Source organism: Alosa pseudoharengus, unplaced genomic scaffold (assembly GCF_046254945.1).
Source record: "Alosa pseudoharengus isolate Yale_2024_CS ecotype anadromous, Long Island Sound unplaced genomic scaffold, YU_APseudo_1.1 YU_APseudo_1.1_scf_15, whole genome shotgun sequence".
Classification (NCBI taxonomy): domain Eukaryota; kingdom Metazoa; phylum Chordata; class Actinopteri; order Clupeiformes; family Clupeidae; genus Alosa; species Alosa pseudoharengus.
The window spans coordinates 31,029,591-31,090,896 of record NW_027468620.1 but is presented as its reverse complement, the minus strand read 5'-3'; the positions used below and the strand labels follow the sequence as shown (position 1 = coordinate 31,090,896).

Here is a 61,306-nt window from a genome sequence, read left to right as displayed (position 1 = left end):
TTCATTAAGACAGATACGATGGAATATTACGCGCTAAATTCAAGATAGATCCCCTTTGCTATCGTATTAGACCATGTAATATTGTTAAGACGTTCGACATTTAGCTTCTAATGACTTTAAAAAACATCTATTGAAATTGTGTTTCCACCAATATCAAAGCCATTTCGTTGATAATTGAATTAATAGGTATTTATGAACTTGTCAATTAACTGGCCAAAACGTGTCTATTTTTAATATACATTTCAAATGATTTATTGTGCGTGTACTTGTTTTAATTTACTAGAATGTGCATTTGTTGCCAGGGCTGATTGAGGAGAATCCAACTGACCAAATACTGCATCTCCGGCACGGATAGACGGGGTATGGAGAGGAGCAAATCTTCCATGATAGAATAATGCATCGGCATTGAAATCCTACTCTAATAGACTGCTGAAACCCATTAACATCACGTAGCAGATTAGTGGCCTGACAGCAGAGTGTGGTAAGTTGAAGGAATCCAAATTCCGCCTTCATGTGTTTACATGGGCCAATAGCGCCCTCTAGTGGTGGAATAGGAACTGTTTCAAGGCCATTCATCACGGACCTATGGCAGTCTTTGTTTCAACAAATAAAGTTGTCAAAAACATGCAAGTGTAGGTTTTATTGGTCATGGACCCGAAAATGTGTGCAAGGCAGGATATCTCCACAATGACCTGTAAGATTAGGTCGCATACAGTCAATGACCACGCAAAACAAGAGTACTCTTCCCAAGTTTTTTCCCAAGTTCCGTAGTTTATTTGTCAGCGTATTGTTCAGACTGCTCATGGGTATCTGATATGCTCAAATCATCTCAGGATCATTACAAAGAGAGAAAAACAGAACAACCAACGAAAAAAACTAAAATCTCTGCTGTACAAATCACATCAACCCGAGCACATGCACCCCATCCCACTCTAAACATACACACTCCCCTTCCAAAAGCGTTAAGCATATAATCACTACTTTACAGTGATGATAATAAGACCAAGGTAATATAGTGGTGTTTTTTTTAATTATTATTATTCTCAATATACATATATATTCCTCCACCCAGCAGCAAATACACTCCAGGGCCTTGAGAGAAGACAGCAACAGTTGGGAACAGACGAGGCTGACCAGTTTGTGCAAATGTGCATTCAACTGAGCCATTAAGACTCAGGAAATGACCTTTACAGGACAGAGGTCACAAGAACCACTACAAAAGAGTCTGTTCCCTTTTTTGTTTTGTTCTTAGTAGAAGAAACAAAAGTTGATTTATGTTGGGTCATGGGTTTGGGATGGTTTACAGATGAGCAATGAAACATTTTTATGGAACATAAAAAGCAGGAGTCAAAAACTCAGTCTGAGAGAAGTAGGAAGGTTATAGTAAAGAAGTAGGGTTTCTACATTCTGAAAAACAGAACCGTTGCACACTTTATCTAGAACCGTTTCACAAACATTTGAGCATTTGAGAATAGTGATTCTCAGTCAGAGACCCACTTTCTTTTGTGGGGGAGTCATAATGTTAGCCTAATGTTATACAGTAACAGCTACAAACCAGCGCTTAGCTTTCTGACAGAGATTACAGAGGTGGCATCACATACATGTCAATATGTGAAATGTTATAAACAAGTAAAACACAAACACACAAACAAAGGCACAAACAAGAAAGTCCCTTAGCAGCCAACCGGTGCTTCAGTAGAGTCAGTAACAGGAAAAAAGGCACACACACGCACGCACACATTGTTTTTCAGTGTAAGCATGAATTTTACAGGCGGGGAACAGATATTCCATACGTGGTCTCCTATCAGAGGTCATGCTATCATATGCCATTGCAACCTCTGATTGATATATCGTGTGCAGAAACTGGACATTCTTTGGGAAAAACAGGCGTGAATGGAATGAGCCATGTGGAGGTTATTAACTGATCTTCAGTTAAACTCTTCAGTTACCTCAGAGCACTGAGCTATCTCTGAGAGCAACAGAGTCCTTCAAACCCAGGGAGAGGAGGCTTTCGCGTCACGGATGAGCAACTTGAGGCCTAAACTATTCCGCCTGTTCGTTGAGACACTTCTGTTTACCGCTGTGCGGAATTTCAGGAGACCTCGAAGGTTCAGGGTACCCTGGCAGTCGTCAAGCAGCTGGTCAGTTAAGTAAAGACACAGGTTTCACACTTCAGTAACAAGGCAACCTTGAGGGGGTCACGATGACTGACCCACATGGTGTCCGCAGACAAAACGTAACTGCTTATACAACACTGGAGAGGCACTGAACACATGATCAATCAATATCATGCAGGAGAGGAGACAATGCCATCATGACACTGGAGGCTTAAGAAAAGAAGACATTTCTGTTCTCAAACTGCTATTTGTCGTCAACCCGAAAATAAAAGGTCAGATCTGGCTCCTGATGGGGAGGGAGGCTTACGGGAGAAAGTTTTCAGAGGAACGTTTGGGATGAGGACAGAAAGCAGCATTGAGAGATTTCCCTTTACGTGGCTGCGTTTTGCGGCCTGGACTTTACTGTGGAGGAGCTGACCGGAGGTGACCAGTCAGGACCCAGTCAAATCAAGGCCAAACCAAGCTAGATCAGGGCCAGATCAAGGCCAGACCAAGGCCAAACCAAGCTAGATCAGGGCCACAGTAACTTTGATGAAAGCGTCTGATTCAGGCTGTGTTGACACATTGCAGAGATGACTGCAGCTGAAGACCGTGCCTGTGCTGGCTCTACAGGTCCTCGTACACAACATCGACGTCAGGCACTAACAGGATGACAAACTCATGCACAAACCAAACAAACAAGACACAGCGGGATAGTGGCTAGTTTAATGATCCCATTGGTCCAGCAGCCTGAGTGGACGTGGACTAAATACCTCGTTACTGTTACCTCAAGAAGGATGCAGAGAAAACGCAGACGTCTAATGACACATACAATTCGTTAGTGCTTTACTGGGGTAAGCTAGCTATGAAACAGTGCAAGCCGAAATCAAGATCTTCTATCCCCTTCTGTGAATTCCTTTAGCGCAAAACTCAATAGTAAAGTGCAGACTTATAGCCTGAATTAGCGAATTAGCTACTGGCTAATTCCTTAAATGGCACCAATGCTATTACTTTATGTTAGCATCTCACGCCCCCCTGTGGTCAAAGTAATGTAATGTACGCAATGTCATGTGATGGATCAAAGCATCAAAAAACTCATCTAGCTGCTAGTACCGTTACTTAGCACATATGTTGGGGGAGTTTGGGGTAAAGGTGTACACAGCATCCAAGCCCTTACAAACTTGACTTTTACTACAACAAAGAAAAATGTAGATTTTTTTTTATTCTTTATGAAAAATGCCCAAGAGTGACTGTAACAATATGTTAGGTCTGCAGCAGTGTCTGCCCGTTTACAGTTTTTAGACACTTTTAGGCTAAATGCCACCTTGGGTGTTTGAGGCTGATTAAGTCCCCAGATTGAAATATAAAGCTGCCAATGCTGAGGCAACTGAAATGCCAGCTTAGACTTTCTGAAATCACACAACCTTGCATACAACCGAATATCCATCTGGGTCAAAACTCACTGGTGAAGAACGACTGAAAACACTCAGGGGCTTTTCGGGCGCTGGTCGAGTTACACCAGGATTCGGTGGCTAAATGACCAAACAACGACACGTAACTCCACATTTATGACGAAATAAAATAAGGGGGATACTGTTACGTCTACGCTGGAAACTATACAGCACTAAACATGGACCGAATAATATGCTACATTTAGCAACCCTTTATCGTCATTTAGCACGCGCAAAGACACAGAGCCCAGATCAGAGATAAAATATATACACAGGTGTGATCATATGAGAAGTCCTGAGAATGAGGAAGGAAAAGGACATAAACCAAAGCATGTCTGTCTGTCTGTCTGTCTCTCACACTGTCTGCCTTCAGCGAGCTAGAGCATGCTGTCCCATAGTGACAACTGTGGACAACATCAGCAAATGATGTAAGTTAAGTTCATTTGCATGCCTCAACCATCACAGAGATAATCTTGTTTCTGCGTTTCTGCTACAAGTTAAGGATTTCAGCTTTTACTCGTACATGCAAAATCAACCATGCCGGTGCAGTTATCCTATAGTCCCATAGACTGGTCTACATGTCCATGATAATGTTTTAGTGGCACAATGGCATTGAATAATATTAGTAAGGAGGAGGGAGCTACGGTCCTATAGAATGTGTTCCAGAAATGTGTTCTAGAATTAATGATTTAATGAATGAATTGTCTGGGTATGCAAATGCCTAGTACGGGCTGCTCACTGGAGATTTTGGCACTCTATGGGTCAGAACTGGTCAGAACCCATTGCCCACCTCGGCCAGAGCTCAAATACACATGAAGAAGAGACGTTTACAAACTTATCTGCAATTTTAAAACAACCTCCAGTGAAACCAAGATTTGTCATGTCCATTAGAAGGGTGTGGGGGTAACCGGAGTAGATGGGATAACGAACAAACAAACAACAAAAACAACATAATTGACCATTGAGAGAGAAAGAGAGAAAGAGAGGGGTAGAGGGGGGAGAGAGAGAGACAGACAGAGAGAGAGAGAGAGAGACAGAGAGAGAGAGAGAGAGAGAGAGACAGAGAGAGAGAGTTTCTAGAGCAAACTGGGCAAACATTCATTGGCATGAAGAGAGGACTATCCCCCCCCCCTCCCAAAAACCAAAACAAAAACCACAACAAAAACAGAGTCATAAAAGCGTCCATCAGTCTCCCTCCATCTGCGTCCACGTGTCCATATGTGTAGGTTCACTGTTTTCCAACGAGGAAGAGGAGGATGAAGATGAGGAGGTGATGCCTCTGCACTCAGTTGGGCCACACAGATGTCTCACACACACACACACACACACACACCTCCTACCCCATCACCCTGGCTGTGGGTTTCTGTGTGAGGTCGAGGCCGGGGCGACGGGAGAGAGAGAGAGAGAGAGAGAGAGAGAGAGAGAGAGAGAGAGAGACAGAGAGAGGGGGGGGGGGGGCTTGAGACGAGGGGAAACTCAGAACAGCTGGATCATGGACTCCCTGGCCTTGCCCACACCGATCCACTTCACTGCATGGGGCACAAAGCAGAGGAAGACATGGGTTACAGAGCAACACAACACACACATACACAACACACACACACACACGCACACACACACACACACACACACACACACTCACTCACTCACAAACTCACTCACACACTCACTCACACACTCACTCACACTCTCTCACACACACTCACACACACACACACACACACACACACACACACACACTCACTCACACACTCACTCACACACTCTCACACACACTCTCACACACACTCTCACACACACTCTCACACACACTCTCACACACACACTCTCTCACACACACACACACACACACACACACACACACACACACACACACACACACACACACACACACACACACACACACACACACACTTTTCTTTAGTTCTTGTCAGACTGAGGTCAACATTTGATGTCTTTTCTATTCATATTATAAAGCTATGATTGATCATCCCCCTCCCCCTCCCTTTCTAGAACCCGTCAGGCCTGAGCCTGTCTGAGGTTCTCCATCTTACCAGGCACGCCTAGATGCTCCTCCACGTAGCGGACATACTTCTGAGCGTTCTCCGGGAGTTCCTCGAAGGTCCGCACCGCGGACGTGTCGCTGTTCCAGCCGGGCAAAGTCTCATACTGGACCTCAACCCTGTGAAGCACCTCCTGATTGGCTGTGGATGAAATGATGGACAGGTTGTGGGTCTGCATTCATCGGTTAAACAGTGGGATAAGCTGGAGGGAGTGAATAAGTTGAGGAGTGTGTTTTTTTTATTAGTGTTTAGCATTTGCTTGTGTGCGTGTGTGTGTTCTAGGAAGACGTCTGACCACTAAATGTGTGTGTACTGAGGACAGTAGCTGAAGCCTGCACTGTATGTGTGTGTGTGTGCATGTGTGAGAGTGTGTGTGTGTGTGTGTCTTGAGTTGCTCACCTGGAAAGTGAGGGATGTCTTCTCCATCCACTTTGTAGGCTACGCCCACTTTAATCTCAGCCAGCACGTCCAGAATGTCCAGCTTGGTGAGGGCTAGACTGAGAGAAAAAAACACACAGAGAGCCACTTCACACACACATACACACACCACTGCTACACACACACACTCCTGAAGGCTGCTCTGTTGGTTGGTGTTTTTTTTTTTTTCTGCTCTGGTTCTTTGGTTGGGCATCCAGACTACTGGTAGCGCATGTTGTGCTGTGAGGGGAGTGCCTTTACGGATCCCAGGCACCTATCAGATAGGCTCCATAGGCTTGAGTGTTAATTGGCCTCTGTACTTGCACATGTTGTACCGTGAACGAGTGCCTTTATGGATCCCGGGCACAACATGCAGCATTTTTTTATGACTGCCACAAGCCAATTGTGCATTTTTTTTTGATCGCTCACTGTGGGAAATCCCCTACCTAGAGCACTAGGAATTGAACACCTCTCCTGTGTGTGTCTCAAATGAACTGCCAGAAAGTCAATTAAGCATAAAAAGGATGGTATGGATAGGTATGGTGAAGGCCAGATGGAGCAAGCCACACAGACAAAATCACTTCACTAACACACCACAGCTAAACAAGCACAGTCATGAGGTCAATCTACCACTGACTTTAATTCCTAGTTTTGGATCCAACGCTATACATCCTATATGTGTTCTATAACGTTAACACAAATCCTGAGATCAACAATAACAGACCACGGATAATCAAGAATGGAGTGATTTGTGGTTTTTTGGTTCAAATGACGACTACACTGCCCCCAATAATAACGGCACATTAGGACTCAACCCCAGAGACACAGAAGAGTACTCACGCCGTGAAACCGTTGATCATGTGGGCGTATTTGATGAGCACCAGGTCCAGCCAACCACATCTGCGCTTCCGGCCAGTGGTCACGCCCACCTCCCCGCCTCTCGTTTGGAGCAGCTCGCCGATTTCCTGAGCGTGGGAAAGCAGGCGAGGAAGAGAGTGTGAGAGTGTGTTTGGCATCACAGACAGAATTCCCACTCATGTCCTGTTCTGCTCAGATCTTCCTCACCACAGCCACTTCCTGTTGACCTGCGAGGCAATGAAGTACTTCCTGCGTTAAGGACCTCTAATGTGACAGCAGCCTCGTTTGACTCCATGCAGCTTTTTTTTCCAGATCTGTGCAGCGCTGCATTAAGTCAAATGAGGATGCTGTCACTCTATATAATTAAACATAATTCCACTATCTTAATTAAAAAACCTGAGCTACAATTATTCTAGGACAAGCAATATACTGTAAATCTGATATAAAGAAGATAGGTAATGTACTGTAATGCAGGTAATGTAGGCTGAAGCAGCACTTGTCTAATTACAAATGCTTTAAAGGAGTGTACAAAAATTACAGAATTTGAGCAGAACGCTGTTCTGACAAGGATGCATTTACTCATCTTGGCCACTAGATGGAGCCATTTCCCAACCCTTTCCAAGCTCCTAGGCCACAGCAGGGACACAGGAAGAGGACAAATGGATGTCCCTTGCTTGAGGTGACCACTTTACTCAACTAAACAAGTAAGTTAGACACAACCGCTCATCTGTTTCAGCAACGTGTTTTGCTGCATCGCTCAGTATTCGCCTTAGATTGACCTCTCGCCTGATAGTCATCCCGCCTACTTGGCAATACAACAGTCACTTGCATCTCGTGGCTTGTAAATCGCGTGTAACCCGACCACTCTGGCTGAAAATGAAGCGCAGCTGGTGGATATGTCTTTCTACTGTGCTGCTGGTGTGACCAGCGGTGGTCTGCTATGCCCCGTGTTGGGCTGCAGTGTGTGGTCTGCTATGCCCCGTGTTGGGTACCAGTGTCTGTGGTCTGCTATGCCCCGTGTTGGGTACCAGTGTCTGTGGTCTGCTATGCCCCGTGTTGGGTACCAGTGTCTGTGGTCTGCTATGCCCCGTGTTGGGTACCAGTGTCTGTGGTCTGCTATGCCCCGTGTTGGGTACCAGTGTCTGTGGTTTGCTATGCCCGTGTTGGGCTGCAGTGTGTGGTCTGCTATGCCCCGTGTTGGGTACCAGTGTGTGGTCTGCTATGCCCCGTGTTGGGCTGCAGTGTGTGGTCTGCTATGCCCCGTGTTGGGTACCAGTGTGTGTGGTCTGCGGTGTTCTCTGTTGGGCTGCAGTGTGTGGTCTGTGTTGGGCTGCAGGCTCCCCACCGCCCCTCTCCTAGTCGTCACCCCTACCACTCCCTCATCTTCCTCACCCCTACCAGTTCCCCCTCTTCCTCACCCCTCTTCCTCTCACTCATTTTCATACTCCTCCTCATCCTTGTCTTGCTCTCTCACTCGCTCTCAATCCATTCATCTCTTTGCCCATTCTCTTTCTCTCCCCCACCCTCCCTCCCCCTCCCTCTCTCTCTCCACCTCCCTTCCTCTCTCTCTCTCCACCCTTCCTTCCTCTCTCTCTCTCTCTCTCTCTCTCTCTCTCTCTCTCTCTCTCTCTCTCTCTCTCTCTCTCTCTCTCTCTCTCTCTCTCTCTCTCTCTCTCTCTCTCTCTCTCTCTCTCTCTCTCTCTCTCTCTCTCTCTCTCTCTCTCTCTCTCTCTCTCTCTCTCTCTCTCTCTCTCTCTCTCTCTCTCAAGCAGTCTTCCTTCTTTCTGCCCATCTGTATCCGCTTCTCACCGCCACTCCTCCATTCTCCCTGTTCTTTCTCTTTCCATCAGTTTCACTTTACACACACACACACACACGCACACACACACGCACACGCACACACACACGCACACGCTCGCGCGCACGCCCTCTCTCTCTCTCTCTGCCCCTCTTACGTTGCTCTGTTCTGAGGGGAACGCTCCGATGCCCACGCGGGTGGTGTAGGCCTTGACCACGCCGTACACCTCGCCAACGTTCTGCGGGGGCATGCCCAGCCCCGTGCACACGCCGCCCACCGTGCAGTTGGACGAGGTCACGAAAGGATACGTACCTGCAAACACACACACAGAAATAGAAAAACACACACAAACACACACACACACACACACACACACACACACACACACACACACACACACACACACACACACACACACACACACACACACACACACACACACACACACACACACACACACACACACACACACACACACACACACACACACACACACACACACACACACACACACACACACACAGATGTGAGCCCTGATTGCCTAAATAGCAGAGGGATTTTGCAGGACAGGAACACCCAAGGTCATAGTGCTCTCTGCTTGCACACTCACAGTACAAGCTTAGCTCGTACAGGTCATGCTGGGCAGCTACACAGTGTCCAACGGCTCCTCACCAGAGAGTTGCGCTCCCTAACATCTAGATGGGACGAAATAGTTTTCAACGATGCATTCACGAGTCCATTTATGAAGGCTGCAAGTGCATGAGGGGGTTTGGTTTCAGTTAGGTTGTATTAAGTTTGCTTTCAACAGACAGTCAGAATAAAGCCCAAGACTCTAGTGGGTCAGAACAGGAGAAGACCAACTCTCCATAGGGCAATTGGACTTTTTGTCATATCCATAACGCCAGTGAAATGCCTTGGCATTTGTATGATGTGAATGATAATTCATTTTTTGTGCATTTTTTCTCATGTACAGTACATTCTTCAGCCAAAAATAGCAAATCCTCAAATTTCATGTTATCATTCACATCATACCATACCATCAGATTTTATTAGCGTTATGGATGTTACAAAAAAACGTAATTTTCCATGGAATTGCCCAAGACCAACTCTCCATAATAGAGCCCTTGATATGGTCAAACACAATGCTGTTGGCCTACGGCCTGGGTCTCCGGGCGGCGGAGTGAGCTGACGGCCTCGTGCAGGGATCCTCTTCAGGCCGCACACAGGCGGCCATTGTCCTGCGCTCCCACTGACGCACTCTATCGGGCCCCGGAGAACCACAATCTAGGCCTGTGAGGGAGCCTCTCTGACGGGCTCTATTTCTGTCTGTGGTTCTCTATCACTCTCTCTGTCTCTCCCTCTTTCCATCTCTCATGCGCTCTATAGATTTCTCCATCTCTCTCTCTACCTTTCTCTTATTCTCTTTCCTCCCCCCCTCCAACTTTTCTGTTCTGATCTCTCTCTTTTTCTGCTTTTCATCCTGTCATTATGTCCCTCTCCACATTCTCTCTCCAGCTTTTTCTCTCTCTCTCTCCGTTTCTCTTTCCCCGTCTTCCCCCCACCCAACCTTTTTAATTCCCTCTCTCTTCCCCCTCTTTCTGCCTTTCTTTCTGTCTCTTCCTCTCTATTCCATCTCTCTCTCTCTCTCTCTCCCCCTCTCTCCACATGTCCTTAGGGCCTGGTCCCAATCCCTCTCTCACCAGCACATAAGCAGTCAGATGAAGTGGTCACTTCCTGGTTTTGTGCACGCCTGAGTTGGGCAGCTGCTTCCTGTCTGGGGAGGGAAGGGGCAGCAGAGTGACTGGACTACTCTACACTCCACTCTGCTGCTGCTCTCAGTGACCTGCGTGCATGTCCATCAGACTATGGCATCTCATTTACATCCTTCCTGTATGGGAAAAGAATGGACCTCCGGCTGATTCATAAAAACATATTATTAGATTTGCTGTTTTATGGCCTAGATGCATGTGAAGCTGGATAGGCGCTGAGCCCCAGGGCATAACATCAGCTCTGTGGCCTGTTCCTAGTGGGCATGGGTGGGCATCATTAGCATGGTATTGGGGTTTCATTTAAATCACCATAAATGACCATCTCACTGTCCCTCATAAAGCACCCTTTACTCTGTTTACTTATTCATTTGGCCAATGCTTTCATCCAAACTGAGTATAGTGCTTTTTTATGTTGGACCTACTCTGTGTGTGTGTGTGTGTGTTTGTGTGTGTGTCTTCATTTGGGTACTGGTTGGAGCCCTCCACATCCAAATAATTTGGTCATCTCTCTACGTCTCCAATGTCAGTGTGCTAAGCAGGAGAAAGAGCAACATCCTCCTCCCAGTTTTGACCAGGACTGCAACTCATTGGCCTCAGTGCTCTCAACTGCACTAGTAACACTAACGCCCAATTCACACCAAAGATTCACAACGAAAACCGTTGCAGAAAGGAGTTGCAGCGGTGTGAACTAAATGTTGCATGTCGTTGCCAGCTGTTGCAAGCCGTCGCAAAGCATTCACCATGTCTAGTCGCAGTTGCAAGGTCTTAGAACGTTGCAGCAAATTGCTGGTTTATAGAATGTTGCAGCTCATCTCATCGCGAATCTTTGGTGTGATTTGGGCTTAAGAGCTGCCAGTCGAGAACACTTAGTGATATTTGATGTAGACATAATAAACAGAACTCCAAAGAGAAACAGGAATGTACCGTAGGGCTGAGTACACCTTCACTTGTTACTACAGGAAATTTCAACAATAATACCTCTGTCTGATGATTCATATTCACAAACACATGTATGTCTACACGAGGGTGGAGATTCTGGAGCAGGCATGACCATAGACCTCTGAAGTTTGTCAACAAAAAGGACCCAAAGCTGCCATCTTTGCCCATATAAGGAGATCCGGATCCCCTTATATGGGCAAAGATGGTACCTGGATCTCCTTATATGGGCAACGATGGCAGCTTTTGGGTCCTTTTTGCTAAGCAACCCAGGGATTTCTGGTCAGGCACTGACAGGGGAGACTCACCGAAGTCAATGTCCAGTAAGGCTGCATTGGCCCCTTCTACGAGGATCTTTTTTGGGGGGCCGTGAAGAGCCTCGTGCATGAAGTACACCCCGTCTCTCGCCATGGGCTTCAACCGCTCCACATAAGTCTGGACATTGGACACACACAAAGTAGTTTTTATCATAATAAACATAACTAATTAGTAATGATTACTTTATTCAGCAGTCTGTAAAAGAATAATAATTATGAACTTCCCAAACCACTGTAGAAGAATCCACTACGTTTTCACAGCGGCAGCAGTAACGTTATAACAAACTACCCACCTTGAGCTTCTCAAGCTCCCCGTCGATGTCGATCTCCAGCGTTGGGTACATCGACTTGTACTGCTGCGCCAGGACCTTATACCTGCCAGAGACAACAACAGCACACCGTTTACTCCTGCCACACACACCAGTCACATTTGGTTCAACACCACACCATTTACCCCTGCCACACACACCAGTCACGTTTGGTTCATCAGCACAGCATTGTGAGGATCAGGTGGATACAGTCAGGCTTGAATGGTCAGGGTTCCCACTCTTAAGTCAAATGTGAAATTCCATGACTTTTCCCTGACTTTCGCTAACAAAAATCATGAATATCCATGACTTACTATATAATGAATAGTACAATATACTGACCAATGATTTCAGAGCACCCGCATAGCGGTCAAGAATCTTTTACTTTTTTAGAGCGGAAGATGAATAAATGGGCAGTAAATAAACACTGGATGGAAATATATTTGCATCAATATATTTTGTCAAGTGCATCTAGGTATCTACCTAATCTGCTCCCATTAAGTGTGGTGTCACCCAGGGTTCTACTTTAGGGCCTCTAGTATTTTCTTTATACATGCTTCCCCTGGGCTCCATTTTTAATCAATACAATATTGGATACCACTGCTACGCAGATTTGAGCAACCTTTTTCTTTGTCTCAATGACATTAAGAATTGGATGGCTAACAATTTTTTACAGCTAAAAGACAATAAAACAGAAGTAACCATTTTAGGACCACCAAACACTGTCAACATTGTAAGCAAGGCTCTTGGCCCTCTGTCTGTTAACCATCACAGTGTTGTTAAGAACATAGGTGTTTTCCTAGACTCCTCTTTGACTTTTAATAAGCAAGTCAATAGTGTTGTCAAGGGAAGTCTTTTCTCTCTTCAGTGATTTAGAAATCTTTATCCATGTATTTATTTCTTCAAGGCTTGATTACTGCAACTCATTGTATGTAGGTCTAACTAAATCCACCCTAAATAGACTCCAGCCGGTCCAAAATGCTGCAGCCAGATTGTTAACTGGATCTAAGAAACGTGACCACATATTACCAGTGTTGGCTAAACTGCAATGGCTTCCTGTGGAACACAGAATTAATTTTAATTAAAAAATTCTGCTTTTTGTTTACAAAGCTTTAAATGGCTTAGCACCCCAATATATCTGTGATCTTTTAAATCCTTACTGTCCTCCTAGGCTTCTTGAATCATCTTCCCAGTGTCTTCTTTGTGTTCCTTCTGCTTAAATCTATGATGACAGAGCTTTCTCTGTCTATGCTCCCCAGCTCTGGAATAGTCTTCCTGATGATGTCAAATCCTGCCCCACTGTCAGTAGCTTTAAATTTAACCTAAAGTCCTCTTCTCCCTAGCTAGCTTTTAACACTCCCTGACCCCTTCACCTCTCCCCCAATTTTGTTTGTTTGTTTGTTTGTTTTTTTATGTTCATTAACCCATTTACTCCTAAAATGCCTGCTAAAAACGCCTATAGAATCCTATGGCATTCTAGACTAAATAACCTTATTTCCAGAGGGTTTTCTGAAAACATACTAAAAATTGTCAGCGTCTACCAAAATTTAATATCTAAGCCTCTGTAGCACCTAAAAACATGAAATAAAAAGCATGCTGCGCTACGCAGCATCCAGCGGGAGGGTCAATGTTGCGCTACGCAGCATCCAGCAGGAGGGTCAATGTTGCGTCATGCAGCATCCAGCGCGAATGGGTTAATATTATTATAAGGGCCATCTGTTGTTTTAAGTTTGTTATTTTCCTTACTTTGCCTATTCATATTTTATTATTATGATTATGACAATGATGATGTTAATTATTATTATTATTGTTATTAATATTTTATGTAAAGCACTTTGGTGCCATGCTGTTGCTTTTAAATGTGCTATAAAAATAAATTGACTTCACTTGACAAGTAAATTTTAAACTGCTACAACAAAATTACCTGATGTTCCATGACCAGATTTTATAAAATTACATGATATTCCAGAAATTCCATGACCCGTGGGAACCCTGAATGGTGGAAATGCAAGCAAACTTCCATCCCTACATCAAGGCCTTCAGTGTCAACTGAAGGAGTAGTCTATTATACTAACCCCACTAAGCGTAAAGTTTTACATCAATTGTTATCGTGAACTGCTCCTCACGGTGTCGTTAATAACACGGTAGTGTTTATGCCCAGTTCTGGCTCTGTAAATCAGAAACAAAGACAGCGGGCAAACACTAGCAAACACTATTTTGATTGGCTGTTAACCTCAAATATAATAAAAACAATAGCTAGAAATACAGACCTTACCATTAAGCAGTTTACGCAATGTAGGAATTGCCCTTTTAGGAATTTGCAGTGTACTGGGTAGGGATGTAACGGTATGAAAATTTAACCTCACGATTATAGTGACCAAAATTATCACGGTTTTCGGTACGATCGCGGCATTTTCAAAAGTGTGTTCAATATGTTCAGAAAGCACTGATAGGCCTACACAAGCTGAAATAGTTTCAAAAAGTGTCCCGTTCACTTTTTCCTTGGTCATGTTTAATTGGCTATGTGCTTATAGCTTAACTTACCCTACCATTACTTGAAGTTTGCTATTTCTGTTATTTGGATCCAATAAGTGAGACCAAGGTAAGTGTTCAAAATAAAACTTTAGGCTACTATTTAATGTGGACGCGAATATAAAAAGATGCAGAGTGGCTACATGATACAGTGCACGTTTTGCGGTGAAAATGTTACGCCTTTTAAAATCAGGTGTAGCCTAATCCGAATCGCAGTTAAAACCGTCAATTAGACAACAGAATCAGTAGGGTACCAGTTTTGTTTCATTGTACCAGGCCTACTGTATGTCAAAAGCAGGCTCGGATGAAGCTGGGAAGGATTAAACACACTGTTTCCACACAGCGGTAATCAACCGTGATAATTATGATATTTGAAAAGAAAACGGTAATTGTTATCGTCAACATTTTTATCGCGGTTTACCATTATACCGGTAATCGTTACATCCCTAGTACTGGGTACCCAATTAATCTAAAACCTACGAAAAGGGTTATGCTCCTACCCGTGCCATTACATAGTGCAATCCCAGGTTTTTTGGGCACATTTCACCAATGTCAGATTCTCCATTTTTCTTACTATACAGTCATTGTAGCAACAAAATAAGTTTGAAGCCATTATTTACGGTACACTACCCAAACACTTGGTGGCTATACTGTTTTACACACTGTAGTTTGTAGTTCGATGACGCTATCCAAACACTTGGAGGCTATGCTGTTTTACGCACTGTAGTTTCATGACACTACCCAAACACTTGGATGCTATGCTGTTTTACGCACTGTAGTTTGATGACACTACCCAAACACTTGGAGGCTATGCTATTTTACACACTGTAGTTTGTAGTTTCATGACACTACCCAAACACTTGGAGGCTATGCTGTTTAACACACTGTAGTTTGATGACACTACCCAAACACTTGGAGGCTCTGCTGTTTTACGCACTGTAGTTTCATGACACTACCCAAACACTTGGAGGCTATGCTGTTTTACGCACTGTAGTTTGTAGTTTGATGACACTACCCAAACACTTGGAGGCTATGCTGTTTTACGCACTGTAGTTTGATGACACTACCCAAACACTTGGAGGCTATGCTGTTTAACACACTGTAGTTTGTAGTTTGATGACACTACCCAAACACTTGGAGGCTATGCTGTTTCACACACTGTGGTGTAATGCCACAGACGTTGGGCATGTGAGTACGAGACTTCCTCCTGTACAAGCTCTGCAACCCTCTCTGAAGCCATGCCAGGCAAACTGTGGTGCCGTTGTGGTACTGCTGTGCCACAGCAAAACGGTTGTTTAAGTAAGACAGAGGGCAACACACACACACACACACACCACACACACACACAGCCTGCTGCCAAATCTCACATTCCAGAGATGCCAGCCCCAAACATGTGTCATTCAGTGGCTCTGGGTGAGCGGGTAAACAACTTCAGTGCCAACCACTCCACCTCAACAACCCAACCCCACTGGGTGTCGACATCCCCAGCCAACATAAACTGAATAACTTGGAGAGTGTCGGATGGTGTATTGATACTAATTTGCTTATGTAGTTTTGCAAACATTCACCAAGAATCGGTCCTCATGTCAAGTGCATAAGCTACCCTCTGTGAAGGCATACCACTGTCAAGCCTACACACATTGTGATCCAACATCAACAACAAGGCTACTAAAGAAGAGGAAAAACAAACAAGCAAATAAACTAACAAACAAATAAACAAACTAACAGGAATAAACATACATGTATGGCTGGTGCAACACAAACACACCACCATAGACTAATGCTTTAATGGACCAACGTCATTGAAGTGAACGTAGCATGGAGATGCTAATTCACTAATGCATATCCATTCATTCCTGACATGGGAATGCTAACCTGCTAACAGGTGCCAATGCACATCATTCACGCCTGGTGCTTCACGGGAGATAAGAGGACCGATCATGTGGAGAGGGAGAAGGTTCATCGGAGCACACAGAGATGGCTTTTAAATGTGATCATTGTAGAGCACAGCAATAGACTTCTGTGTCTTCGTCAAAGTCCCCCAGTCCTAACCCCTCTTTCTAATTAATTTGGTGAAGGAACGATGGTCTCTCCCATTCCTCCATCCTCCTATCGTTCCTTCACCAAATTAATTAGAAGGAGGGGTTAGGACTGGAGGGAGGGGCTAAGACTGGAGGGAGGGGTTAGGACTGGAGGGAGGAAGGAAGAAGGGAGGGAGGACAGACAAAAAGACAGATGAGAAAACCCCCATGGATTGTGTTCGTCATAGCTAGGTTCTCTTACAGGGAGGCTACTCCGGGCGCGTAACTGAAGCACTCGTTCGCGATGTGCAAAAATAGTTTTAGAAGACTGGTCTATTTTTTCAAGCGTACAGTAATTTCCTGTGTATTAGCCGAATTGCGTATAAGCCTCAGGATAGTGTTTTATGCAAATTAAAAAAACGTACCAGGTGTTGCAGCAGACGCAACGCGAACAGAACATTTAAGTTACGTGCCAGGTGTAGCCTCCCAGTTAAAGAGATGCTAGCGAATGTGAGACACATTACTTAATCCATATCAGGAATATTATAATACTTAAGTTATTATATTTATTATATTATATTATAATAAATGGATGGATTATTATATTATTATATTTATTTATTATCCTATAATAAATGGATAGATTATCAACACCACATTATAATACTTAAGTTATTATATTTATTATATTATATTATAATAAATGGATGGATTATTATATTATTATATTTATTTATTATCCTATAATAAATGGATACACTGCAAAAACTGCTTATCTAACAAAATCTAACCAAGTGTTATTAATCTTATATCAAGATAAGAAAAACTAGTTGGTATTGTTTTCAGTATAAAGAGACTTACCTAGCGCTTTGTTGTGAAATCATTTGACTTAATTTAAAAAATAATTCACTTATTTTAAGACATCTTATCTTGAAAACAAGCAAATTTGTCTGCCAGTGCGTTAAGCAAATTTGTCCTAAAAACAAGCAAATTTGTCTGCCAGTGCGTTGAGCAAATTTGTCTTAATAAGACTCCTTAAAATAAGTTAAAGTCTTCTTAAATTAAGTCAAAATGATATTTTGAGAGGGCTCTAGGTAAGTCTTTTCATACTAAAAACTAGATTTTAGATTTAAAATTAGATTTTTTAATCTTAATATAAGATCAATAACACTTGGTTAGAATTTATTTTTTGCAGTGTAGATTATCAACACCACAGTTCGGTCTTCCACATACATGTAAATGGGTGGAACTGTGCGTGTGCATGTTCGTGTGAGGGAGGATGTGTGTTGTTGGTGTACCTGTAGTTAGATGTGGAAAAGTGTGTGTGTGTGTGTGTGTTTTTGAGGGGATGGTGTGTATATGTGTTGTGTGAGTAAGGGTGTGTAAAGTGATTCTGATGGGTTATCCTCTGTATGTGTGTGTGTGTTTGCACGTACGTGAGAGTGTGTGTGGCCGTTTTGGCCACCATGTTGCCTCTCCCCAACAAAAGCAACAGTGTCTACTGTTGAGACATGTCTCGGTCTCACACGCACACCTGTCATATCTACCTGGGACTGCAGGATCTCTGGGCCCGTCAAGACAGGAGTGTGTGCGCACAGGTTACATGCTTACCATTTCTGTATGGTGTGTGTGTGTTTGTGTGTGTGTGTGAGTATGGGACATATGTTGTGAGTGTTGTAAGTATGTGTATATGTGTGTGTGTGTTTATGTGTGCCTGTATATATGTGTGTATGTGTGTGTGTAACTTTGATAGAAGAATGATGTGTGGGGTTGTGGACAATGTGTTAAAATGGGTGTGCCATGTGTGTGTTATGTGTGTGCGAGAGTCAGCAGGGGCATGAGGTGTACATTGTATTTGGAGTTGTGTGTGCATGATGTGTTAAAGGTGCTTTTTGTCTGTGTGTGTGTGTGCGTGCATATGTGCGTGCGTGCATGTGTGTGTGTGTGTGTGTGTGTGTGTTTGTACTGTATGTATGTGTTATGTGTGTGTGTGAAGTGTATGTGTGTGTGTGAAGTGTTTGTGTGTGTGGTGTGTGTGTGTGTGTGTGTGTGTGTGTGTGTGGTGATCATAGCCTCACACACCTCTCGGAGAAGTCTTGGAAGTCAGACAGCAGGTCGCATATCCTGAGCCCACTGCGTGCAGCTTTGGCCGAGTACACTGGACCGATGCCCTTCTTCGTTGTCCCCAGACTATCAACAAAACAGCAGACAAGGACAACGCTTTAGACATGCTAACAACACAATGCTTTAGACATGCTAATAACACAAATCATTCATTCACACAACTTATGCATTTGTTTTGTTTCTTCTCAACCAGAAAGTGAGAGCAGAGGTTTACAAATGTCATATGGGTGTCACTAGACAGATAGATTATACAGTGAAGGCATGTGAGTGATTCTAGTATGCGTGCGTGTGTGTTTGTGTGTGTGTGTGTGTGTATGTGTGTTTTCATTTATTACTCATCCTCTTTTCATAATACATTGTGACACACACTCACTTTCCAGGCTGCATTTCTCAATGTCATTCCAGAAGGAAGGATCGTCATGGAAAGTTTCTCAATACAGCTGAAGAATTTCCAGCTCCAAAAACCCTTCCGTAATCAAGAGCATGTGCTCCACAAACGCATGTGTTGCAAGTCAGACGGAGGGAATGTGAGAACCAATACTGGAATTCTGAGGAGACGTGGGGCTGTGCAATCCATCCACAATCCTGCCATAGACTAGCATGTGTGTGTGTGTGTGTGAGAAGACACCAATGTAACCAATGTCCGGTCTATGTTGACTTTGAAACGGTCTTGTTTTTCCATCACAATGATGCGACCTCTCCCTACCTGTCTTGAGTCAGGTATGTCGGGCTGTGTGCACACCTGCCTGAGTGAATGGCTGGCTTGCGCATAATTACTGTGTAGTGGGTGAGAGGGCACTGCCCCTGGGCCTCTGGGCTGAGTTTCCCAACAGTCCTTTATGTAATGATGCATGAATCAGCACCCACAGCGGTGGAATGGGAGGTGAAGGGAGAGTGACTGGGAACCGCATGGAGACACACCCGCTTCTCACGTGTGTGTGTGTGTGTGTGTGTGAGTGAATGGAAAAGTACAGCTGGATCTTTGCAGGTCAGTCCAGTAGAACAGACTCGTGCTCATGTGCCAGAGGGATACAGTACAGGCACCAATCAGGTCTTGTGCGGGGGAGATGAGGACTTACTGGTTGGGTTAGTGGAGCGAGAGAGAGACAGAGAGAGAGAGAGATGGAGAGAGATATGTTGGAGGCTAGTGAGTCATTCTGGAAGGACAGGTGCCTAAGGGACTCATTCAGAATGGTGATGGGGTGGGGTGAGGTGTGTGTGTGTGTGTACGTGTGTGTGTATGTGTGGCTAGAGGGGTGTGCTGTGGATCTGACTGCATCCAAGACTCTTAAGCCCAGCTGCATCTCAATCCTTATGGAAACACATCACATATAATCATGAGTAATACCATAACCATGTAAACTAATCATGGACACACTGCATTTGAGTTTGATATATTACAACTGAAACTCTGTACCATTAACGTATCTTACTGATGTCGATACACTGGACTCATTCATTTAGGGCACAGGAAATTACTCCTCTTATCGCCACTCTGTGTGTGTGTGTGTGTGTGTGTGTGTGTAGATACACTGGACTCATTTATTTAGGGCTCTATGGGACACAAGATGGCGGACATGGGCCTCAGGAGCGCTCAGGATCAGACGAGGAGGACTGGACTGGCCTGTTTTTTATGTGTGTGTGTGTGTGTGTGTGTGTGTGTGTGTGTGTGTGGATGTGTGTGCGTGCTTGCATGCGTGCGTGTGCGTGTGTGTGTGTGTGTGTGTGTGTGTGTGTGTGTGTGAAAAAGCTTACTTCTTTCCTGCTTGCTGTTGCCTCTGTTGCTCTTGAACCCCATCGACTGCTTGGTGGAAGTCAAACACTGCAGAAACAAAGAGAGGGTCAGAGAGGGTACATTTAATAGAGAGAGAAAGGCATCAGAGAGGGACTCATACAGATATGCATAGAGCAACCATTAGCTTCAACTAGTCTCCGCAAACTGTTCTGCTGCTAACCTGTTGGCTTCTCAGAGCAGCTGCTAGCCTGTAGGAGCTCCTGCTAGCTTCTCAGAGTGGCTGCTAACCTATGGGAGGTCCTGCTAGCTTTTCAAAGTGGCTGCTAGCCTGTAGGAGCTCCTGCTAGCTTCTCAGAGTGACTACTAAGCTGTAGAAGCTCCTGCTAGCTTCTCAAAGTGGCTACTAAGCTGTAGGAGCTCCTGCTAGCTTCTCAGAGTGGCTACTAAGCTGTAGGAGCTCCTGCTAGCTTCTCAGAGTGGCTCTGTGATTGATAATGACTGACTGACTATTATTTTGTTACATGCTTCAAATGTAAAGCACTTTGAGCTGCATTCTGTGTATGAAAGGTGCTATACAAATAAAGCTTATTATTATTATTATTATTATTATACTAAGCTGTAGGAGCTCCTGCTAGCTTCTCAGAGTGGCTACTAAGCTGTAGGAGCTCCTGCTAGCTTCTCAGAGTGGCTACTAAGCTGTAGGAGCTCTCCTGCTAGCATCTCTGAGCATTTGCTAGACTGGGCATTGGCCTTCCTGCCAGCCTGCGGGAGCTGCATGGGGTGTGGCAGCTCTGTGGGCAGGCCAGGGTTCTTACACCTTAGTTAAGATCAAATTCACCTTTCAAGGACTTTCCAGGCCCAATATCCTCAAATTCAAGGACCTAATGTGTTAATAAATTTCAAACGCGGGCATGGTTAAATCATGTTACCTCAACAGACCAAGGATACCTTGTTTTCTTTTAGGTCATATGACAGATGGTAGGCCTATTCTATTTTTCATGTTTGTATTTTGCATAAAACTGAGCTGAAATAAACTTTTCCTAAACAAGTTAAACTTGTTATCATGAACCTGTTGGTTTATTCATCAATATGTTAAATTAAATATTTGGGCAACAAACACTATACACGCGAAACACGCAGAAATCACACTGGCCGTGTAGTTTTAACCAACGTAAATCAGGCATACGTGTAGGATATCGACAAAAGTGGTGGTGAAATAATGGAAACATGGTTAATAAGCGGACGGAATTGTATGGAATTTTTTCCTCAAAAATAAATTCTAGGACTTCCATTTATTTATGTCTGTTTTCAAAAACTTTCAAGGGCCTTGAATTTTCCCCCCCAGATTTTTACAAACTTTCAAGGATTTCAAGGACCTGTGGGAGCCCTGGCAGGCTAGTTTTGCGCCTGCCCGTGAGAATGACCAGAGTCGAGGCCCCAGCCCACGCAGTCAGCAGCTTCCCTACATGGGCACGTTTAAAAGGTCAAGGAAATAGCTCCTCCTTCACACTCATTCACACAAGGGGATGGATACACTCAAGAGGTCCCTGATGGGGATGTGTGCATAACAAGACACATGCTCACACACATGCACACATAGATTTTTAAAAATGTGCTTCCATTACCGGTATTCACTTCGGAGACACAATTAATTTGCCAGTGGTTGCACCTACCTGTTGCTGTACAGTACATAAAAACTCCAAAACATGACATATAACCGTCAACAACAGCTGCACTCCAAAGTTCATTTCTTCATGCATGACTGTGACTATGGTCTGCACACAGCATCTCTGTGCCGCTAGAGCATCTCACACACAGAAAAGCGCGCACACACACACACACGCACACACACACATAGATCAGGACTCCTGACACCAGCTGCATTATGGGTTACGAGTTAGAACTGGTGGCTTCTCAAAATCATATTTGCCTGATTTAATTATAGCCAATTTCAGATATTTTTCCATTTCACTTTCAAATCTTTCATCTCAGAGATGTAAATATGAAAAACGATCAGCATAAGGAGGGTAGGAGGATGCTTCCTCAGGTGCCCATTTGATTTTGTTCCCCATCAAAGCAAATATAGACCAAGCCCAAGGAGTTAGGGACACAAAAGATCGACCTGGGTAATATTTCCTTCACATTTGGAGGTTGGAAAAATGCAACTTTGACAAGGTTAATTTGTTTTTATGTACGATTTATTTTTAACCCTTATTCTGTTCCTGTCCAACAGCTCATGAAAGCGCTGGTCGATAATGACCACTGGGAAATGAAAGAGACACTAGTGTTCAATAATAGCAACCATGGATCCTGAACAACGCAACCTTTGGGAAGTGCAGCACCCACTGGATTTGGCCACGTCAATATTTTCTCCGACCTCTTTTCAAATAATTCCCTTCACAAAACAACCTTTTGGCCAAAGATCGTCTGATTAAATCCCCACGCAGATAGCCAAACACGCAAGTCTAGGCTAAAGCTTTTTGCAAGACAACTTCAAACTAATGGCACAAGCTTTGTTTTGTGGTCTCTGGTTGCGTCCACAGCCCCACAGGCTAGCGGCCGCTGTGTTCTGTGCTGAGAGCTTCGTCCCCGTATCCATGTGACTGACAATAAGAGTGACTACAAGAAAGTTTATCTGGGGCGGGGGTAAAGGACGAGAGAGAAACAGGAAGAGCTAGAGAGAGATTAGATCTGTCTGGAGACAGAACAAATAAACAAACAAACAAATCAACACAGGTTTTCAGCATAGAAGAGGCACATGTACTGTAAGAGAGGCCAGCAAGTCAGCCTTCTGAGCCTGTCATACTGACACACTGGTCCCTAGTCAACCTTCTGAGCCTATTTTACAGACACACTGGTTCTAAGTCAACCTTCTGAGCCTATTTTACAGACACACTGGTCCTAAGTCAACCTTCTGAGCCTATTTTACAGACACACTGGTCCCTAGTCAACCTTCTGAGCCTATTTTACAGACACACTGGTCCTAAGTCAACCTTCTGAGCCTAAGCAATACAATACAATTAAGCTGAATTCAAGTGTGTGTATTCAAGTTGAACTATGGCTCGTGTTTCCTCCCTCTCTCTCTGTGTTTGTGTGTGTGTGTGTGTGGTTGTGTGTGTTTTTCAACAGCAGTCAAATCACAATAGTGTCAAATAAACCTATAGAAAGAAGAAACCTTTCACACACACAAACAAACAGACAGACTGAGAGAGAGAAAGAGAGAGACAGACAGACAGAGAAAGAGAGAAAGACTGAGAGAGAGAGAGATAAAGAGAGAGCTATATTACCAATGTGTGCTCTGTCGGAGATGATCAGCCTCTTCTCCCATCCCTCAAGACCTGCAAATACACACAACATCTTAGAGTCAGTAGAGACACACAGTCTAAATCATATCTCTACTTACTATTTTACATGTACACACACACACACACACACTCTCTCTCTCTTTCCTCTACCAAGTCTTTTTTACGTCAATAGACACACAGTCTAAATCGTAACACACACACACACACACACACACACACACACACACACACACACACACACACTCTTCTGTGAGGGAAGATGGCAGACATACCTTTTCCTTTGCGTTCATTCTTTGCAGCCTCTTCAAAGAGGCCTGGGAGGTGAATAACGACACCATTACCTGTAAGAAACAGAGGGAAGGGTTCACTCACACACGAATGCCTTTAAAAAATAACATCGCATTACATACTTTCCATATTACCAACATGTGTTATGAGGATAATATCATTAGGCCCACAACACCCAATACAACTTCTTTAATACAGTAAGCTCATCACGACTAGGATACAAAGTAATCAGTGTTTAAAACTCGGCAAAAGCGGTAGATTTTCTATTGTTTGGTATAGTCGGAGGCAGCACTGCTCTACTGATGTGGGAGCTGATGGGAATTTAGCTGCTTCAATTTTTAGCACGGAACACAATGCCCATCAGAGTTGGTTTATGTATCCTAGGAACCTTTCAGGCACGCTGACCCATTAGGGGTTTGCACCGACGTCGGCCATATTGGCGATAGTCAGTGAATGAAGTACAATGGAGTATTATGCACTTTGGATATCTTACGTGATTGTAGCCGTGTCTAAACAACAGAAAAGCTCATCAAAATGCGTCTAAGATGCAAAGGCATATAGGGCAGGACTTGGACCACAAGAAAAGGTGCGATATTTCGAGAAATTACGGATTACTGGCAGCGCAGATCCATATGAGTTGGGTGAGGGTGACGAAGTACCAAGTTTAACCACAAGCGCCCCCCTTCCTCTAACTTCTGGCATTATTGTCCCTTCTCCCTGGTTTTTTAATAACTTTTGGAAGTCGATACCTACACCAGATGTTTTTATCATTCTGACCTAAAACACGGCAATAATTAACCATTTTACTTGACGATGTTAGGGATTTACTTCAGTGCCTAATGCTTTCTAATGAGGCGAGTATCTCCAATATGGCAATGTCCAGATCTGATGACACGCCGTGCAAACCCCTAATAGACTGTATATATAGAACTGGACAGTGTGCCGTCTGTTAAAGGGACACCAGGCAAGCCTGATGCTTTTTCTCTATGAAACTCCCCCTCGCTCGGTCTGAAGCTCTTTTCCTTTTCTTTGCGTCTTCCGTCAAGGGTTTTCGCTGCTTCTTCGCTGGCTCTGCCATTATACACACGTTTGCAACAATCTCTAGCGTTTCGTTAGCCTGCCTCTGTGCTGTAAACTGATCCTGCTTCGGTCGGCAGGTAGGATACACCGAACTTGCAAGTGGGATATTCTTCCTACAGGCAGTAGGGGCGGGCGAGAGAGCCTTCATTCGCCCCGTAATGAGTCATTTAACCATATACCGACTTACGAAGATGATTAATTAACACGAAAACGTTGCCTGGTGTCCCTTTAAGAGTGATGCGAGTGCTAGTCCAGAGCCCCCTGGTGGCTGGTTGCAGTACAATGCGTAACTCCGCCCATCTCCATGTATTTCAATGGGCAAGTAGCCAACTTTTCATGTCACTTTTCTCACCTAAAACTATTTTTGCATCTACAACTTCTTACTCGAAAAAATAGTTTTCAAAATGCTTCAATACACACTATTTTTCTTTTCTCGCTGAAATTATGTTTTTTTATGTTATTTTAAGAAATCTAAAAAGGGCGTGTTTACACCTATGATTGACAGCTGGCTGGCAGCAGACACGACGCTTTGTCGCTACCTTATTTTAACGACTCCTGATATCGACACGTAATCTAACCTAAATAAGTGCTGTTATCATTAGGCTATATCTTATCACAGTCTGATTAAATACATATTGATAGTCATACATTGTGTAATTGTTTGTAAGAGACATCGTTGTTAGTTGTGACAGATTCTTAGTGAAAAAATATATGTGCTGTTCTTTCGTAGATGCTAAGTATATTAGCTTATAGCATGCTAAATCATGCTAGCATTAGCCAGTTGATAGGTAAAGTAAAAGGGCTCTGCTATCGGAACGCCCCCCCATTTCCGTCGGTCTCGTGTTTCCGCCGTTTTGCGTGTATGTGTCACTTAATATTCATTTCCCTAACAACCAGGACAACGGATTCCCGCAAACAATGTAAGTTCCCACCCGGAAGTGTATATAAATTGTATTTGTACCTTGTAAAATGTCAAAATGCAGTCACTTTAAGTGATTTAAATAGTGTTATAATGCTGCGTGTACATAACTGCATAAAGTAGTTGGTGGAATTTTGATTTTGCGACGAGAATCTGACTTGGTTTAACGTTAACCTCTTAGGTTAAGAGGTTAGCCCTCAGCCCAAAGTTTTTAACGGTTTTTCACTTCAGTCTTTGGCCACTAGTCGGAGCTAATGCGCGTGAAGTGAAGTGTATAACATTAAATGTAGTCTGAATTTGGCTTTATATTAATATAGTTTGGCCTATTGGACTCTCAGTCCCCCACCAGATGTTTCATGCGCTGTTCACGCAGCAACACTAATATGAAAAACAACTATTATGTAATGATTAATGATGGTAATGAATAATAATAGTAATGACAATAATAATAGTAATAAATATCTAAAATACTAGAAAGTGAAGTGTATTGAAAGGTTAGTTTTCTTTTCCTTTTCTAATCATAGCTATAGAAAATGGCAACAAAACAGTGGAGAGACGAAAATATGGTGCGGGCAATGGAGGAGGTAGCTGCAGGCATGTCAGTATGCCGGGCATGTCGGATCTTCAAAGTCCCTCGTAGCACCTTGAGGGACAGAGTGAGTGGGCGGGTTTCCCATGGCTGTCAAAAGCCAAAAACTTTCAGTGGAGGACGAACAAGCTCTGGTGGAGTACTGCCCTGTACTGTGCAGGCTATGGTTTCCCACTCACAAAGGCCCGGCTCATGGCGTATGCCACCGCGGTGATGAGGAAGAGAAGCAGACAGCCAGAACTGCCACCACTAGGTAAAAGTGGTGGCGCTGTTTTAAGAAGAGGCACGCGGCTGTTTTAAGTATGAGGACCCCTGAGAGCATTGACCGGGCGAGGTCTGTCAATGCAACTCTGCGGACGGTGATGCGCTATTTTGATTTGTTAGAAAAAACAATGGATGAGCATGGGCTGAGGGATAAACCAGCACAGATTTATAATTGTGATGAGACTGGATTCAGCATGGAAAACAGCAGGGGCAAAGTAGTGGCAGGGCGGGGGACGAAACACCCATTTCAACGGGTCCCTGGCACAAGAGACCATGTATCAGTGCTGGCCTGCTTCAACGCAGCTGGGGAGGACATACCACCCCTGATAATTTTTTCAAAGTACTTCCCTGGGGGCCGGTACACAACAGGGGGCCCCCCAAATGCCCTCTATGGGAAATCTCCGGCAGGGTATATAGATAGTGATCTTTTTTTACGGTGGTAAGAATTTGCTAAAGTTTTCCGCTATCCATACCAGCGGGCTAAGGCTAAAGGGGTTGCGGTGGGAGGGTTTAAGGAGTGTGGCATCTTCCCTCTTGATAGGACGGCCATCAAAACCTGCCGCCTCATGCCCTCTGGTCGTAGAAGCAGAAGCCCGACCAACGCCACCACCACCACCGCCGGACCATCCTCCTCCTCCCCAGTGGGGACCTCTGCACCCCCTCCACCCATACCCTCGACCTCTGCCCCCCTCCACCCATAGGTTCCTCCCAACCACAAGACTCCCCACTTTCCCTGACCCCTTCTCAGAACCCTCTGAACCACCCATTGGTGGAAGCAGGGTTGATCCCTGTGACCTGGCGGAGGTCCTGACCCAGATCACCTTTCAGAGAACCACTAGGAGGAAAGTTACTGCTGATGCCCGGGTCATCACTGGGGAGGAGTATGAGAGACTCATACAGGAAAAAGAACAGCAGTTAGCAGCGACCAGAGAGGCAAAGGAGCAGAGGGCCCGTCAGAGGAGGGAGCGAGCCAGTGCCATCGGCCTAGGGACCACCACCAACCCTGCCGCGGCCTCCAGGGAAAACCCCAGCTGCAGGAAGGCCCCAGCACCGGTAGAAGGTAAATAGATTTTAATTGACTAAAAATAAAAACATTTTTTAAAATAGTGTCCCTTGCAGGTCAGAAGAGAAAAAAGAAATCAGTTGGAGGGGCAAAAAAAATACCAAAGGAAGAAGACAAAGGTAAAATGTTACAATTAAAAGTATAAGAAATTACACGCACACACAGACACACTATATATTAACTTCACCTTTCTTTTGCCTACTTTTCTGTTAGATGTCTGTGGCAGGTGCAAAAACATTTTTCCGCCAGTGGGGGGGGGGAAGATATTGTGCCATGGGTGTTCTGCCCGTTGTGCATGGAGTGGTTTCACTGCACATGTGAGCAGTGGGACAACTGGGATGACGACGATGATGAGGAGTTTGTGTGTGAGCGGTGCCGGGTCATATCTGCCCGTTACGAGTCCCGACTGAAGAATGAATGTTGAATTGATGTTGATCCGTGTGTATGTGTGTGAGTGTATGAGAGAGAGAGAGCTGATTTATTATTATTTAATCTATGTATTTATCTATTTAATGTATCTATTATTGATGTTGATCCGTGCGTATGTGTGTGAGTGTATGAGAAAGAGAGCTGATTTATTATTATTTATTATTTAATCTATGTATTTATCTATTTAATGTATCTATTATTGCCAAATAAAAATAATAAATCATCCCATTGTGTGTGTCATCTGATGAAATGAAACATCCAAGCCACCTAAATATTGTAAATACTCACTAATACCTAAACCAAAAACGGAACTATCGATAAGCGGAAAATATGGCTGGAACAAATGGCGGTGGAAATGGGGGACCCATCGGGCCAGCACTATAACTCCGAGCGTGGTCAACAAAATCGGATATTTCAGGCAGTAAATGCTCCCGTTAGGAACCAAACCAGATTTTGTTCAAATCTACACACCTATGGCTACCGAAAAATGTAAGGTTCATTTAGCAAATGTTATTTTGAAGTGTTAAAAAACATTGTTGTTTTAGAATTTCCGAACAAAACCGGTGATAATTGGGGGTGTTACGATATATTGATCTGAAGTAACGTTAGCCAGTCACGATCATTTACAGTCCTACTTGTTTCAAATGGTTTAATGTAACCAGTGATTGCCGCCACCATCGTTGCAACTTCATTTGAATACACTTAAGTCACTGGGAGAAGGCGGGAGTTAAGTTTCGTTAACGTTAACTCTTGCTTAGTTTTGCACGAATGGCAATAGTCACCTAGCCTGCTAGGTCGACACCCTCGGTATGACCATTTATTAATTAGCCAGACAAATAACGTTACTTGTTTTTTAGTGAACACATATTGGACCATAGCTTAAAGGAATTATCCGGAGTAAAATGCACTTAAGATCAATTTACGGACGATTGGGAGTACATACGTTGAGTTGACATCAAAATCATGTCATTAGGATGTGTTTTGAGAAAGTTCGATTTTACCGTTTTTAGTTAAAACTCGTTAGCCTGGAAGTGACCAGGGCAAGTCATTTCGCCGCTACAAAACACTTTTTTTATACCTCTTCTACAGTTCCAAACAACATTACACTTACGTGGTAGTGAGTAGAGGGTCCCTAAAGCCAAACCGAAGTATCTCGAGGTCTTTATGTGGTCGGATAGAGAGTCCAGAATGAATTTCATCAAGCCAGTACCTTTCCGGAAATGCTGCTGCAGCTGGCGTCTTTAGGGGAAAGTCTGCATAGATATATATGTCGCCTTCTGCTTCTCAGCATGCGTCAACACCGCCGCCATCTTGGAACAGGGATCTGAAGCGCTAAACTAGTTCTCCTGTATTGTCAGCGTTACCTATTTAGCGACGTTTGGCCATCCCCAGCGATAGAAAACCTTTTTAGCGATTAGCGACAAATTTGGGAACTTCTCACAATGATGGCAGATCGGCTTCTTTGTTGTTGAAACGTAAGAAAATCACCTTTCTCATGGCTTTGTCATTTATGAATTCAGCTACATCTCGTTTGCCCATGGCACTGACCCATGATTATAAAAGTAACGACTGGCGTAGCCTATGTAGTAGCAGAGGTAAATGTTCTACAGATCTACAGCAATTTCTGGTGAGATTACAACTTACATGAGTAAACGAGACGAGGGGTATGTGGCCTCAACCAGAGCCTGTCTACGAAGAGCCTGTTTACTTTCATTGTATTGAACCTGGTTGCAGTTTACTCATTGTTCCTCTAGGGGCCGCCGCTAGCTAGTGCAGAATGAATGGGAGTCTATGGGGCTAGACCGGTAAAATGTATCTTTATTATCGTCTTAAGCTTAGTTTTCTCTAGACTCAACCATAAATACATGCCTGTCAGTTGGAACAACCCAAAAAACTAGATAATTGCTTGAGATTTTGACGATTTATGGTGATTTTATTTTCGCTAGATCTTTGCCCAGATTGACGCTAATGCATTATAGAGGAGTGGATCACTGAAGCAAGATGGCGTCTCGATTGACGCATTCGTTCTAATGAACAGTAGTAGTCAAGGCGACATCTAGTGTATATATCTATGGAAAGTCTGTAGGAGTCGATTGCCGAGTGTGGAGTAACACGCTCTGGAAATTCACAATTTGACAACGAAATGACTTGCCCTGGTCACTTCCAGGCTAACGAGTTTTGACTAAAAACGGTAAAATCGAACTTTCTCTGAATGACATGATTTTGATGTCAACTCAACGTATGTACTTCCAATCATCCGTAAATTGATCTAAAGTGCATTTTACTCCGGATAATTCCTTTAAGGTGAGGAGGGATTCAAAGTTACAAATGGACAATTTGCTTAGTATGCTCATAACAGCGGTATCTGAAAATGCTGAGTTAACGTATCGTTGTTACCTGCGATTGCACTGCTGGAGAAGCATTTTGCATTGGTATGATTTGATCAGGTCTTGCCAGTGATGTGTAAGTTAAATCCTCCCGTAGACGTACCCCATTTCAAAATAATACGTCCAAATTCAAAACTGTGACAACTCTCATGGGCTCTCTCAATATGTCTGTAATCGTATGACTCTACCACAGGGTTGCTAGTACTAGTCTTTCACCAGAGAGGGTGCTCCATTATAAATCAAAAATGTAATATTGCAGCCTTCATGTCAGCTGTAAAAATATGAGAACATGGACCTACTACATCAGGATACTCTGTAGACATTTTACACATAATCAGGCAGCTACTTTGCTGTTCAGTGAGTCATGTGTTTAAAGTGGTACTACATTTAAAGAAACATATTTTTATTTTTTGCTTCAAGTGCATAAGAAAATACCACATTATGATGATGGCTAGGTTACACTTTTGTCCAAAGCCATATACAAATACAAAACAATATAATACTTAAATTTAACAGGGATCAATCAATAGCCTAATGAAATAAATAATGAAAATGAAGGGGGGGGGGGAGCAATAATAAATAAATAAATAATAAATAACAATGCCCATTCTATCAATAATATAATAACAATAACATGGTAACACTACATTAAGGAGAATATCAATAAAAAAAACAATGTCAAATTAATCAACAGCCTAATGAAAATAACACAGGGGTTTGCACCGACGTCACGTTCTGGCCGGTAACTATGGTAACCCAGCAGGCGCGGCCATATTGGCGATACTCAGTGAATGAAGTACAATGAAGTATAATGCACTTTGGATATCTTACGTGATTGTAGCCGTGTCTAAACAACAGAAAAGCTCATCAAAATGCGTCTAAGATGCAAAGGCATATAGGGCAGGACTTGGACCACAAGAAAAGGCGCGATATTTCGAGAAATTACGGATTATTGGCAGTGCAGATCCATATGAGTTGGGTGAGGGAGACGAAGTACCAAGTTCAACCACAAGCGCCCCCCTTCCTCTGATAACTTCTGGCATTATTGTCCCTTCTCCCTGGTTTTTTAATAACTTTTGGAAGTCGATACCTACACCAGATGTTTTTCTCAGTCTAACCTATTGGTACAACCTAAAACACAGCAATAATTAACCATTTTCCTTGACGATGTTAGGGATTTACTTCAGTGCCTAATGCTTTCTAATGAGGCGAGTATCTCCAATATGGCGATGTCCAGATCTGATGACACGCCGTGCAAACCCCTAATACAAACCATAACACTTAAGAAGCGCTTAATGAACTAAGTGCATGTTGAACAGATATGCCTTTAGACCCCTCTTAACACATTGAGTGCCTTTTCCTTCCCATGCGTTGAGTGCCAAAAAGATAATATTAAGTTTTTAGCTTTTTTTTTAAATTACGAAACTAGACACTCTAACACACCTTATATGTAATTTTGGGAACTCTGTGATGAATGGAAATGAAATATATGACGATCGAAAACTCATGAAAACGCAAGATCATTTTATCTGGACGTTTGATCTTAACTCGGCTTTTGATGGTTGCCGCTTTGTTTCGAATCAGTCACTGATTACCCTATCAGTGACATGCACGCCAGGTCAAAATCAGGTCATTTATTTTCGTGGGTTTTAACATTAGGTGGCAGGTCTCGTTAGATCTCTTCCCAGAAACTTTGCAGGCAACACTTCTCAGGTGCTGAGGGGAGAAATGAAAAAATGAAAAAATGAGAAATGAAGAAAAAGATATTGCAGCAGGTGCGTTTTTCGCCAGACAACGCTGGATGAGTCCACCTTTCTACTAAGACAAGATGACTGACCACGACAGGTCAAAAACATTACAAGGAGTGACTGAACACCATGCTGAGGAGGGAGTTCCATCTCCACCACAAGCCGGGCCTAGCGGAGTGGGTGGTAGGCCGAGTCGCGCTTGCAAGAGGGCACGCCCTTGCCAGAGTACCGAATATGTCAGGGAGATGAATGTCTGGGAACTTGGAGAAAGGGGGAGGACATGCCACCTCAGACCCCCCCAGCCAAACCACTTCACGTAGGCATTCCCTTGCAGACTAATGGAGACCACCTTGCCGCCACCTCCAGTACATTCAGCCATCACCCATACCTTATCTGCAAAAAGGAAAGTTACAATAAAGTTAGTCAGACAATTTTACAACATTACAAAGCATATAATGAGGCACTCATTATCACCACTAGTAATACCACTAGTAATACCAATTAATTAAATATATGTGTGCAATAAATTTCACTGCCTACCTAATGTTAACTACACGTTTAAACATGCGATTTTAATATTAAATTCTATATTTAAATATGTGAATGTTATCAACTTGCGTCAGCTTGAAAAATAACGTTATCAGTATGACTGATCATGGACGTTAGATGACAAATTGAGGTGTTACTTTCTCAATATTCACCGATATCCCTGGGAATTTGTGACTGGTTCTTGGCGTAGTGTGCAGGCGTTTCATTTATCGATCATTCACTTATGCAGTCTACAACTACCAACCTACCGTCACAGAAGTAGCTCTAACTGGCTAGTAGTTACATTAATATGACAGGTTGATGAGGTCCATGCTTCATATAACGTTAACTTGCTTGCTTTATTACATCATAAACTGTACTGACTGTGTAATCTCCATGTACAGTCAATGGTTACTCCATGTTGAGATGGCATACATTCAGATTAAGATATTTGAAAACAGCAAAAACTAATAAAACCGACTAAACATGCATCGACTATTACGGGAGCTGTTTGCTAATCTTCACCTCAACGACTAACTTAGCCTAGCTTCTATCGTTCTATGTAGCTGCTAACGTTAGCATGTAATTCGCTGTCCGTATTTCTGTTGTTAGCTGATTAGTATTCACCATACTAATTTCTCACAGTCTGTAATCAACATAATAAGCTCTCTTAGACGTATTTAAGAACAACAATAGACAAAAAAACTTTTCAGTTGATACACAACACTTACCAGACAAGAACAAACCGAAGACTGTTGTTTGTGCTGTTTAGCTAACTCACAGCCGCTAAATTCATCCAGCCAGCTAGCCTTCGGCGCCTTTGGTCGACCTGTGTTGTGGAAAGGAGAAGGGGGCGGGTTTCACTTGACAAGGGGCGTGTTTAACTCGCTGAGTGGGCGTGCCTGACTGCCACTCCTCTTCACTGCGCATGCTTCAACTTCTGCTGCGCAGCCGCACTTCAAATTGGTTGCAAATTTTCCAAGATGGCGTCGCCTCGGCGGCTTCAATTCCATTCGCCTTATTCATCCGGCTGCCATAACGAGGCTGAGGGGTACACTTGCCATTACACCTCAGTCCAGCAGATGGTGGTGGTAATGCACTCCGTTCGCAAACTGCCAGAAAAAGCTCGCCGATTAAAGAAGAAGGGTTCACTGGCCTGTTCTTCTTCTTCATTGAATTGTTTTTTAGCAGTTTGCAAACGGAGTGCATTACCACCACCATCTGCTGGACTGAGGTGTAATGGCAAGTGTACCCCTCAGACTCGTAATGGCCGCCGGGTGAATAAGGCGAATTGAACACTGCTGAACCAAAGATTCTATAGTTAACTTTATCAACCGTCTCTGGCTGAACGCAACCACACTGTCCAGTTCTACAGTCTATGGACCAGAAAGATCAAAGATCCTTCATTCCCTCTCTGGTAAGAGCACTTAACATCACTTAGCAACGAGATAGAACTTTGTTTACACTAATAGAATGTATGGTCTGAGCCTTGCTTTGCAGCAACCCTATTTATTTGCAGGATAATCCTCAGCATTGTGAGTGGACAGGGTTGAGGTCATTCTCTAGCTGGAACCAGAGTAGGCTAGACTGCTTGCCTTTGATGCTTGCTACTTAATGAGTGCAAGCTGCAGGTTTAGTGTCTGAGGATATGGCATTCTTTTAATCAGCGTAATTCATATTCTGCACTACAGCAGAAAGTGCTGAGGTGGCGTCATGTGGAACTTGGAAGAGAGAAGCCAGCCCAACAAACACGACTACTGCTTTGGTGCCAACAACAGAAAGGATGAGCCATTAAGGAAATTAAGTCGAGTGCAGATCAATTATGTGTGCGGCACTCAACTGAGGTGGTCTGGATACTGGCTCCACTCACTATGTACAGAAAACACAGCAGCAAAAAACAGCTCTGCTATTTTTAATCCCTGACTGGAAAGTGAGATCAGTTGACTGAATTCAACTGAAAATAGTTGAAGTACTAATAGCTAATAGTGGGAAACAGCTGAATCTCCTGTGGATTATTCATCGTTTCAATGATAATGCACTTTGTAAACACAAACGCTGAACATCAGCTCATCAGAACACTGGGTTGGTTGCAGAGACTAAAAGGGAGGCAACACTGACACGTAACTGAAGCGTTCCGTTCGAGTGGCGTCTGCAGCAACAATTAGCTTCCACAGTAATCAACGGATCTGGCTACACCAGACGTGATGGTGTCAAAAAATGAAAAAATATTTTTTACGCTACACGAACGGAACACGTCAGTTACGTGCAAGGTGTAGCCTCCCTGTAAGGATTTAATGACACCCCTAGCTCTCAGTTTAGCGCTGACATATTCACCGTCCGTCTATCCTGTCTGACCCATACTTCAATACCACTCTAGGGCAGATTAGTACTTCTAATCTCGTTTGTGTTTTTATCATGATTTTTCAGCAGACAGGACGCCTCTGATCTGATAAACAAGAGGCGCCGATGCGTACGTCATGACCTTGCTCCAACTCATACCGATAAAGGCTGTGACCTTTGGGTTGATGATTCCGCTGGGCAGGAGGTGGAAGTCGTACTCGACCGAGTCGACCACTACTGTGTGCCCCGCGTTGTTCCCGCCCTGGAACAGAGGAGAGAACCGGGGAAAACATGAGTGGAGTAACACACACACACACACACACATTTATACAAACACACACACACACTTATACAAACACACACACACACACACAGTAAAAGCATAAAGTAGGAGAGAGGGTAAAAACATAATCAACATTAAAAAGATATAACCACTACCACCCTCAAATAACTTTCAGGAAAAACAAAACAACTGTTTCTTGTGAAGTCAGTAAAGGCTCCATCAGTGCAGCTATCTCGGAACCCCAAACGCCCTGATGTGTGCCATGGCATCCTAACTCATTGGAATGATATGACAAGCAGATGATTTAGAATTGCATCTCTGTCTATACCGATGCCCATAACATACGCATGCAGGACAGCCTATGTAGCTTCGATGTTCTTACCAGAAACATGACCCTTTTCGTTAGTTGACAAATTGGGTACCCCCTAGCGCTAAGCGGGTACCCGATATGTCACATATTTTACCCCTGCTATTTTTTCAACAACCTTCTTTTCTCTATGTCAACTATCTATGAGTTTGCAATAGCTCATCCTCGTCTCTGAAGAAGCACACTTCCAGACTTGGGCAGCCCATAAACAGACTGGGTTTTGTTATTTCTGTGTATTTGTATTGGCGCCCAACTCCAACACCCAAACACATGCAACCCAAAGCACTGAAAAAGTAACATTTTCCTATCACGGGACATTTAACGCAACAGGGAATTCCTGTATTGTGTTCGTTTAAGAAGAACGGGTTGTGTGGGCGGTGGCAGTGTAGTGGCTAAGGAATTGGACTAGCCTGAAGTTGTGGGTTTAATTTCTGGCTTCCACCGTTGTGCCCTTGAGCAAGGCACTTAATCCCGAGTTGCTCTGGGAAGAATGGCCCTTGTAATATAATTGACAAATGCATGTTGCTTTGGGTAAAAGCGTCTGCAAATGTAAATGTAAATGTAAAACGTAGGACCTCAGCGCTGACTTAGAACTCCTGATGAGTGACGGCCAGCCTGCTGGGGGCCGCAGCAAAGAGACAGCTTTATGAGTTTGGGCTCTGCCTAAATATAACCAAGCGGGAACTCGAACACTTCTACCACACCTGTGAACTGGGAGAGGACAAACGTCAACAACACAGAACAGAGCAAGGAGGAGGAGGAAGGGGAGGATGAAGAGGAGGAGGAGGAAGCAGAGAAAAGAGGGCGAGGGAGGAGAAGTTATACAAAACACACAAGTAACACGTGTTACTCTCTAAAGCAAGTGCAAGTTCGGACTTAGTTTTCAGTTAATATAGACGACAGGATAACAAAAAAAAGTGGACAGAAATTGAGGCCTGGACAAATAGAACATGACGAGAGACTGTGTGTGTGTTTGTGTGTGTGTGCATACACACATGGCACCTTTCATCCCCTTGGCAACACAGAACAATGAGGCAACATGTTAAACCATCAACAGCTTCTTAATTTCAAGTGTCTGCCCAGGTTTAACAAGGCCCTCGCCCCAAATATCTTAAGAGGCATCTCTCAGCCAACCACCAACCACACAGCCAACACTGACCAAAACAGACAGGCTTGTGGCAACTGGCAACACCTACGTCTACAGGCAAATCAAGAACACTGAAAAGTAAATGTTACAGACTAAAATGACCAACTTAAGCTTAAAGTTATTAGTGAGTAAAACAAGTTTTCATATTTGTATTCAGGAAAAGCATAGCTAGCTACTACACAAGTGATATAGAGATGTGTGTAATGTACTCAGAATCAGGTGCATAACTACTGTACTGTACTGTAAAACCACAGAATTTACACGGATGAATTACTTTCCGGGAAGAATGTGTCTTATTGAAGGCCTTGACCAAGAAGGCCTTCAGGGTCTGCTGCTGTAGCAACAATACACAACATGTGATTTGAGAGTGTGCTTTGGGCCTGCGTAGATTGTTGTTGGTAATCGAGATGGTCCCGTGACTCAACAGGTCGCCCATACAGTCCACATCTGAAACGGAGCCTACGAGTGCTATCGAAGGACTCTTGGCTAATTCCTGCTCCCCTGGGTCCTAGCGCTTCAGGGGGGCGCTGATATGGAGCTATTCAGGGACAGCGGGATGGGGCTGGGGAGGTGGGATGGGAGGTGAGTGTGGCCCCACTATGGATTCCTCGCCTTATTGGCTGTGTTTACGACACAAGCACACACACACACACACACACACACAAGGCCTTGAAGACTGCTTGACCTGATGCAACATACAATCTAGTTAAGGGGACATGCGGGGTTAGATGGGGTTAGGCATGTGTGTGTGTGTGTGTGTGTGTGTGTGGGAGGGGGGGGGGGGGGGTCATAAGGCTGCACCACGCGAAGAGGCCAAAAAATACCACCTCGCCCTGGGATGACGGACAGGTCAAGAAAAAGCTAACATCGCACAAACCAATGCAGAACTGCTATGGAAGGCTTTGAAGGGAGGTGTGGGATTGCAGGCCAATTTGAGATCTTCTAAAGCGAGTCCCCTAGAGAGGGTCACTAAAGCACATAGGTCACTCCGTGTCAGACCGTGTCTATATCTTGAATGGGTACCAAAACCAAGGCCTGTCAAATATTTCTGTTCAAATTGTTTGTCTTCATATATTTTTCATATATTATATCTTTTTCATATATTTTTTTTCATCCCTTGATATTTCTTTAGTTTTACAGCCTGAAAGCACATCATCTAGGAAGCAACCATTTTCCGTGAGGCCCTATATTCTGAAAAAAAGTGCATTCTGCAAAAACAGTGACATTGAGGGTATTATAAACTTGTTTTTTGTACCCATGTGGTATCAATCATTAGGTTGTCTTTAAATAAACTATTTTATTTAATGTGCCAATATTTGAGTTCTCCACATACAATGAGCATGGAGATATTAATGACGCACAAAGGCTCCACAAGCCAACAGATACAGGCCTAATCAGATGACTTGCTTGTGATGATGCCCTGAACACATGGTAAGCCCCCCCCCCCCCCCCCCACACACACACACACACACACACACACACACACAGAGGAAGCTGAGTATGACGCACTATACTATGACACAGTCATAACCAGCACTGCCGGACAGACATTATTCCCAACAATAACCTGGAACATTTTTCAAGTCTGATTGAAGTCCTGCCTGCCACCCCGCGTGACTGTGCGTGCGTATCAGGAATGACAGGCGCTCTTGGACTATCTCCCATGTTCCAGGGCTCCCACTGGCAGAGGCTGGCCCGAGGGCATAGTACCCAGCAGGGGGCAGAGCTCCAATGGCAGGGAAGTGTGGTATTGGGGCACGGGAGACACAGGCTGAAGTGGGGGGGGGCTTATTCCCCCAGACATACCACATTATCACCAGCTGTGTGTGTGTGTGTGTGTGGGGTCGGGGATGACGTGCCACATTACGAACCCCAGAGGAAAAAGCGGCCAGCCAGTTCCGTCCTTGGGTGACCCATTTTGGCTCAACCAGAAGTACAGGTGTTTGCAGTTGCCTGGTCTGTCTGCAAACATTAACACCAGTACAAAGAAACAAATGTGGTGTGATCGCTTGTTGGAGCAGTCATATGACTAATCTTTGAGTTCATTTACCCATTAAGTAATTCACAGTAAGTTACCACTGTATTTTCATGAGTGCACTCCTGGTAGTTCATTATTGAACCATGACATTGGTGTGGTCGCCAGCCGGTGCTATATCACTTGAGCAACAGTGACAATTTTTTTATAAGCTACCACCAATAAACTGCCAACCTGTCACTGCAAAAGGAAATCCTGGATATCCTTCTAACTCACGTATCTTCAATATCCCTGGACCCTGGAATAAGACAAAGTCTTGCTGGAGGTTTTGCTTTTGAACTGATGAGTGTACCTCCATGTGAAAACCTCACACTCAGTGGACATAAAATGCAAAATTTAAAAGCGGGTTAAAAAACAAAAGGCAATAGCCCAGTCATGGTTAATCTTCTGGACCCTTTACGTTCTCTGACCATACCGTCCTACTTCAGGTTAAAAAGAGATGTGGATACGGATGGATTCTCTGTCCGTTCTCTGTGTTTATTTCCTCTGTTCTCTAGTCAGTTCACATCAAGCTCAAGAATACGGACAAAGTGGATCACAACGTATGAAACGAATGTATCCATTTACGTAGGGGCAGACACTAGGCTTAAAGGAGAACTCCGGCAATTTTTCACACAGATCTTTGTTTCTCGAGGAGTACTGCCCGTATAAAAATGAACAACCCCAGAGTGCAGCACTGTAGCTGTCTGACTGCTCTAGCTGTTGGCTGCAGCAACTCAAGCTTTTTCAACAGCACTTGGAGACCTCGAGAAACAGAGATCTATGTGTTAAAACAGAGTTCCTTTAACTAGGCATACCGAAAGCCAGGTGAAGAGGCCAAGTGATTGCCATTGCCAGTTAGAGTGACAGTCAGCATACAATGGCTCCTGGTCAAGATGACCTGTTCTATTTGACCCGTTATATAAGATAAAACATGTGGTGAATATCTGAAACAAAGACAAGGGCCAAGGTTGACAGTATCTGTTCCACAGCAGTTTTAGCGTTTAGCTTATCTCATGGATGCTTTTAGTCTTCGACAATAAGTCCACCAATGCATGCCTTTGGCAAAAAAATGCAGAACACCTTACCAAACATGTCTAAACATGCCTAAATAAAACAGAAGGTGACCGATTTTATGGGGCACTGAGCAGGCTACGGTGGAAAATAACTGTTGCCTTGAAGAAGGCAAAGAAGTGGCCAGTGGTGGCTCAGTGGGTTTGGGCGGTGAAATTCTGACTCTGGGTAGGTTTTTCAGAAATGGTTAATTTCACACATCGGAAATAGCCTTTGATGGTTATGGTTACGCTTCTGTCCAACTAAAATTGTGGGGGGGGGGGGGGGGGCATGTAAAGTAGCCGAGTTCTGTAAGTAATGATTTACCACAAAGTAAGTAAGTATTCTTGTGTTCAAGAAAGACAGCAAAGGATTTTGCCAGAAAGCTTTCCATTAAAAAAAAAGAAATGCTGCCATTCAAGTTCAACAGAAAAACCTATAAAACACACCAAACGTGTATTTAATGTAGGCTACAGTTCTCACCATTAAAAGCTATTTGACTGCATGGAGTGGCAATTTGTCTTGAACAGACCAGACCAGTGGGAACTTTGACACAAGCTTGCACAAGCTCTGAACAGGCTTCTCCTTCAATAGTACGCCTAAGTGACAAGTAAGGAAAGGCAATCAAGGACCACTTGCTGTGGCAGCTCATTTTATAAAAAGATGCCACTATCTGCTTTCACTCACGCCGCTTCTCTCTCTCCCTCTCTCCTCTCTCTCTCCCTCTCTCTCTAACACAAACTTACACAGGAGGGTGGCCTGAGCCATTAAGTGGTTTATTTTTACATATGCACAGCCATACCACGCACCCATCTCTAACAGGGGGGAGAATGGAGTCACACAGAATATACATATAATGTAGAATATAGTAACATAGGCTAGTGGGCGGGGTGGGGTTGGAGGGAACGCATACGCAGCTGTGCACCTGTTTGGGTGGTGGGGCATGAACTATGAATGACATAGAAGTATGCATGAATAACTGTTGCCTTGAAGAAGGCAAAGAAGTGGCCAGTGGTGGCTCAGTGGGTTTGGGCGGTGAAATTCTGACTCTGGGTAGGTTTTTCAGAAATGGTTAATTTCACACATCGGAAATAGCCTGTGATGCTTATGGTTACGCTTCTGTCCAACTAAAATGGGGGGGGGGAGCATGTAAAGTAGAGAATGGAGTCACACGGAATATACATATAATGTAAAATATAGTAACATAGGCTAGTGGGCAGGGTGGGGTTGGAGGGAACGCATACGCAGCTGTGCACCTGTTTGGGTGGTGGGGCATGAACTATGAATGCCCATTTACTTTCAATGACCACACTAATGGTGGACTGATACGTGTGTGAGAGAGAGAGAGATCAAATGTGTTTGTGTGTGTGCGCAGAGTGCAGAGTAGAGAGAGAGAGACAGTGTGTGTGTGTGTGTGTGTGTGTGTATATAAGAGGGAGAGAACAATGCTCACAGAAGAGTTTTGTGAAAAGTACCAAAGTCTCCTGTGTTAAGTCTGTGATAGTACTAGATTCTTCACCACCCAAGAATATCCTAATAGTAGTTTGCAATATGAACTTATTCATGAAAATGTCACTAGAATGACCAGGAGTCCAGTCAACCGTCTATTCGGCTAATCATATCACCTCTAACAGACCAATGTGTATCACCTGTGGTTTCAATGTTAGTGACACATTAAGGAGCATCCACCTCTCCTGAAAGAATAGCAAGGATATAATCTAACAAATTGCATGACTGATTAGCATGCCTTGATACAAGCGTGCTGCTAAACTGCTGGGGTTCTTAGCTGACGTTAGCTCATATTAGCTCAAAAGTTAAGCTTTGTATAGGCCTTCCGATTGATATCAATATATTTTTCCATCATCACCTAACGTACAATGAATGTACATACGTTTGATCAAAGCATGAATGCTTTACAATCTCGTTCCAACACTAACATGATGAGGGTAAACTACGAATTCAAGGTGACATTAGCTAAGAAGCTTGCTAGCAAGAGGAAATTGAATTGTTGCGCCTGATTGTCAACGTTACAGGCATTCTCATTCTATTCGCCAATGAACTGACAAACTTGTTGGGATGCTTCTCAAGTTCACGAAGCAAAAATCGGCAAAAACCGCCATTTTATTGTGCTTATTCCTTTGGTAGTCGGTATGACACCGTGCCTGATACTACACAATACTACCATATAGAAGTATGCATATTGCAATTAGCAAGTGAAGCTAACTGATAGCTACTACTACCAGATGTCTGCATCTGAGGGGGCAAGCAACAGTATAGCGCAAGATATTCAACTCGTACAGCTTTTAAGTAATCCCTTAGGTTAACGTTGACCAATGACCAAGCGATTGGCTCAATGCTTGTCAACTTTGAAATATCATCACACCTGCTACCTACCGCAACATTGCACTTTGCAGACTAGGTAACAGCAAGGTTTGCATTATATCATAGCTGTCGTACTGGAGAATTGGCCATTTTAGCCTTTTCCCGTGTTGGCTAGCTTTTAACTTCTCCCTGTGCCATGTTAAATCCTTTAACGTTACCCTATAACGAGTTAGCATTACCCTATAACGTGTTTCGTCAGTTGAAAGGATTGCTCGTTTCCTAACAGTTAAGGTAAATAAAACGGATCACGATAATGAACAGTGTAATCTAATACACCAAATCAAGTTAACAGTATACACACATGAGTTAAGTTAGCAAGATATGTTGGCAGTGAATGACTTGTTAACATTACCTGACATCTACAGACTATGTCCGCGTCCTGAGCCAGTAAATCCACCACCTTTCCTTTTCCTTCATCGCCCCACTGAGCACCGAGCACCACAGTAACTCTGTTGCCAACACTCGGAGCGGGGACTCCTTTGCTACTGTGGGCACCTCCATTCTGTGCCCCAGCTCCCTGATCACACCCGCTCGCTGACATGACTATCTACTCCTGCTTCAAACTGGGCTCCGTAGAGGAGAGGCACTGCGCGCTCAGAACTTGCGTATGACGGTCGAACACGCCCCCTCGTCAGTGTGTTGGTGCGACTCAGAGCGGTAGAGAACAGAGCCCCTACATGGCTCTGGTTCCAATCATGAAGATAGTGGTAGACCCATAGGGTAGACCTATGGCTGCTGCACTGCTTGCAAGGTTTCAACAAACGACTGTAGATAATATATGTAGATGGACAGCGTGGTTTATTTCAGTTATGTTTTATACAGTCACTGGTTTCAACCAATCACTGTATGGGTTTATAGGTTTACTGTATAGGTTAACTCTTGGAGAGTGTCATCTCAAATCTCGTGAATCTCACTGTGTGTAGCCAAACGTCATAACTGTTATGCATGACTGTAAAAAATGTTTAATTGTTTCACATGTAAATGTTTAAATGTTTATATGTTTAACCTAATTTGACAGCGAGGCCAAAATGTATGTCTGTCATATGATAAAATGAAGTGGGAGCATAAATCGGTTATTGGCCATGTGTTTACAGATAACAGAAAACACACTTGAATTTCTGTGTAAAACCTGCTTAAAAAAAGAAAAAACACCTATATTGATAACCTCTCAGTTTACATTAATAACCATTAGGTGGCAGCAAATGCCTATTCGCCAAGACCAGTTGATTGCCCCCCCCCCCCCACAGTAGGCTGTACTGTGCTGCAGTTAAATTATACTTTGTAACTTCACTGAAAGATGGGAAAATAAATGGCAATCTGTTTCTTTTCATGATTCAGTCTGCAGACCCATGGAATCTCTAAACCATAAGAGACATGATTCAATCATACAATTTTGGTTTGCTTCCCAGTCTAACTGATCCAATTGACATGTAACAACTTTTTTGCCCTCTGTCTCCCTGTGACCTATTCATAGCCTATTTGTGTGTGTGTGTGTGTGTGTGTGTGTGTGTGTGTGTGTGTGTGTGTTTTCACACTCAGCTTTACATTCATATTAATGGTTAGCAGAGGCTTCATCAAACAAATACGTAGCAGAGGCTTTTGACATGAACATTAACATAAAGATAAACAGTTTATAGAAAATTATTGAATTAACAAAATAATAGCAATAACCATTAAAAAAGCCTTGTAGGGTCCAAGGAGATTTCAATGAGAAACAAGGACAACAAAGAGCATTTGGGTAAATCATTCCACCAACGAATCGCAGAAGAAAACAAAACTTCACTGTGACCTCTTGATGATGGAAAGCTGACATATGTAGGATCATCTGAGGACCAACGTGGGTGAGAGGGGAGAGGATCATAGAATCAATGTAGTAGGTCTATTAGCAAAGTGCAGATCCAGTAAGTACCCTATATACCAGAGTGAGAGATGCAATGGTGAGATGCAATGGTGAGAGATGCAATGGTCTCTCTACACAAGCATATGGCCAGCTTTATATATACTGTATGTTCACATATGCTGTGAATTACACGTGGAAAAAATGCAATTGATGACAGAAATTCTGTTCTGTTCTATTCAACCCAAATGTTGGGCCTAGTTGGTGTAGTTCTGTAGGAGGGACTAGGCAGTATGCAGATCAGCATGCAACTTATTAATTGTCTTAATATTGTACGGGTAAGGTTTTTAGTCAGTGGAAATAATATAGCCCTATATTTTTTATTAAGTGACTATTGATTAGTGCTGTTCTGAATTAATGGTAGCCTGTATTTGCAATCATTGTACAGTGTGTTAATGTAAACAATGTTGAAATAGGCCTAGGCTAAATGTTTTATAATTTATATTAGTTACATTGTGTTTTTCCTTAGGCCTACTTTTACTACAGAACTGTTTTGAGTTATGTTTGTTTTCTGATAAACTGCAATGCATTGTGAACGACAGTTTCTCCACATTCTCCACAAATTCCTTGCAAAATGTATTGGCAGTCAGTGCGGAGACAGTATTTTCTTCCCCCTGAATAACATCCGGAAGATGGAAAGTAAGTAATGTGCAAAAGCTAGTAAGGCTTTTTGACTTAACATTATTAGCGATATTAGTGAAAATGTAGACTAGATTAAGACCTATCAAGTTGGCCTAACCCTTTGTTGCGGCCGATGTGACGTTGGTCCCCGAGGGTCTTCAACAACATTAGCAAATCACAATCATCACAGCACAGACAGCAGCTCTTTGCCACGGCACGGATGCCTCTCATCCAAGAAGTGGAGCCTCCACCGTTATGACAAATTGAGACAACAAGAAATGTTGCTTTTCGTCGCTGAAGCGCCTTCACTAGTTTTTAAGCGAGTGACGTTACCTGTGTTACATGTACACTGCTGAACTAGTAAGAAAACGTATAGTTAATTCGACGAGTATTTTTTTCCTCGGATCAGATGGTCGCTAACATTAGCTGGCATTGTTGCGGTCCATAGAAGTAAAGCTAACGTTCGCTAGCTCCTGACTAGTTCAGTGAGCCCGGTTGACAGCTAGCCAGCTACGAGGAGGAGGAGGCTTGCCAAGTTAGATTGCTGCCTGGCTGCCTGCCTTGTATTACTACAGCCGTTACTGGCATTCATTCTTACTGTTGAAATTCATTCACGGATGCCTTTCTTCAATATAAAACTACGGAAACAAAACGGGTCCATTACAGCGACCGTCTTTGAAGAAGGTAACCGATGGATCTCTTCTAGTTCATAGTGTTGGTTGTGGTTTTTACAGAATAGCGGAGAGTACGCTAGCTAGCTCATGTTAGCTGGTTGGCTAACCCTTTTAGCTTCTAGTCAAAGGAAGAGCGGCTAGGTCGCTAGCCTGGAGAAAAGCCTTCCTCGCTGAGGAGTGGAGGGACCAGTCAGAAAATCGACGTGGAACGGAGAAATTACTGTGTGATGGCAAACGAGACAATCATTCTCAATGTGTATGACATGGTGAGTACCCCGTTAAGTTCCCCAGATGTTCTTCGTTCCCCGTCTCAGTGTTGCGGAACAAGAACTTTTGAGTGCTCTCTTCATAGTGGACCCAATTAACGTTACTTGCCTTTCTAACGGTAAAGTTCACGGTTTGACCTGCGTTACAGATGCGTACAAACACATCAGCTGTGTTGCTTCTGGATATCATACTGTGTTAGCAAGTTGAGTTATAGGTTGGGGAAGCTTTCAAAGTTATGGAACTTTATGAAATAGTGGAAGATGCTGAAAGTGAAAGCCAAAGTCCAAAGCTATAGGCCTAAGTTATCTTTTTCAAACAGCCCGAATGCAACTTTTCAGTTTAGGTAATGTGCTGCTTTTAATAGCAAGTGTATTGGTCTTTGCATCTCTCTCATCCTCGGCGTGTGTGCATGTGTGTTTCTCTAGTCTAATACACGATTTAAGATTGATTTATTTGTTAAAAAAATCTTGTGTTTGGTGTGTCATAAGCCACATCTCTTGGTTTGTGTCCATAGCACTGTTTCCTCTTTAAGCTTTCATGCTTGATGAGACATTTGACCAGCGCTCCCTGTTTGGATATGCGGTGGGAGCCTGCACACACTAGAAAGTCTGTTTCACACATCAAGGACACTTTCATGTACATAATAGAATAGGTAGCCTTTTTATCCAAACTGATGGACCTTGCATTCTTAACAGCAGTGCAGTCAAAACTAGAGAGATCATTTTTATTATCAATAAAAAAGGAGTTGATGGCTATCCTTTGAAATGGTCAGGGACATCATGTTCAACGCAGTCTTCCGAAATCTAAGAGAAATAATACATAATAATAATACTAGTTTAAATAATCAATTAAATGCTGAAGATAACCAGGCTCCAAACCAAGGGGTTTGGGCTACTAGCTTACTTCTCAGGAATTTCCTCTCCTGTTGGCTCCATCTCACTTCCCCTAAATCAATGCAAAATGTCTATGAAGCTATGGGTCCAAAAATCACTCACTGTGCAATAACTCTGGCACCAAATTTCCCAATATGACCATGACCGACCAGTTGTTGGTTCCATTTCTTCAGAACATGACAATGTTCTCCATGATTTTTTTTCATTATTGGGCCAGAGCCACTTCTGATGTGGGTTAGTAGACTCGACTGCTGCATTCACCTGCTCAAAGTCAAAGTCAGCTTTATTGTCAATTTCTTCACATGCTCCAGACATACAAAGAGAGCGAAATTACGTTTCTCACTATCCCACGGTGAAGACAAGACATATTTTACCAATTAAGTCCACAGACAAACATAACATTCAAGTAAACAAAAAAATAAGTAAATAAGAGGGCATATACAATGAAGAAATAAGAGCAGCAAAATTTGGTTGAAATTGTGCATAGACAGTCAATAAAATAGTAGTGCAAAGTCAGGCCAATAAAAGGCTGAGGTAGTTCTGTTTGACCTAAGTAAGAAAGAAAGTGGCATAGTGGTGCAAGTTATGAAAGAGCAGCAGAAGTGTTGTGTTTTCAGGACAACAACAACAAGTTGCAAAGTGTGCAAAGTGTACAAGTGTGCAAGTGGAGTAGTGCAAGGCGGCCATTGTGGGTCCAATATCCAGGATGTTATGTAGCTGAGGGTGGAGGGGGGAGAGGGGGGAGAGAGTTCAGCATCCTAACAGCCTGGTGTATGAAGCTGTTGTTTCCCTCTTGGGTCCAGTGTTTGTCTGGTCCTCTCTCTCTCTATGTAGTTGTAAGACAGCTGTTTGTGCCGAGGATGAGGGAATTCCTACGGTCTCTTCTCCTGTTTAGGCTCATTACCCCTGCCTCTCGAAGTGTCTGATGAAGGGGGACATGAAAGGGCATTAGCCGGGGACAGTGTTTGCCACAGAATGTAATTCTATTTGTGGTGGTAGGTTTGCAGAATTAACTTGAATGCAACAGTTTATAATTAGCGCAGCGTGGTTATGATGCTAACCAGATTAAAGCACAATTTAGTACAACCTGGAAAATCATTGTGTGGTGGTCAATGTTGATATTGTGGTGGGCCGCCACAAATAAGTCAATGTATGGGAAACACTGGGGGAACAGCAATTAGATCTTGCTGCCGGCGCTTTCATTCTGTTTGTGTTGTCCTTGTTGGTCTGCCTGAAGACCACAGTGGTGGGTCTCCCCACTCTGCCACCTATATTAGTGAGATTAGCAATAATGGTGTACGGTGGAGATACTGGCTGCTTGGTTGTGACAAAAAAATCAAAATCTGGATTATTTTGGTCAATATTGAGATCAAATATAATACACGATTAGCCTACTCAGTGGTTTTGGAAACATCATCCATTTTCTAAACTGTGAAAAAAGAAAACAGTGAGTTAAATTGAATTTGAAATATAATTCAACTGAAAACAAATAAATACAGGCAAAATATTTTTACCACTGTAAAGCAATGGGGTGTGCTCAACTTACAACATAAAACAACACCAAAGAACTTTTCCTCTGTCGCACGCATGCTATTTGTTCATCCAGCACTGGCTTTGCAAATAACGATGTCCACAGACAAGGTAGAGTATGTTGCATGATTTTATGAAAGTATAATGTATTGCGACATCAGAAGCAAGTCAAATTTGTAGTTTTTTATGTCTCCCTTCATCGAACTACAGATCTGCTACCCGATCTGGCAAACTTGCATAGTGCGGTTATAGCCGATAGAGGGAGAATGCAGAAGTGCTGTTCACCCTGTTACCAGTTGATGAATCAGTGAAACGATTTTGGAAACATTATTTTAGGGTACAAAAAACTCTTTGGTGTTTGCTTTAAGACAAAGCAAGAGCATTGTTGCAAAACAATGCATTGAATTAATCGCTCCATTTCAATTATGCTTTTTTCCTAATCGTTGTAAGTGATAATTGATGATTAATTGATTGATTCGATTAATTGCACAGCCCAGGACTAAGTTTATAGTAGTATGTGTTGGTGGACACTGCACACCAAAGCAGCAGTGGAAATGAATGCAAGCCGTACTGAGAGTGAAAGTAGTGGGTTGCTTCCGTGAATCTGTTGTCAAGCATGAGATCACTCAGGCAAGTCAGTCCATTCCCTTCCCCCATTCATACACACACACACACACACACACACACACACACACACACACAGACACACACACACACATCAACATCAATCCCTGAAGAAAGAGCAGCCTTTCACTGTTCAGCGCAATCCACTCATCATTGCTACAGCTCTTAGTGTGTCTTTTTATTTTTTCTAATCTTGTGGACGAGGCTCGATCGATCTGTGCTGCATCCTCTCTGGCCGTTTCTGTTTACTCAGCCTTTGATGGCGAGCATTCACGAGGAGAGGAGTTCCCATCATCACAACCCAGCCAGTCATGCTTAAAAAGGCTCAGGCAGGGGCGATTCTCTTTCAAGCATACATTCTTTTATGTTACCCCTTTGAAAACTATTATTGGTGTTGTTTGTTTGTTTGTTTGTTTGTTTGATTGATTGATTGATTGATTGATGTGTATCAGAAGTAGTTGGTGTCTTTGTTTTACCAGGATTGTCTCTTTAGACGTCTCTTTCAAGCTTCAATCAATCAATAGGACTAGTAAGCTATGCATTGGTTGCCCATAGTCACATCCTACACATAACCGTAGGTCTAGTACAAAGGCTACCCTCCCACAGAATGTATGTTTTCACAATTATTTTTAAGAATAATGTTTTTGTCTGAAATGGTTTGTTCGTTTGTTTAGTTTTGTTTTGGTTGTTTATCCTCTTTCTCCTCTTGTGGTGCGGCTGATCCCATCCCCCCATATGCCTTGCTGATTTACGGACACAGTTTATGATGTGCTCCGCAGCCATCATGGCAGCCACACACGCAGTCGCATCACGGGCTCGACCTCTATGATGAGCAGGACTCGTCGTTGTGAGATGACTGTTGGCATGGAGACGCGTAAATCTGTCGCGCTCGTCTCGGGTGCGGTTCTTTAAAAACGGCACGGCTGTGCTTTTCACCTGCTCTGCTTGATGACGACTCGTTTGTCTTCTGAGGGACAGCGTCAATCGTCGCTCGTGTGAGTGATGGAGAGGCGGGCCTACAGCTTCCTGTCTTATTTACTGATGTGAGGCTGTTCTGCTCATGGCCTTTGGTCGGCCCATGATTTACAGAGTCCATTCAGGCAAATGGAATGAAATGGTTTTTACTGGGTTTGTGTGATTTGCTATAGTGTTGTGTTTTTTTTATGTTAGGCCTACTGTGTGTGTGTGTGTGTGTGTGTGTGTGTGAGAGAGAGAAAGGGTCTGTGTGTGTGTGTGTGAGAGAGAGAGGGTCTGTGTGTGTGTGAGTAAGTGAGAAAAGGATGTAAGATTAGTAGTCAGTAGTCAGTGTACTTGAATAATAAGCATGTATTGTAGGCCTACTGATTTACGTTTGTGGGCTCAGAACAGTATGAGAATATTCATTCATTCATTCATTCATTCATTCAACCTTTATTTATTCTCGGAGGGTCATTGAGGGAAGCCCTCATTTTCAATGAAGCCGAGATAACAGAAACAATGTAAAAAGAGAGAGAGAGAAAAAAGTATAGGTATAGGTCAAGGCCTATAAATAAAATAAAACAAAGTAAAATAAATAAATAATAAGATATACATTATAGAGGAGGGAGGGGAAAAATACATAAAATCTTAATAATAATAATAATAAAAAAATTATAATAATAATAATAATAATAATAAAGACATTTACTTAAAGCAGGTACAAATTGACAACGGAAGGTTTGTGATTACAGATCTGAATTGATTATAGGAAAGTATAGAGTTCATTTTTATATTACACTAAAGATTATTCCAGGAAGTAGGGGCACTATAACAAAAGGCCGACTTTCCCAACTCAGAGTGGATACGAGGAACCTTGAGCATCAAACAGTCATTTGACTATGATGAGCTAACATACTGTATGTTCATGGTCTAAATGTTTTATGTTTCTATGACTGTGAGAGATGGCTTTTTGTAAAAAGTTGTAGCTTATCCTAACGGGCGGTAGTGGCTAAGGAGCTGGGCTAGCATGCCCTAAAAGCCTGAAAAGTTGTGGGTTCAATTCCCGTCTTCCAACGTTGTGCTGCCCTTGAGCAAGGCACTCAACCCCGCGTTGCCCTGAGGAGAATGACACTTTGGATAAAAGCATCTGCTAAGTGAATAAATGTTAAAAGCACTTGACTCCAACCCAGAGCTTCTGTCATAGAGCGTACTGCTGCTCCAGCTCGCCATTGTGCTTCAGCTCTTTTGGCATTCCCAGCCTCTGAGTCGGAGACACTTCCTGGTCTTCAGGAGGAGTACCATTTCATCAGAAATGCAGAGTTTGGCCATCGATCAGTGAGACATGACTTAGAGGGAAGTCAGATTTCATGGAATTGTGGGAAACTGATTGACTCACAAGAAATAGGCTGAAACAAGATGTTTAGGCTGAATGACCTTATGCTACACATAAATGATCAGTAGAGCTGTCAAGGCATAGGCCCCCGCTGCTGACATTGCCAGGCTAATACTCATCGCCCAAAGTAATCATTGCTGTGCATTTCTGATGCAATGAATGAGGCTATATCTAGTTTTTGTAGTAGCCTAGTATAAGTATAAGTATATATACTCTTTTGATCCCGTGAGGGAAATTTGGTCTCTGCCTTTATCCCAATCTGTGAATTAGTGAAACACACTCTGCACACAGTGAACACACAGTGAGGTGAAGCACACACTAATCCTGGCGCAGTGAGCTGCCTGCAACAACAGCGGCGCTCGGGGAGCAGTGAGGGGTTAGGTGCCTTGCTCAAGGGCACTTCAGCCGTGCCTACTAGTCGCGGTTCGAACCGGCAACCCTCCGGTTACAAGTCCGAAGTGCTAACCACTAGTAGTTGTTGTTGTTGTTATTTGGTGGGGGTAGGTGGGGAAGCCCCTGGTGTAACAGGTTTGGTTTGGAGCTTCCAGCTGGATCATGGCCAGATGGCCATTTCTGCTGACTGGATTTCTTTCTTTCTGCCGCGGCTAATGAAGTTAAACTGCTTAGGCCGCAAAGAGGCGGCGGGACCCCAAGATGTAATTAGAGGGGAAAAAAAGAAATGCAAGAGTTGGGTGATGAACCCAAACAAAGCCAATTTTATCTATTGAAAAAGTGAAACAAAAATATGTGTTTATGAAGAGAAATGGTGGTGTGTTTGTTATTAGTTTATGAAATTGGCCACTCCACAGCAGAATGAATGGCAGCGTCCCCCAGAGCTCAACATTAACTTTTAAAAGTGGTTAAAAGTGGTTGCCAGTTTGACAACCAGGCATGAGGTTTTGGTTGCCAAAGCCAACCAAATCTGGTTGCCACTTGTAACAATTTGGTAGCCAAGGGCAACCGGGCAACCATTAATGTCGAGCCCTGGCGTCCCCTATAATCACATGGAAAAAGCGCTATCTGCAGAATGTTAAGCGTAACTGGACTATTGGGCAGCTACTATGTGCAGAGAAAGGAGCAGACCAAGAGGGTGCTTGGTATCAAGTGGAAAGATAAGCTGGTAACAGGACTGACCTGCCAGTCAGCAAGATTGGATGAGTGTTTTGTGTAGTGTGAGTGTAGTTGAGAGCACCTCAGCCCTTGTTGCAAAACAAGCGAAAATCGTGTGTGTGCGTGTGCGTGTGCGTGTGTGTGGGGGTCCGTCTCGGAGAAGTGTGCACCCTGCAAAGTCCACTTAAAGTCCCATTATCTCGCTCTGAGGTGTGGCTTTAATCAGCATGTAGCCGGGTGATCCCATGCCCAATGATGACCGGCAGCTTTAATGAGCTTTGAAGTAATCAGGGCCAAAGGGATAAGAATCTTATTCCTCCATGCTCCACCACACTGGTGGTTCAGACAGACAGAGAGAAAGAGAGAGGCTGTGTGTGTCTGTCTGTGTGTGTGTGTGTGTGTGTGTGTGTGTGTGTGTGTGTGTGTGTGTGTGTGACAGAGGGAGCTGGAGAGCGAAAGAGAGGCTGTGTGTGTGCGTGCGTTCGTGCGTGCGTGTGTGTGTGTGGGAGACAACAGACCCAAAGCAGCAGCTGCAACAGTGCGGTCGTCGTGGGCAACAGGGTGCTTGTGACTCCTCAGGTGCCCGCGTGTGTGTGCGTAATAACCCGGCTAATTCCAATAATGCCAAGAGTCTCTGAAGTAGGTGGGTGTGTTTTGGTGTGGTTGCCTCTGTGGCTGGCGAGGGTGTGGAGGCTAAAGCTGAGGTTCTGACCGACAGGGACTTGGTGGTGTGAGGGAGAGCGGACCCGGCGACCCAAAACTCAACGTTTCATTAAGATTCATGAGGTCATTTGATCGCCGTGCTGTCGGTTGTCTTCTCTAGCCAGGGCAGAGGTAGCAAGTGACTCTCTTTGAGCCCCATGCACTGTACATTGGCTATGTGATGCAGGTTGCTTTGCCAGTTGGCTAAGGTGCTATACAGTTGCTTTATGGGGTTATTCTGTGTCAAATCAGACCAAATCCAGCAAAGCGGTTGCTGCACCGTATCAGATCTTGCTTTACCGGAACGGTGCTGCAGTTTTTTTTTTACCGCTAATGTGCAGCAGTCGTTGACGTGTGTTTCCCCACAGCAGCAACTCATAGTATGCAGACAGCTGAGGTGTCTGTGTTTGTCTAAGTGTGATCATTAAAGCTCTCAGTGCAACAGAAGGTGACAGAGGTTTGTTTAAGTCGTGACGAGCAGGCTTAAGCTATTCATGTTGGAGTTATGTTTTTCTAGAGATATGTGAAGTGTGTGTGTGCGTGTGCGTGTGCGTAAGATAATAGACCTACAATCATCTGCACATGATTTTTTATTTTTGAACCAAGAAACAACTGCAGTGATGGTAAACATGGTAAGCAATGTTAGGCTACCACAACAACTCCTGAAACACAAACAACAAGAAGATAAAGAGTGTATTGTGGTGTCTTTGAATTGCATTTTTTTTGCCAAAACTGAAAGAACTGATTTCCTCAAGCCGTTAACATTTTTATTCAGACTCTTCATATGCTAGGCTAGAGAGTAAACCCACCACCAGTCAAGTATTCAGACTTGAGTGTATTCACACTTTGAGCACCCAGCTGCCTGTTGAGCTCCTTTGAACTGCTCACCTGTTCTGCACTGCGCAGGGGCTCTGAATGCCGACCGTGTGATCATATGATGCTGACCTTGTGCCAACCCCACGGGGTAAGAGCCGCTTTGCAATGCAGAGGCTGCAGTAGCAGCACCGACACTTCAGAGCAGACGTCGCTATTTGCATGAGAAAGAATGGAGAGCGGCACAGGAAGTGTGTGTGTGTGTGTGTGTGTGTGTGTGTGTGCGTGTGTGTGTGTGTGCGTGTGTCGTGTGTGTGTGCGTGTGTCGTGTGTGTGCGTGTGTCGTGTGTGTGCGTGTGCGTGTGCGTGTGTCGTGTGTGTGTCGTGTGTGTGTGTGTGTCGTGCGTGTGTGTGTGTGTGTGTGTGTGTGTGCACACGCGTATGCTGGGAAGGGTAGGTTAATATTTTGTAGCTGTTCTGTTCTACACTTGTCAGCTTTTTATGTGTCTTGCGATTCAGATTTGCATGTTTTCCACTCGGGAAACGTCTTCTCTGACAGTCTTCTGTGCGGCTCAGTTGACAAGGCATTTGTGTGGAAGTCAGCCTCTTTGTGTTTGGATGACGAGCATTAAATGGGAACTCACTACCAGTAATTAGCCAGACCCATAAAACACCATAGTGCTGCCGCACTTAACACTCCGGTCCGTCTCATCAAGCAAACTCTTTTGACTGATTGTTTTCAGTAATGTGTTGCACACCCGGAATTTAACAGACTTTAACAGACTTTGGCTCAGACTAGCTCTTCTCTTTTGCCAAACAGTGAACTTTTCAGAGTGCCTCATGGCCTGATATGTGGTCTAATTCCATGTCCTGCCAAGTGTGGACTCCAGATGGTCTGTTGCCCTGGAGCCTGGGTGGGTGGACAGTGGACCGTTGCCCACCCTTGGTTTGCCCCTTTCGCATGATATAATGGACTGCCCAAATGCCAGCACGAAACAGGTCAACTGTCTTCAGCTATTCTTTCTGAGTGGCTGGCCATCGAGGTCAGAGATTCTCCCTCTCCCTCTCTCTGACTCTATCCCTGTCTCTCTCTCTCTCTCTCTGTCTCTCTATCTCTTTCTCTCTCTCTCTCTCTCTCTCTCTCTCTCTCCCTCTTTCTGTCTCTCTCTATCTCTTTCCCTCTCTCTCTCTCTCTCTCTCTCCCTCTTTCTGTCTCTCTCTATCTCTTTCCCTCTCTCTCTTTCTCTCCCTCTTTCTGTCTCTCTCTCTCTCCCTCTTTCTGTCTCTCTTTCTCTCTCTTTCCCTCTCTTTCTCTCTCTCTCTCTCTCTCTCTCTCTCTCTCCCTCTTTCTGTCTCTCTCTCTCTCTCTCTTTCTCTCCCACTCTCTCTCTTTCTCTCTTTCTGTCTCTCTCTCTCTTTCCCTCTCTCTCTTTCTCTCTCTCTTTCTCTCTCTCCCTCTTTCTGTCTCTCTCTCTCTCCCACTCTCTCTCTTTCCCTCTCTCTCTCTCTCTCTCTCTTTCTCTTTCTCTCTGTCTCCCTATCTCTCTGCCGCTGGCATTGGCTGGCCACAGTGTGGTTGGTTCTGGGCAGCCTGAAGTCCAGAGAAAGTGAGTAGCTGAGGTAATCGAACTACGTGCCAGCGATCTGGTGTCACCTTAATCAGGTTAATGTTTTTATTGACAGCTTTCGTGTACTGTACCTTTAATGCAGCAGTAATGGCCTCTGCTCTTTTTTTTCTGTCGACTGCAGTTCTTTCCAAATATCTTGGCTTGTAATAAATAATATGGATGTGAACAAGATTACAATGAAGGATGCGTGGACCGTTTGGCTTGCATTAACGTTAGTTCCTGTTGGTGTCGCCAATCTGCAAGGCACACATTTCAAATGTGTGCCATCTTGAGACGATGCAAATGTTTCATGGCCAAGTATCTGTTCCTAAGTACCGTTTAATGCATAGAAAAGAGCTCGTGACTTTGGCTAAGTGTGCATTGAAACATGTGGCATTTGCAGTCTGCCACGATTCCTACGGGCGAGGCTGCAAGTGCAGTGTGCCGTTTCTCAGCGCATCTCTCTTTTGTGTGTTTTATCGTGGACACATGGGTCCAGACAGTAGTGTAATGGGTCCAGACAGTAGTGTAATGGGTCCAGACAGTAGTGTAATGCCCATAATTGTATGATATGTGATGCCCAATTTAGTCTAGGCACAGTCACAACAGACCTCTTAATTGACAAGCAGCTCTTTCTAACATTCGTTGGACACAATTTCTCTCTATGTCTATGTCTGTCAACCATCCTCTCTCCATGTCTCTCTCTCTCTCTCTCTCTCTCTCTCTCTGTGTCTGTCTGTCTGTCTGTCTGTCTGTCTGTCTGTCTGTCTCTTTCCTGATAGATAGTTGTACTGAATGAGAGCAGCTGTTCAGCATCAGTACAGCATTCTGTGGAGCCAGTCAGTCTCATACGACTCACACTCCCTCCTTATCAGCCTGCACTATCAGTAAGCCCTGTCTGTCTGTCTGTCTGTCTGTCTGTCTGTCTGTCTGTATGTCTGTATGTCTGTCTGTCTGTCTGTCTACTTCCAGACTCCTCTCTCATGTCTTGGCATGGCTGGGTCCAGGTTCCTATTTCTGCCCACGTATAATTGTCTCATCAGCCAGAGGGAGCTAATTACCTCCGTCTCTTCCTCCTTCTGTTCACACCTGCCAGCTCTTGGCGCTACCACCACAGTCATTCAAAGGCAGTCTATTCTTTGATTATACCTTTGGCATAAGTGTGGGCGTTCGGCTTAACAAAGGGGCTACACCGGGCGCGTAACTGTACCGTTCCGTTAGCATCGCGTCTGCTGCAACAATTAGCTTCCACTGCAATCAATGGAACTGGCTACACCAGACGTGATAGCGGCGTGTACATTAAAAAAAAAAAATAGACCAGTCTTCTAAAACTGTTTTTATGTGTCGCAACTAATAGGCTGCACTCCCATACTTTATTGGGCCTTCAGAAAGAAGCCCCGTTTCGCCACCCCACTCCTCACTATGTTCAATAATGTCTGGAAACATTCAATTGAGCTTTAATTCAGATTATATTGAATTTAAATGAGTTTATAGCTCACATTACACTCCTGAGCTCACAGCAGTGTGAGAGAGAGGAGACACCAAATTAGGGTTGGGACAACGCGTCGACGCAAAATATGAGCGTCGATTCGTCAAGCATAACGTGTGCTGCTAAATATTTTTAATTTTACACCTTCAGTGTTTTCTATACGTTGACTAATCTGTGGCTGGGCAAAATATTCACGATTGTTGTTGCCACATAGAAGCACTGCATAGAACACAGTGGGCTAAATTGCTATTAAATCCGCTTAGCATCGTGACCATGCTGCGCTTGTTCAAAACTGCTGCATTAAACTTAAAGTAAACTCTGCAACATAGTACATTGAGGAGACTAAACTAAGTTATGTTACAGTATGCAATCAAGCAGTATCTCAGCTAACGTTAGAATACTGTTTGGATGTCAAGTTTAGCATGCTTACTTGCAGCTGCTTGTATTCGTTATTCATGCAGGGCTCATTTTATTGACTCTGAATGTTTGCAAAATCCCGATGTAAATGGAAAAGTGTTTTCCAAGACTCAAAAGTGCTTGTCCAAAGGAGAAGTAACCGTTATTTGAACTAACTACGTTATGAATTGCATCCACACATCAGCAGCCTTTTAACTGTGTTAATGTTAATTGCAAGGATTCCCACACAAACATCTTAAAATGACAGGCACTCAATTAGACATACACTAGCCTACTGAACTTTATTGAATGCTACCTCTGACTAAGAATGCATTACTTTGCACTTGTATAGTCTTTTATTTTGGAATCTTAAGAGCAATAAACATATATTGCAATGTTAAAGAATTCATGTTTTTTCATTCAGATATGTAAATAAACATGTATAAGTTGCTAATAGTGAATTAATGGGGAGATAATCGATAATCGAATCGAAATCGAATCGGACTAAAAAAATGAATCGTTAGATTAATCGATGCATCGAAAAAATAATCGCTAGATTAATCGTTTAAAAAATAATAGTTTATCCCAGCCCTACACCAAATCAAATCCTGTTCATTTCCCTGGTGAGAAAAGAACCCAAACGCCAAACCCTTTCATAAATTACTTTCCTCTCACTTGTAAGCCACTTTCCTCCAACTTTTCAATTATATTCTTTCGTTGTTCCCAGAATCCCTAAAAGAATGGATCTGAAGGGGATCTCTCCTCTCTTGTGCCCACCTTGACAGTAATTGAGTTTATCAGAGATAAGGTCAGACAGGACTGGGGTAAGCAAGGTAGAGGATGTCCTATATCCAGGAAAAGTCCTTGTCAGGATTTGATTAAGATTCATGCAGGCGTTTGATGGGCGCATCAGTATCTCTCCCCTGGCTGCTCTGTGAAAGTCAGTGGCTGGGTGTCCCTTTCTGGTGAAGTCTTAAAGTAAAGAGTAACACAATGTAGAAATTCCACTTCTCATTAATGGACTGTATGCCACGACTCGTATTTCAGTCAGCACATTTATTTCCAGAGGAGCTTCAGCAACGGTATCTTCTGCTATATTCTGCTCCTTTCTTGTCTATGCCCAACAGTGCAACTCTTTGCACGCGCGTAACTCCTCGCATAACACGCGCATAATTCCTTCAGGATTTTAACATGCTCATTCAGTAGGTGTAACACCCTATCCAGGTCAGTGTAAACAGGTGCGCTAAAACTATGCAGGTGATGGTCATTCGGAAATGTTTGTGCTGGCTGAAAAGCCTTCCAGGAAGTGTGTGGCATATAGGCCTAGTGCTAAGGGGGTACCCTTTGTCTAAAACTGAGGAAAAGGGTCATGCTCCTACCTGTGATGACGACATTACGTAGTGCAATGATAGATACTTTATTGATCCCCAAGGGGAACTTCAAGGTCTCAGTAGCATACAGACATCACACACAACATGCACTTACAGCAGAAAAAGTAAATATAAGTATATATATATAAACAAACTCCACTGTGCAATAGAGACAGTAGAAGATAAGAAAATACTAAATTTACTATATAAACTAAATCCTGGTGCACATCGGCAATGTCAGAGACTCTTTGGAGATTCTTCTTATCGTCAGTGAGGCATCAAAATGAGCTTGAAGATTTCAAGGTAAAACAGCTACATTGTGTTGCTGTAATTAAAGATGCAGTCATGCAGTTTACCTGTAACCTTCAGTGACCAATACAATTGCTATGCATTTATATAGTGCTGGAGACTGCATAGCAGGGCTCGACATTACAGCAATGGTTGCCCAGTTGCCCTTGGCTACCAAATTGTTACAAGTGGCCACCACATTTGGTTGGCTTTGGCAACCACAACCTCATGCCTGGATGCCAGGCTGGCAAACTTTTAAAAGTTGACGTTGAGCCTTGCTGCATAGACTAGACTACATTTACACTCATGGCACTTTACAGGCTAATGCTTCACATTCACATGCACATACTGGCAGCGGAGGCTGCCTGCCATACAGTATCTACCTGCCTACCACCAACCCGCGCGGCGGTAGCAGTTTTGGAATCCAATGTGTTGCTGACTTTGGGCTCAAACCGGCTGACTGACTCCCCTCCCGGCCGACCCTCTGTCGCCCCACAGCACACGTTGTGTGTGAAGTTTTCAGTGTCACAGATTTGGATGAACACATTTCTCCGAGCTTCTAACTTCGGCAAAACGGATCGACGATAATTGTGAGTCCTGTTTGCATGTCTGAATTTAATTGTGCCGTGCTGGTCTCTGCCGCCCTGAGTTACTGTTCTGGCATGCACGTGTTTGTGCAGACATTTAGAAACCTTGGAGCAAGCCAACGGCGCCATGCCCAGTTTTTCTTCTCTCTCTCCCTGCCAGAGCTGAACTGCCATCCAGACACACTGAGCTCTCATATCTATTCCCAGACGCAGTGAGTGTGTGCGTGTGTGTGTGTGTGTGTGTGCCACATCACAAGATTTTGTTTAGAATGACCCCAACTTCTCTCGCTGATTCACTTTCGCTTGGCTGAAGAAGAAGTCATGTGTCTCTGAGGAGGTGTGTGTGTGTGTGTGTGTGTGTGTGTGTGTGTGTGTGTGTGTGTGTGTGTGTGTGTGTGTGTGTGTGTGTGTGTGTGTGTGTGTGTGTGTGTGTGTGAGAGAGAGAGAGAGAAGGCCTGTCTTTCTCACTGCAGCCTTCACTGCCAGTAGGCCTGTAGCTAGTTGCTGAGTGTTTTTTTTTTTTTTTTTTAAGTATAATTTTTTTTTTTTGGGGTGGGGGGGCTTTTATGCCTTTAATTGACACGACAGTGGAGAATGACAGGAAGTGAGTGGGAGAGAGAGCAGGGGTAGGACCCGGAATAGGGCTGGGATAAACGATTAATCTAGCGATTATTTTTTCGATGCATCAATTAATCTAACGATTCATTTTTTCAGTCCGATTCGATTTCGATTCGATTATCGATTATCTCCTCATTAATTGACTAATAGCAACTTATACATGTTTATTTACATATCTGAATTAATTAAACATGAATTCTTTAACATTGCAATGTTTGTTTATTGCTCTTAAGATTCCAAAATAAAAGCATTTTATTGCATAATAATTCTTAGTCAGAGGTAGCATTCAATAAAGTTCAGTAGGCTAGTGTATGTCTAATTGAGTCATTTTAAGACGTTCAATGATAAAATGAGCCCTGAGTAACGAAATACAAGCAGCTGTAAGTAAGCATGCAAACTTGACATCCAAACAGTATTCTAACGTTAGCTTTGAGATACCGATTGATTGCATACTGTAACTTAACTTAGTTTAGTCTCCTCAATGTACTATGTTGTGATAAGACCTTAGCAGAGTTTACTTTAAAGGAACCATATGTAAGAAAAATATTTCAATTAATCATAAAATGGCCCTGCTATGTCACTAGACATTAAGAAATCATGTTCATTTCAAATACTTATATCACTGACAACAGTAGTCCGGCCAGGATATTGTCATTTAAAAAGTGAAGTTGCAGCCCTCAACTGATGTTGATGTTGTGTTTTGTCATGTCATGTTGTGTTTTGGCCTGATGCGCCACCCTCCACCTATCTACTAATCACGAAGTCAGTAGTGTTTCGCCATCAGGGTTGGCAACCTCAAGTCAGGGGGGGGGGGGGGGGGGGGGGGATACACCGCTCTTCAGTATTTTGAAAGTGATTG

General features: G+C 43.6%; 2 protein-coding genes across 3 annotated transcripts in view; one reads left to right on the top strand and one right to left on the bottom strand.

Annotated features, from left to right (window-relative positions):
- Positions 1-738: 738 nt before the first annotated feature.
- adss2 (adenylosuccinate synthase 2) lies at positions 739-43,174 on the bottom strand. The gene is made up of 13 exons (XM_076286238.1): positions 42,964-43,174; positions 35,525-35,627; positions 24,003-24,071; positions 23,713-23,763; positions 20,446-20,512; positions 18,649-18,756; positions 11,999-12,080; positions 11,697-11,823; positions 8,841-8,995; positions 6,868-6,992; positions 6,010-6,107; positions 5,602-5,751; positions 739-5,076 (listed from the first exon to the last, which is right to left on the bottom strand). The coding sequence occupies exons 1-13, from the start codon at positions 43,150-43,152 to the stop codon at positions 5,024-5,026; spliced, it is 1,377 nt and encodes a 458-aa protein (XP_076142353.1). The 5' UTR covers positions 43,153-43,174; the 3' UTR covers positions 739-5,023.
- Positions 43,175-45,193: 2,019 nt separating this feature from the next.
- The window catches only part of desi2 (desumoylating isopeptidase 2), a 46,228-nt gene continuing 30,115 nt past the window's right edge, over positions 45,194-61,306 (top strand). The window contains exons 1-2 of one of the 2 annotated variants that reach the window (XM_076286236.1): positions 45,219-45,813; positions 45,926-46,069. In XM_076286236.1, the coding sequence (XP_076142351.1) occupies positions 46,031-46,069 (39 nt within the window). In that variant the 5' untranslated portion in view covers positions 45,219-45,813; positions 45,926-46,030. Of the gene's footprint in view, positions 46,070-61,306 lie in introns of both variants that reach the window. The other variant, XM_076286237.1, reaches the window with a different exon arrangement.

Excerpts from the sequence above, each read along its gene's own strand:
- adss2 (XM_076286238.1), bottom strand. The coding sequence starts at position 43,152 with ATGTCAGCGAGCGGGTGTGATCAGGGAGCTGGGGCACAGAATGGAGGT. Across the intron at positions 18,757-20,445 it reads CAACAGCAAGCAGGAAAGAA|TCTGGGGACAACGAAGAAGG; the intron begins GTAAGCTTTTTC and ends TTTTGTTGATAG. Across the intron at positions 11,824-11,998 it reads GGGAGCTTGAGAAGCTCAAG|ACTTATGTGGAGCGGTTGAA; the intron begins GTGGGTAGTTTG and ends TCCAATGTCCAG.